The sequence below is a fragment of the Vipera ursinii genome (genome assembly GCF_947247035.1).
Source record: "Vipera ursinii genome assembly, chromosome: 4".
NCBI lineage: Eukaryota > Metazoa > Chordata > Lepidosauria > Squamata > Viperidae > Vipera > Vipera ursinii.
In genome coordinates this window covers 46457785-46529873 of record NC_139514.1, presented here as the reverse complement: position 1 = coordinate 46529873, position 72089 = coordinate 46457785, and positions in this window count along the sequence as shown.

The window sequence follows — 72089 nt, the reverse complement described above, 5'->3', positions numbered from 1 at the left end:
CGTCCCCTTCTTCTCTTGCCCTCAATCTTTCCCAGGATTAGGCTCTTCTCCTGTTAGTCCCTCCTTCTCATTAGGTGGCCAAAGTATTTGAGTTTCAACTTCAGGATCTGGCCTTCTAAAGAGCAGTCAAGGTTGATCTCCTCTAGGACTGACCGGTTTGATCGCCTTGCAGTCCAAGGGACTCACAGGAGTCTTCTCCAGCACTGTAGTTCAAAGGCCTCAATTCTTTGGCGCTCAGCCTTTCTTATGGTCCATCTTTCACAGCCAAACATTGGAACTGGGAAGACCATGGCCTACACACTTTTGTTGGCAGGGTGATGTCTCTGCTTTTTAGTGTGCTGTCTAGATTTGCCATAGCTTTCCGCACCAAGAGCAAGCTTCTTTTAATTTCTTGGCTACAGTACCCATCTGTGGTGATCTTGGAGCCCAGGAAAATAAAATCTGTCACTACCTCCATTTCTTCCCCATCTATTTGCCAGGAATTGAGAGGGCTGGATGCCATGATCTTGGTTTTCTTAATGTTATGATTTAAGCCAACTTTTGCACTCTCCTTCTTCACCCGTAACAAGAGGCTCTTTAGTTTCTCTTCAATTTCTGCCATTAGAGTGGTATCATCTGCATATCTTAGGTTGTTGATATTTCTTCGGGCAATCTTAATTCCAAGTTTTGATTCATCTAGCCCTGCCTTTCCCATGATGTGCTCTGCATATCGGTTAAATAGGAAGGGCAACATTATACAAACTTGCTGGACTCATTTCCTAATTTTGAACCAATCAGTGGTTCTGTGTCCAGTTCTCACTGTTGCTTCTTGACCCACATATAGGTTTCTCAAGAGACAAATAAGATGGTCTAGTACTCCCATCTCTTTAAGGACTTGCTACAGTTTGTTGTGATGCACACAATCAAATACTTTAGCATAGTCAATGAAGCAGAAGTAGATGTTTTTCTGGAACTCCCTAGCTTTCTCCATGATTCAGCATATGTTGGCAATTTGATCTCTAGTTCCTCTGCCTCTTCAAAATCCTGCCTGTACTTCTGGCAGTTCTCGATCCAGATACTGCTGGAGTCTAGCTTGTAGGATTTTAAGCATAACTTTGCTAGCATGTGAAATGAGAGCAATGGTGAGATAGTTTGAACATTCTTTGGCATTGCCTTTCTTTGGAATTGGAATGTAAACTGATCTTTTCCAATCCTATGGCCACTGTTGAGTTTTCCAAATTTGCTGGCAAATTGAGTGTAGCACTTTTACTGCATCATCTTTTAAGATTTTGAAAAGCTCAGCTGGAATACTGTCACCTCCACTAGCTTTGTTGTTGCTCAGCTTTCCTAAGGCCCATTTCACTTCACATTCTAGGATGTCTGGCTTGGGGTTAGTGACCACCCAATCATGGTTATCTGGGACGTTAAGCTCATTCTTGTATAGTTCTTCTGTGTAGTTTTATCACCTCTTCTTAATCTCTTCTGCCTCTTTTAGGTCACTAACATTTTGGTCCTTTATCATGCCCATCGTTGCATGAAACGTTCCCTTCATATCTCCAATTTTCTTGAAAAGATCTCTGGTCCTCCCTATTCTATTGTTTTCTTCTATTTCTTTGCATTGTTCAGTTAAGAAGGCATTCTTATCTCTTCTAGCTATTCTCTGGAATTCTGCATTCAATTGGGCTTATCCTTCTTTTTCTCCCTTGCCTTTCACTTCCCTTCTTTCCTTAGCTATTTGCAAAGCTTCCTCAGACAGCCATTTTGCTTTCTTGCATTTCTTTTTCTTTGGGATGGTTTTAGTTGCTACCTATTGTACAATGTTGCAAACTTCTGTCCAAAATTCTTCAGGCACTCTGCCTATCAGATCTAATTCCTTAAATCTATTTGTCACCTCTACTGTGTATTCATAAGGAATATGATTCAGTTCATGTCTGAGTGGAATAGTGGTTTTCCCTACTTTCTTCAATTTAAGCCTAAATTTTGCAACAAGAATCTCATGATCTGTGACACAATCAGCTCCTGGTCTTGTTTTTACTGACTGTATAGAGCTTCTCCATCTTTGGCTGCAGAGTACATAGTCAATCTGATTTCTGTGCTGGCCGTCTGGTGATGTCCATGTGTAGAGCCGTCTCTTGGGTTGTTGGAAAAGAGTGTTTGCTATGACCATCATATTCTCTTGACAAAATTCTATCAGCCTATGCCCTGCTTCATTTTGAACTCCAAGGCCAAACTTGCCTGTTGTTCTGGTTATCTTTTGGCTTCCTAGTTTAGCATTCCAATCCCCCATGATGACAAGGACATCATTTTTTGGTGTTAATTCTATAAGGTGCTGTAGGGCTTCATAGAACTGGTCAATTGCATCCTCTTCAGCACCAGTGGTTGGGGCATAGACCTGGACTACTGTGATATTGAATGGTTTGCCTTGGATTTGCACTGAGATCATTCTGTAATTTTGTGGGGTGTATCCCAGTATTGCTTTTCCTACTCTTTTATTGACTATGAAGGTTACTCAATTTCTTCTGAGGGATTCTTGCCTAGAGTAGTATGCTCACCTGAATTAAATTCACCCATTCCTGTCCATTTTAGTTTGCTGATTCCTAAGATGTTAATGTTCAGTCTTGTCATCTCTTGTTTGACCACGTCCAGCTTGCCTTGATTCATGGATCTTACATTCCAGGTTCCTATGGAGAATAAATCTTTACAGCATCGGACTTTCCTTTCACCACCAGATACATCCACAGCTGAGCATCCTTTTGGCTTTGGCCCAGTCGCTTCATTCTTTCGGGCACTACTAGTACTAGCCCTCTGCTCATCCCCAGTAGCATATGGAGACCTTCCGATCTGAGGAGCTCATCTTCCAGCATCATATCTTTTTGCCTTTTGGTACTCTCCATGGGGTTTTCATGGCAAAGATACTGGAGTGGGTTACCATTTTCTTCTCCAGTGGATCACATTTTGTCAGAACTCTCTGCTATGACCTTTCCATCTTTGGTGGCTCTGCACGGCATAGCTCATAGGTTTATTGAGTTACGCAAGCCCCTTCGCCACGACAAGGCAGTAATCCATAAAGGGGGACTAAGGTCTATATTTATCATATAAAAAGTTTTGGGATCTTAGTTTTTATTTATACATTATATGCCATGTTAATATTAACATCTTCCTCCCATAAACTGCCAGTTTCTATTTCAGATTTCAATTTGCCCTGCACTAGGTATCTTATGTATAAAATTAAGCTATTCAGATAATCCTCATACATTCAAGAATGAATGAAAATGTAGTTAGGTGACCTATCATGACCTTCTATTTTCACGTCCTCGTGAATTAAACTTTCCAACCTGAAAGGATTTTAACACCTATAGCCATATAATGTCACTTCACTTAACAGCTTTCCTTGCTTTCCTGTGCTGTATGTATACAGTATCTGTATATCTGTGGGTAAGTATGACCAAAGTTTACAGTGGTAATCACCAAAAGCCCAAGATATTTTGTTTCTTAATTGAAGGACAAAATAGTGCTAGCTCAAACTTCTTGTCACTGTGTCTTCAGGATTTGTTATGGAACCTTGAGGCAATGTGCTAATTAAAGAGTGCATTATTTGTACAAGTACAATTTGCACAGCATATTTCTCTGCAAAATCTCTCAGAATCTGTCCCCTGAGGCAGCTGAGTCAGTTTATCCACACAGTTCATTTGAAGCAAGTATCTTCTGCATTTCCAAAGTGAGAAAGGTCCACGATGATATTCTTTCACAGGGAGTTAAGAAAATAACAGCTGAGTATTGACAGCCCAAGAGCAGTGTTTCATTCAGACAGCCTCATTTCTCCTGTACTAATTATGTAATATAGAAGAAATTGTGCTTTTATTCATAAGACTCAGACCGAACATTTAAAATAAGGAATTAGATACCATCTTGATAAATTATTTACCTGTCTTAACCTATTAATTAAAGATTAGAACTTTATAACTAAATGTTTTTCAGTTACCTACATATATAGATTTAAATTTGTTCATAAATAAATAGAAACAGTTCAAAAAGCATCCTTCAATTAGCTTTTAAGTGCTTCTGACGTGAATTCAGACAATCATCCTGCACTATTTTTTAACAATATGGTTCTCCTTTATTTCTTCATAATTTATAATATTTTATGCAATAAGATATAGACAACAGCCACATTTTATTTATATACTTATTAATATTTACTGACAATTTTAGTGTCAGATATCAATTGTTGGCCATTTAAGAAAACTCAAGCAAAAGATGCAATATATAACTATTAAGAGCCTTGGTGGAGCAGTGGGCTGATGCCTCCTTAAGTAACACCAGCTGCCTGCAATTAGTGCAGGTTCGCATCCCACCAGGCTCAAGGTTGACTCAGCCTTCCATCCTTCCGAGGTAGGTAAAATGAGGACCCAGATTGTTGGGGGCAATAAGCTGACTTTGTAATAATGCCGCTTGGGTGGGGGAAAGCCCTAATAAGCAGGCATATACATAGAATGAAGGCTATTGCTAAGCACATTGATTTGTGCTTCAGATTGTAAGCCGCCCTGAGTCTTCGGAGAAGGGCGAGATATAAATGGGATTAAAAAAAAACAAAATAAAACAAAACAAAACTATAATATAACTAACCTATCCTTAACAGCAAAATAGGAATGTACAAATCAGCTCACATCTCATCTCAGTTCAATCAATTTAAACTGTTTTGAGTAAGACATTATTCAATTAGAAAATCAAATATCAGATTAGATTTACCTGATTCAGTTTTCGGAAGCTAAGTTGTACATTGTCGGTTCAATTCATATAATGACTCAGCTAGGAGATTTCATTGTATCGCCATCAGATTCAGTGAATTTTATGCAGCCTCTTACTTTATTTTAGTTGCTCTGCAAATAATAAAATCCATTAAAATTGTTTGTGAATTCCCAAATAATATGTATTTATGCAACCGCCTAACTGCATTTTTTCCTATGCAAGAAGACAAATATATTGAAACCCTCTTTGATTAATTCATTACTATTTGTGATTCAGGAAAGAAATCATAGCTTTTTTTCCTTGAGTTGCTATCTTAAAAGTCAATTTTGCAGGTAAGACTAAATTCCTACCTTCCTCCTTTTTCTTCTGACCTCTGTAGACCAGACACTATTACAAATTAGGATTGTGATGGCCATCCATTGCCACATACATACTGTATAATCTATGTTCATGACATTAAAACAAACTTATAAACTGTAACCAATGAAGCTCTTATATCATAATGAGACAGTGCTATCTTTATACCCTTGAAATAAATAAATAAAATCCCCCAAGTATGTTGAGCACATTGCATGCATCCCTAGCGCTCTTCACTTGAGTGTTTTATATCTCATACACAACACAGTAAATTAAAAAGGTGTATGAATATTGTTCTTCTGCACAGACTACTGCCATTACTATATTTATTTATTTTATTTATTTGTATGCCAGACTTCTTAATCATCCATCTCCCTCATAAAAGGGCTCTGAAGAGTCTGAATATTTCTGAAGAGTCCGAATGTTTTTAATTCTAGTCTGTAATATTTGTGCTTTTCAATGTGGTTGTTTTCATGGTTTTAGAATTTTATTTTTTTTTAAATTTCTGCAGACAATAAGGAAACAAGGGCAAAACAAATATAAGTTATTCCTTCATGATATTCCTATGTACTTCTGCCCTATATTGTTGGTAACATGCAAAAAAAATCTGCTGCATTTGTTTTCTAGGTGAACAGTGTAAAATATTGAGATAGCTGATAACAATAAAGAAAACAAAGATAATAGTGTCCTCACTCATATATTGATTGCACTGTCCTCGGTTTGATCTATATTTTCACTGTAGTTCATATCAACACATTATTAGTAGAATGCTGCACATTTTAAAGAATGAGAAAATGCTTGAACCTTGCCTAAGTGTGAGTAAAGGATCTTTCTGCTATTTATTAAAGCAGCTTCTCTTTCTTCAGGCAACAAACACACACACAAAGTGCAGCTGCTCTGGGAAGTCAATTAATTATCATTAATGGGACCATTAAAACATCTGCACCTTTTTCAGATTAATTTGGATAAGTCACATCAGAAAACAAATTATTTGGCCATATACCGATAATAGACTACAGCTGTCATTCATTCTTTGATACTAATATTAGAAGTAGAATTAGAGCTCTGAGCTGAATAGATCTTGAAAATAATATCTTGTCATAACGCAAAGACAATGCTGGTTTCCATGGCAGCTACATATAATGCCGATATATCTAATGTCAGTATTTATTTTTTTCCCCTCCTCAGAAAATAACCTTTGCCATATCTGTGAATCTGTTAATATTTATAATTTTTTCAGTCCATGCTAAGCAGTTTCAAAAAAGTAAATGTAAATTAGGTAAAGCATATAAATTATTACAAATATTGGAGCAAATCACAAGTTCTCCTTGTGTTTGTAGAATTCACTCCTTGAACACCAATTGAAGCTGTTGTTCATGTCTATGTGTGTGTGTGTGTTTTAATCTTTTGACAAGCTCAGCTGTTCATACAATTCTTTATCTTTTCTAATAAATATTGATTCCAGTGGATTTTCTACACTACTTTAAAAAACAAAGTGAAAGGAGCCAACATGTTTGTTCTAGTCTAGCTGTGATGAAATATATTCCACAGAGCAGAAAAAGTGACTAACTTTACACTTGAATGCTGTTATTTGAAGATTTTTTTCATTAAAACTGTTAATAGGAAAGGAAGTGTTGCTGGAAGCTGAAAGGTTATTTGCTAAGGCATGCAGGATCTCATTCTGAACGATGCCAGAATTAGACTACTGATAGAAGGATTAAATTTCAGCTCACCTAGGACTCTTAGCCATTTATGTAGGTGTATATATAAGTGTATGTTTTATATGGTGAATATTGTCACTTTGCTGTCTTGTGAAATGCCGTTTCTTAAGGGTTTTATTTCTTTCATTTTAATAACAGAACAATTAGTAGAGGTTTTTATTCAGCAATGTCAGTGGAATGTTATTTATTTTGACAATAATGATGAAAGCAACATTATATAGGTGTATGAAAGCAATAATATTATGCATACATAAAAAGGTAGGACTTGCACTGTAATGGCACAAGGCTCTTTTCATGGTTTTGTTTTTCTTTTCCATTTTTTCACCAGGTACTTTTCACAATAACTTTATATGTAGTTGTATACTACAATGTAGAATATCCATGAATATGGCTTCAGAGTCTGGAGGGTAAAATAGGTAAACATTTGGTGTATATAACATTTGGTGTATATAAGCAGAGAACATCAAGCTGGATGGTTGTGTTCTTGTATTTTGTTTTGCTAAAGTGAGAAATTGGCTAGAAGCTGTCTTTCATTCATGAAGAGATTTCAACATCCAAATGATGCTATGAGCTATATTGGAGGAGTGTTCACCATCAGAAAGGTAATTCAAGATTTACAAGATGAGGGATCAGACTAAACACTATCCATTGGATAAAGAAATAGCAATCTATTATGATATTCTGCCAAGAAAACCATCTGGACATGCACAATTAGGACTGTGTCAACAAGTTATTTGGAAAATAGTTTCCAAAGTTGGAGGATATGCAAGGGGGATTGTTAAGAATAGAAGAAAAATGTCAGTAGCATTGGTTCTTGTAATGGTACTAGAGTAAAACTGAAAAGATGTCCAGTTGATTATTTGGGCAGAGGCAAAAGCAAATGTGGTGTCCCATTTATTCTAGGATCTGTGTAATGCATGGCCTGTTAGAAGAATTTGCCTTGCTTACCTGATGTATCTCAAGGGTTTCCTGAGGATGTTTGGGGAATTTCCAGTTGACCTGACAAGCAGATTCCAAAATAGAAGTTGAGTTGGACTGTCATGGAAATTGTATCTGTGTGGCCTCTTTCTATGTAAAAATGCCAGAGTGTGATTTATTTTAGTGAAGAACTCCAGGAGATGAAACATCCTTCTCCTTGTCTAGCTAGAAGTTTTCCAACAGAAGCATAAGAAAAATCACCTGCCTGGTCAGTGCGACTATTCAGTCAACAAATTTAATCTGATTGACCAAAGTCTTTAGAAAGCTGATTGGCTGAACTTCTTTTGGGCAGTGGGCTTTAAGGGAATTGGCTGAATATTTTTAGTATGATTCATTTTAGTTGCAAGCTTGAAACATGTCCCTTCTGGTTTTATTCAAAAAGGTTATTGCAGGTAGTGCCATTCAACCTAATGAAGCCCTATCTAGATTCACCCATATTGCATAGCTATAGTCTTGTATGCCCTTTTAGAACGTTCAGGATTCTGAAGTACAGTGACCTCTGAACTCTCTCATTGGGACTTAGTTCTCTCTCCCTTGCTTTTTTAAATACCTATAGGAAGCTACTGGGAAAGGCCATGCCTTTGTACCAGATATGGCAAAGCATTTTTCAGGAAGACATTGGAAGATTAGATTAGCAAATTTATTGCAAAGAATTATGAAGCCATACATGAAATAAGTTCTCAGCCTAATAGAACACTAGAAACTGACATCTTTATAAATTAGTCTTTGGGACTAAATCCTGGGCCCCTTCCTCCTGCTTTTATGCATTGGTAGCCATGTGACTAATTATTCTGACAACTTCTAAGGTTTTTACTCTCTGTTTACAAATGTCTTTCTCTGACATAAGAAGCATTGTTTACAACCTGATGAGCTTTAGCCTTACCGATACAACTTTGTAACTTTAAGAACAGAAAATACCAGGTGAGCCATCCAAAAATTATCACATATGGAATTGCATTATTAAGACTTATTTAATATGATGGCTATTTTAGAATGACAAACCTGTTGCCATTTAATATATAGATTTGTTCAATGCCAACTTTTTAATCAAGAAATAATAAAATAAATAAAAGATAATTTGTATCCAGAAAATATACTAACTGCATTCCAGTGAAGAAAAAAGTTTTAGGACCAATAAAAGGAAATATTACTTCCAGAAAATGTAATGACAGCGGCCAACTTTAAAATGTTAATTAGACAACCAGAAGTATAAATATTACAGAGGAAGTTTCTAAGATGAACTATGAAATACATTTCAAAGGTATCTCGTGGTATTTAATTCAAGAGAAAATTTATCAATTATTTTCAGTTCCTATAAAAAGAAGCAATGAAGACATGTCTAACTGTGTTGGCACTGAGAATTTGCAGACCCCATATTAATTTTTTGACATTCCAGAAGTTAGCATCCTTTGTCTATTGTAAAATGAAGTGAAAGGTGTGGAATGAGAAAAGGCAGAGGAAAGGGTGATATGATTCATTCACTCACTTATTCATTCATTCAATTGTTCATTCATTCATTCATTTTCTATAGCCACCAAACTCAACCAAGTGACTGGGTGGTTTATAATTCCAAAATTGTAAAACAATTAAAACATTAAAATAAAAACATCCACAAAATAAATAAATACAAACAACAGCCATGATGATTAATCACCTAATAGTAAAGCCATGTAATGGGGCCCTTAGCACATTCCAAGGCCCCAGTACAAAGCCAGGTGTTCAAAGCTTTGCAAAAGGCCAACAGGATTAGAGCCAATCTAATCTCTGAGGGGAGAATATTCTATAAGGCAGGTCTAAAGCAGAGGAAGCCTATCTTCTACTTCCCTCCAATATAATAGTGCTTGTGGTGGATAGAAGCAAATATTCTGTATGCTTTGAGATTTTTGAACCATAAGGCACATTTGCATCTCCTGAGTATTATTCAGGCAATGAATCAAAGCCAGGTTTAATGAAAGAGTTAGATGGGCATTTCTCATTTCTGAGTAGAAAAACAAGGTGCTTTAATGCATGTGAAAAGGGAACCTAAATGAATCCTCGCATAGATTGACTGTGAAAGTGGGAGAAGACATAAGCCAATCTCTAGAACAGACATGTCAAACTCGTGACGTCACGTGGCATCGTGTGACGTATTGTGACTTTTTCCCCATTGCCGGCAATGGGGTGGGCACAGTTTCAGTGTGATGCATCCGGCCCGTGGGCCTGCAGTTTGACATTCCTGCTCTAGAATCTCTAACATTTCTAGCATGTGAGATGGTTCATCTCTTTTTCCATATTTCTTTTTAGTGCAGGCAATCCATGGAAAAAGCCATGTCTGTTCAGTCTTCCTGTAGATTAAGGCATCTATGTCAGACAGTGTGAAGATTTGTATAGGTTTATCAAAAGACTTTAAAATGCATATTCATGTAACTTGACAAATTGTCTGAAGACTTTCAAAGCAGTATTATTTTTTTAAAAGCAAAGATAAAATTCATCACCTCTACTGGGTATATGTGTGGTAAGCATCTGAGCAACATATATAATAGAAAGACTTAAATTTCATTTTAAATGTGGCTACTCAAATGAATTGTTATAGGAATATTCTTTTTAAGAAATAAAGTGCTGTACTGTACATGCAATATAGCAGTGAGAGTCATAGATGGTTTCATAAATTAAATATATTTTCCCCTTGGGTTAACTACCATTTGCTTGAATTTAATCAGTTTAATTAAATGAAATAGCATTGTAATACCCTCAGGAAGAGTGTTGCACTTAAGAAGCATGTAGAAATATTCAAAATCTAAGGGTATTTTTTTCTTGAGCTACAAAGTTATATTCAGGAGGAGGGTCCTTTTAGATTAAAGAATTTAGGACACTATATGAATGAATGCATGTATTAATGCTCAATTACATGTTTTATTTACTTTTTGTATTTTCAAAATAATAATTACTTTTTATTCACTAGGAAGTATTCTCATTGGATGTTGTTATATGACAATGCTACAAGAAACTTATTTTTAATATTTCCTTTTTAATCAAAAGACTATGGCATTATTTGGTTTGAAAAACATCTCTCTTACGAATAATTAAGACCTACTCATCTTTGAAATCTGGATAATGTGATCCAGCAGTTATGGAAAGCTTTCACTTTCAAAACCACAGCCTATGCGATGAATTAGTTTAATATAAAGGTAGTCCTTGACTTATGACCACAATTGAGCCCAACATTTCTGTTGCTAAGTGAGTCATTTGTTAAGTGAGTTTTTTGCCCCATTTTATGGTTTTTTTTCTTGTTAAGTGAATCACTGCAATATCTTAACCCTAATATTTCCTTAACCCTACTTTTGATTCTAGTACTTTACTTGTGATTTAAAACAGCTGAGTCACTCATGCATAAAAGACAATGTAGTCATATTTTACTGCATTGTCTCTGTTTTGCTTGATCAGTTTGCTAAACAAATATACAGTTCAGTAGTGTTATTTACTTCTATCTCATAAAGTACAGCTATAGCAATGTCATAAAGCATGGTCCTAAGCCATGTTTTTATGCTAAATTGCTAACCTTGTAAGAACAGTGAAAAAGAAAAAGTAAGTAGGCCACAGGTACTGAGTGGTTTTAGGTTCTTAACCTAATGGCTGATCAAAGTCAACAAAATAAATTAATAATAATAATAATAATAATAATAATAATAATAATAATAATAATAATAATACGAAGAAGAAGAAGAAGAAGAAGAAGAAGAAGAAGAAGAAGAAGAAGAAGAAGAAGAAGAAGAAGAAGAAGAAGAAGAAGAAGAAGTTGGAAGGGACCTTGGAGGTCATCTAGTCCAACCCCCTGCTCAGGCAGGAAACCCTATACCATTTCAGACAAATGGCTGGCCAGTCTCTTCTTAGAAACTTCCAGTGTTGGAGCATTCACAACTTCTGGAGGGAGGTTGTTCCACTGGTTAGTTGTTCTGTCAGGAAGTTTCTCCTTAGTTCTAGGTTGCTTCTCTTCTTGACTAGTTTCCATCCATTGCTTCTTGTCCTGCTTTCAGGTGCTTTGGAGAATAGCTTGGCTCCCTCTTCTTTGTGGCAGCCCCTGAGATATTGGAACACTGCTATCATGCCACCCCTCATCCTTCTCTTCATTAAACTACACATACTCAATTCCAGCAACTGTTCCCTATATGTTTTAGCCTCCAGTCCCCCAATCATCTTTGTTGCTCTTCTCTGTACTCTTTCTAGAGTCTCAACATCTTTTTTACATCGTGGTGACCAAAACTGGATGCAGTATTCCAGGTGTGGCCTTACCAAGGCATTGTAAAGTGGTATTAGTACTTCATGTGATCTTGATTCTATCCCTCTGTTAATGCAGCCTAGCCTCATGTTCCATATTGTCATATCATATAAAATTTATACATAATGTTCTGTTATAGATACCAAGAATATGTTATAAAATGGCTACTGTTTCTCAATGAACAATTATAAGCCTTATTAAATCATTGCTGATTTAATAAGATTATATGAATATAAGCCCACTATATGAATACAGTATAAGCTATCAAGACAGCTTCGTGCATGGGACAAGACTATCCTATCATGAACATCTTTAAACTTAACCTGCTACTATCTTCATTAGGCTTATATGGCCATCAGCAGGGCTTTTTTTCTCATAGAACGCTGAGAACGGAGTTCCGGCACCTTTTTGGATAGAACCTCATCGGGTAGGCAAGGTTGGTTGTATGACATGTGTGAGTTCCAGCACCTTTTTCTTTTACAAAAAAAGCACTGGCCATCAGTGATTTCTGTAATAGTTGTCCTTGTAATAAATGCACTTGTAATTCAGGATTGCTGTTGAATTACTTTATATATTACTATACCCATAATTCCTGGGTTAATATCAGAACATGAGAAGAATATTTAATAACTAAAATCTCTAACAAAGCAAGTTGTCAGAAATTAAAGGAAAATTCTTTCTTCTATTGATCATATTTATTTATCTAAATGATTATAAAGTGACCCAACTCACACAAATTATGAATTACTAATGTAGGATTGAAAAACAAAATAAGATAACATCCTAAAAAATAGGAAGGCCAACAAAGATTGGCACAGGAAGGCATCATGACCAAAAAGGTTTAGGTCTCATTGGGTGACATAGTTTCACAGAATCCCAAAGCACCTTGGATTGAAACTTTCTTCTGCATTAGCTCTGATTGCAGCCAACTTCAGAAGGAGGAGAATGACCACAACATTGAAGCCTCCACTCCAAACATTTAGCAACTGATATTCAATTCCTTATGTCTTGAATAATATTTATCAATAAGTATATATTTTTGAAAAGGGACGCGGTGGCTCAGTGGGTTAGGACGCTGAGCTTGCTGATCAGAAGGTCGGCAGTTTGGCGGGTCGAATCCCGAGTGCCGCGTAACAGAGTGAGCACCTGTTACTTGTCCCAGCTTCTGCCAACCTAGCAGTCAAAAGCACGTAAAAATGCAAATAGAAAAAGAGGGACCACTACGGTGGGAAGGTAACACTGTTACGTGCTCCTTTGGCATCTAGTCATGCCGGCCACATGACCACGGAGACATCCTCAGACAAGTGCTGGCTCTTCGGCTTTGAAACGGAGATGAGCACCGGCCCCTAGAGTTGGAAACGACTAGCACGCATGTGCAGGGGAACCTTTACCTTTACCTTATATATTTTTGAATTCATTGGTTTTCACTGAAATCCATTACAGAACACTGACCATTAGCTAACAATAACCATATTTTATGGTAGCGTGTAAGAAATTTGTCTAATTTCAAAAATTAGATCAAATTGAATCTTATTTGGTCTTCATGAATGTACTACCTCAGTTGTTAAGAGATGAATGATGGCATCAGTGACAATTCTTTTTGACTGTTTCGTCTGAATCTTTTAGTTTTTGTACTAACAACAGAATGTCACACAAGTTATCCTCTACTGGTTTACTATTACTATTATGATTGTGCTCTGCTGCTTATGCTAAAGTTTGAGTCAGTTAGTAATCAGGAAAATAAATTATACCACCCACGATTGTATGTATGTATGAACAATGTACTGTATGTATAATGTTTGTTATAATAATTAATTATTTTGTTACATTAATTTATATTTTAAAAAAATTAAGGCAGTAGTAAATGCCAAAATGTGCCTCCAATATGCATTTTTATTCAAGCAGAATTTGTATTTCTTTTTCTTCATTAACACTTAGTTCTGATATCACTTTGGGAAGTAAATTTCTTTCACTTTGCTTGCCAGATTCCTAACCAGATGGTATGCTTTTCTACATCTTTCATCAAAACAATGCTTGTGTTGTTAAAAAGGTCATGTCTTACAACTGTCCTGCACATGTCCATTCTTTTTTAAAAAAATATGTGTACATGTTAATAGAACATCTGGAGAACATGAATCAGTATCAGTTGGTAGTGAAAATCTACAAGGTATTTTGAATACAGAATTGCAGTAAAGCAATACCTCCTTCCTTCCTTCCTTCCTTCCTTCCTTCCTTCCTTCCTTCCTTCCTTCCTTCCTTCCTTCCTTCCTTCCTACCTTCCTTCCTTTTTTTAAAAAAAAAACCTGATTACTGTTAGCTTTCTGTTAGTTTTGAACCAGATATAGTGAAAAGAGACATACTACTACATTTTCCAGGGCTGTCCATCTAAGAAATAGTACTTCAAGATGGAATACAGTTGCAATTATGGTACCAGGCCTATTCACTACCCTGAATCTCATTATTAATAACAAAAGATCACAGCCAGATTTATCAGAAATGTTTCCAGATTCTGTCACTGGCAAGTAGCCAGATCTCCTAAAATTAGTCTACAGAATATGATATTTCTGCTGGAACATCCCATAGTTTTACTCTATGGGATTCAAGTGTTCTGCAAGCTCAAAGTATCATATGATTTTTAATAATTTTGAAATACTCAATTTAAGCATTCCATTTTGTTATATTCCAAACTATTCCAAAATGACAATTTACTGTAAGTGAAGTAAAAAGAAATAACAGCAACACATTTCAGGTTTATGTTGAATAAAGTAGAAGTGTATTAATTTTCACACAAAAAAATATTTTTAAATGGTTTTAAATAAAACTTTCAAACAGTATATGTAAATGTTAAAATCTGCCATTTGTGTCCAGCCTGTCTATATATATATAAAGATTTGGATTAAAATCTTAATTAATTCTAGTATTAAGGCAGTAATGATTATCAACAAAGGTATTATTGAAAAGCAAAGTGTATTTTTGTATAGTATTATCATATTATGGAGTAGTAGGTTATCAACAACAAAAAAGGAGAGGAAAGGGCATAGATTTTTTTAACAACTACTGTACCAGTAGTCCTTGACCTACGACCACAATTGAGCCCAAAATTTCTGTTGTTAAGTGAGACATTTGTTCAGTGAGTTTTGACCCATTTTAGGACTTTCCTTGCCACAGCCTTTAAGCAATTCACTCCAGTTACTAAGTTACTAACAGTTGTGAAATGGATCTGGCTTTCACATAGACTTTGCTTGTCAGAAGGTTGCAAAAAGTGATCACGTGACCCTGGGACACTGCAACAAATATAAATATGTGTTAGTTGCCAAGCGTCCAAATTTTGATCATGTGACCATGAGGCTGTCTGTGGAGATTCTCAGTCATCCAGGTCATAGTTATCCCAAAGGTGCTTTTTCACAAGGCAACTGCACTTCCTTGTTTTTCTTTGAAGACATTTTGCTCCTCATTCAAGAAGCATCTTCAGCTCTGACTGGATGATGGGAAATGGAAGAATGTGTACTCCTTGCACACAGCTGGTCATCTGCATTCTTTTAGAAAGTTATTAAGGCCCACTGGAGGTTTATCTGTGCGTGAGGGTCACCTGAGTAGTGCAAATGGGTGTGGAGCCTTCTTAGAACTACTGAAAGGACTGTGTTATATACTGGAGACACAAACTGAACAACATGGTATATGCAGCACAATGCAGTGAACCATGTGGAGATCTGTACACTGGGAAAATAAAATAACCACTTCATAAATGCATGGCACAACATAGGAGAACAAACCCATCAGGATAAGATTCAGCAGTCCATCTGCATTTAAAAGACAAAGGCCACTCTTTCAAAGACAGCAAAGTCCACATTTTGGACAGAGAGCACTGCTAGTTTGAAAGAGGAGTCAAAGAGGCCATCTATGTCAAAACTGAACAGCCCTCTCTCAACAGAGGGGGAGGGACATGACGTCATCTATCTACAGTCTACAACACAGTCCTTTCAGCCATTCCAAGAAGGTCCCACACCCATTTGCACTACTCAGGTGACCCTGAAGGTGTCCAGGTGACATAAGTCCCTTTTTCCTATGCCATTATAACTTTGAACAGTCAATAAAAGAATGGTTGTTATGACATGATTTTGGTTTTGAATAGGATTCATGAGGGTAATAATGACCAATATTTATTTTTATTTTATTTTATTTTAATTCCATTTATATCCCGCCCTTCTCCGAAGACTCAGGGCGGCTTACAAGCTTAGCAGTAGCCTTCATTCTATGTATATGCCTGCTTATTAGGGCTTTCACACACCCCCAAGCGGCATTATTACAAAGTCAGCTTAATTGCCCCCAACAATCTGGGTCCTCATTTTACCTACCTCGGAAGGATGGAAGGCTGAGTCAACCTTGAGTCTGGTGGGATGCGAACCTGCACTAATTGCAGGCAGCTGGTGTTACTTAAGGAGGCATTAGCCCACTGAGTAGAATTCCTTGATTTTTTGGAAAAATAAGGTCAGTCAGTAATTATAGGATGGGGATCTTTAAAATTTCATACAGGTACTTCATTATGTGGAATTGAGAAAACCTAGTTTTATATATAACCAAATAAAAGTGGATGTAGAGTGCTTGGATGCACAGACATGTATGTACACATGCACATTTCTTCACTTCCTAGTATTCTTATTTCTAAAATGACTCTTAAGTATTAGGAATAAGTGTGATTTAAGAAGCTATTTATAGTTTAATTTCAGCCAAGGTGATATATTTTTTCATACATCACAGGCATTTTATATGGCCTTCAAACATCTTTAGCAATAATTGACCTATCTCATAAAAGAGTTAAAAGAGTTTTCTAGCTTAAAAATATTTAAATCATGCTACTTTTTCTACTTATGGTGGGGACCTACCATCATGAAAATATAATAATACCACAATCTGTTAATTGTGATATTACTTTTTGCATGTTCTTTGTTGATAACATTGTTTCAATTGATCTTTTTTGTGGTTACATTCATTTGAATATTATGGCTTTATTTCTTTCAAACTCTTATCTGCATCAACAGTGTGATTAGACACTTGGAGCTGTACAGTGAACTGTGGATTTTTGTAATCCCAAATAAACGAATGATTTTCCAGGCAAAAATTTTTATGTAGCCTCAAGGATATGTGTACTGATTGGATTGGATACATTTCTATAGCAATATTTTTTTTCAGTTATTCCTTTTGAGAATATGTGTATTGAAATACTGTTATATTTCATATTTACTTTCTTCTTTTTCAAAATAAAAACCCTATTAACCATAAGCATTCACAGGAGGGTTCAAAATTTGCATTGTAAAGGAGGCCATACTCATGTTATACATGCATGCAATGATGCTGAATATATAAAAGGAACAAGGCTGCCCTTTGAATGCTGTATCTGTTGTTGTATAGCTTTACAACTGACACTTATAGACATCAGTGCTAATTGCAATTAAATATAGACAAAAGGTTTTTAATGGATTAGGGATTTGTTTACATATTTTATTCTTGTTAGGCAATCAAAGCAATATTGGCTAACTATCTGCATTATGTCTGCAAAAACTGTCTACAGTTTTCATATTTCCTCTTAAAGGAAAGAGGATTAAACATTGCACTGAGAAAGTAACGAAAGATTATCATCTTTGAAGAGGACCCATTCATACCCAGTTGGTCCAGTAGAGCACCTTGGGCAATTCATTCAAAGAAGCATCAGAAATATGTGTGCTAATGAGATACATCTAAGAAAAGCAGCAAGAAAATAACAGAGGATTATTGTTCTTGTTGTTGTTCTTGCTGGTGAGTGTCAATGGGCATTTAATTGATTGAATTTGATTCAGATAATAGTTCTTTAGCTTATCAAATGCTGCGGCATCAGTGAATAGAGCACCCAGGGACACCCATTAATATTTTACAAATTTATAAGTTAAGACACTTTTATCTAATAGTTATAGAGACAGAGGTCTTCACTAGTTGTATAATGGATGCCTGTGCTTGCCTTTTTGTTTGGTCTTTGCTTGACACAGGTTTTTGATAAAATTGTGACACATTGCCCATAAAAATAGCTGTGTTTTCCTTCCTGAGTTAGGTGTGGTGTTGAGGTAATATTTTCCGAATGGAAAGGTAATTTTATGTGTTAGAAATACCTTTAAAATGATTCAGAGAAGACATCTCTCTCTCTCTCTCTCTCTCTCTCTCTCTCTCTGTGTGTGTGTGTGTGTGTGTGTTGTGTGTGTGTGTGTGTGGACTATTGTGATGTAAGGATCAGTGCTCTAGAAACTGATAATGTGCATTGTATTTTTTTCTTAGCCATTGGTATGGATAAGAACTATTGTTAGAGTAAACATTCAATTTGTATCTGTTTTGGCTTATTGAGATGTGATAGCCCTATGGTTCAATAAAGAATCTCAGATACATTGAGTGAAATGCTATTATGTTTAGTAGAAATTTTATTTTTTAATGTTATGATATATTGGTTTCATAATAGTGATATATTGATACACTGAAAGAAAGGAAATTAAAATGAGCTGCAGATATGACTATGATAAGAAGCAGCATTGCTATGCAATTCACAGCTGGCCAATCCACCTACAAGAAAGACACAGACATAGAATCAACATTTTGATGGAGAAGTGCCATAATTGAGAAATAACTCATCCCCTATATCTTAGAGATTTTTTTAAAAAAAATGAGTTATTTTTGAAACAAAGGGAAAAGTCAGGAAATAGAACTGGAAAAAGAATCTTAGGAAAAAGGTGAATGTCAAAGGTGAGGAAGAAAGTGGGGTTCTCCTTATTTTCCTACAACTTAACCTACATTTTAGAATCCCTCATAAGTCCAGGCACAATTGAGACTGAAGAAATGACTACTCAAGAAACAGGAAACAGAGGCAAAAATACTTAGCTAGGAATTATGTTAAGTTTAATATTTTATTAGCCTGTGCAAAATATTTTTTTATTTCTCTGAATAACATAATGAATTGTGTACTCATGAAATTATAGACTTTTGTATTCTGAACTAAAAAAAGTTTCTGTTCATTTTCCTTGGAGACAAGGTTTTTATATATTTTGTTCTAGACAAGGCCTTCCTTTTGCCACATTCATTTTTATCCTTAATTGATGACCTTAATGAAGAAAGAGGTAACTATGGATTCACTCACCCAAAACAGAAAACGGAACTAGAATATAAAAGCTTAAAGGCTATCTAGAAAAATAGGATTCAATTCCTCCCCCTTCCATCTTACAGGCTCAATCATTCTGCCCGAAGCCCCAAGGGATAGCAGCTTCTGTATCATCTTAATCACAGTCATTACCTTGATCATGGTGCCAGTTTTGGGGCCAAGAAATCAGTTTAATGAATCAGCAAAAATAATACATTGAAAAAAGACCCATGTCAATGGCTGCTCTATCCACTATGGCATTAATGTCATTATGGTCTATAATATCACACAAAACCAATAAGTCACCACCATATTGAAAGATTATTATATAGTACACTAGATGTTGTTGTTAATTGTGAAGTCATGTCCAACCCATTGAGACCCAATGTACAACGTTCCTCCAGGCCTTCCTGTTCTCTACCATCTTCTGGAGTCCATTTAAGCTCATGCCTACTGCTTCAGTGACACCATCCAGCCACCTCATTCTCTGTTGTCCCCTTCTTCTCTTATCCTCAACCTTTCCCATCATTAGGCTCTTCTCCAATGAGTCCTTCCTTCTCATTAGGTGGCCAAAGTATTTGAGTTTCAACTTCAGGATCTGGCCTTCTAAAGAGCAGACAGGGTTGATCTCCTCTAGGACTGACCGGTTTGATCGCCTTGCAGTCCAAGGGACTCGTAGGAGTCTTTTCCAGCACCATAGTTCAAAGGCTTCAATTCTTTGACGCTCAGCCTTACTTATGGTCCAGATTTCACAGCCATACATTGCAACTGGGAAGACCATAGCCCTGACTATACACACTTTTTTTGACAGGGTGATATCTCTGCTTTTTAGTGTGCTGTCTAGATTTGCCATGGCTTTCCTCCTAAGGAACAAGCATCTTTTAATTTCTTGGCTACAGTCCCCATCTGCAATGAACTTGGAGCCCAGGAAAATAAAATCTGTCACTACCTCCATTTCTTCCCCATCTATTTGCCAGGAGTTGAGAGGGCTGGATGCCATGATCTTGGTTTTCTTAATGTTCAGTTTCAAGCCAACTTTTGCACTCTCCTTCTTCACCCGCAACAAGAGGCTCTTTAGTTTCTCTTCACTTTCTGTCATTAGAGTGGTATCATCTGAATATCTTAGGTTGTTGATATTTCTCCCAGCAATCTTAATTCCAACTTTTGATTCATCTAGCCCTGCCTTTAACATAATGTGCTTTGCATATAAGTTAAATAGGCAGGGCAACAGTATACAACCTTGCTGGACTCCTTTCCCAATTTTGAACCAATCAGTGGTTCTGTGTCCAGTTGCTTCTTGACCCACATATAGGTTTCTCAAGAGACAAATAAGATGGTCTGGTATGCCCATCTCTTTAAGGACTTGCCACAGTTTGTTATGATCCACACAATCAAAGGCTTTAGCATAGTCAATGAAGCAGAAGTAGATGTTTTTCTGGAACTCTCTAGCTTTCTCCATGATCCAGCATATGTTGGCAATTTGATCTCTAGTTCCTCTGCCTCTTCAAAATCCTGCCTGTACTTCTGGTAGTTCTCGATCCACATACTACTGGAGTCTAGCTTGTAGCATTTTAAGCATAACTTTGCTAGCATGTGAAATGAGAGCAATGGGGAGATAGTTTGAACATTCTTTGGCATTGCCTTTCTTTGGAATTGGAATGTAAACTGATCTTTTCCAATCCTGTGTCCACTGTTGTTTTCCAAATTTGCTGGCAAATTGAGTGTAGCACTTTTACTGCATAGTCTTTTAAGATTTTGAATAGCTCAGCTGGAATACTGTCACCTCCACTAGCTTTGTTGTTGTTCAGCTTTCCTAAAGCCCACTTCACTTCACATTCTATGATGTTTGGCTCGAGGTCAGTGACCACCTCATCATGGTTATCAAGGATGTTAAGCTCGTTCTTGTATAGTTCTTCTGTGTAGTTTTTCCACCTCTTCTTAATCTCTTCTGCCTCTGTTAGCTCCCTGCCATTTTGGTCCTTTATCATGCCCATTTTTGCATGAAATGTTCCCTTCATCTCTCCAATTTTCTTGAAGAGATCTCTGCTCCTCCTTATTCTATTATTTTCTTATATTTCTTTGCACTGTTCATTTAAGAAGGCATTCTTATCTCTTCTAGCTATTCTCTGGAATTCTGCATTCAATTGGGTGTATCTTTCTTTTTTTCCCTTGCCTTTCACTTCCCTTCTTTCCTTAGCTATTTACAAAGCTTCCTCAGACAGCCATTTTGCTTTCTTGCATTTCTTTTTCTTTGGGATGGTTTTAGTTGCTACCTCTTGTACAAGCTTGCGAACCTCCGTCCATAGTTCTTCAGGCATTCTGTCTATCAGATCTAGTTCATTAAATCTATTTGTTACCTCTACTGTATATTCATATGATTTAGTTCATACCTGAGCGGCCTAGTGCTTTTACTTACTTTCTTCAGTTTAAGCCTAAATTTTGCAACAAGAAGCTCATGGTCTGAGCCACAGTCAGATCCTGGTCTTTTTTTTACTGACTGTATAGAGCTTCTCCATCTTTGGCTGCAGAGTACATAGTCAATCTGATTTCTGTGTTGATCGTCCATGTGTAGAGCCGTCTCTGGTTGTTGAAAAAGAGTGTTTGCTATGACTATCATATTGTCTTGAAAAAATTCTGTCAGCCTGTGCCCTGCTTCATTTTGTACTCCAAGGCCAAACTTGCTTGTTATTCCAGTTATCTTCCTACTTTAGCATTCCAATCCCCCATGATGATAAGGACATCATTTTTTGGTGTTAGTTCTATAAGGTGCTGTAGGGCTTCATAGAACCAGTCAATTTCATCCTCTTCAGCACCATTGGTTGGGGCATAGACTTGGACTACTGTGATATTGAATGGTTTGCCTTGGATTCGAACTGAGATCATTCTGTCATTTGGGGGATTGTATCCGAGTATTGCTTTTCCTACTCTTTTATTGACTATGAAGGCTACTCCATTTCTTCTGAGGGATTCTCGCCCACAGTACTACACTAGTACACTAGATCGGGGTGTGTATTTCTGTTAAACATGTGCCTTAGATAATTCTGGTGATGCATATAATATTTTGTACAGCTTAATTCTTTATAATATTTTGTTCAGTTTTCACAAAGCAAATTTCAATAAACTGGCTACATTACACTTGGGTATGTCCATCTTGGAATTTGAGATATACAGTGCATGCTTAATTGAGCAGTCCATACTTCTAGAATTATTCAGCAGAAGTGCTTCAGACTCCTTGGAGTACAGAATCTCTTTATACTTTTAAGTAGAGTTTCTTTTTTCAGTCTTCCGCATGAGCTGTGGGGGGGGGGAGGAAAATAGACATTCTTAACACAGTGACATTTTTGCCCTTAGGTCATTTGGGTGCTGAAAAAAGTTAATAAAATTTAATAAACAGCAGAGAAGTGCTATACTCAGGGGAAATTCAAAACATTTTTCCAATTCATTTAATGGTCGCATAACCTTAATGTTCAGTACTACTCTATCTTACAGTACAGATTTCAGGAATTCATGATTTCATACCAGGGTATATCACTTTTCTTTGTCTTACCAAAATCTAATTTTTAGTGTCCTTTGTCTGTTAAATTCTGGATCCCTGAATATAAGTAAGTTAAGACAATAAAATAAATCCCAAGCTACGTTATATATTTTAGGTGTAAATTATCTGAAAAGAAGGCAAGATTTATTTTCACATTTAGGTCAAATGTGAAATTGGTAGGCTTTGAGAACTATCATAGTCTAACTTTTCAAACAGAGATGATGTTTTGTCAATATTGATTCAGCTTCTCGGTGTCAGCAAAGTGAAAACTAATAAACATTGCTTGCTGGAAGGACATGAAGAAAATGTGTTTGATTGATTCTTCCATTATCAAATGACAGCTATTATAAAGCAGGGAATAAAAAGAACAATTAGATTCTTACATTAATAGAGTAGGAGAGGACAAGAAGAGAAAAGGAAGTATGATAATTTAGTAAGTTAAAAATACAAGAGCATGTAATGTGCAAAATAAAAACTGGAATTATTTACCAGGCATATGTTCAGAAGTGCAAAATAGCCTTAATTATTATTTTAACAACAATGGATAATTAGATCTGTCCTCTACCATAATTAACACAGAATTATGTCTGAAAGAAGTATGGATATTGGTATAATTTTGTATGCATGAAGACCAAAAGCATAAGAAAAATAATTAATGAATTTTATTATTCTGTTCCATTTCTTAAGCTTAACAGTACTAGGAATAAACGGATATTTTATATATACTTTTAATTTGCATTTTTGCTCATAGTTCATGGCTTTAAAGAACACAAATAATATCTATCTTTAATTATTCTTATTTACAGAATTGTAGAATGGAAAAGCAGAGTAGTGAATCCATTGTTGCATTTGAAGTCTTTTTGCTCATATGTTTCAAGGGTAAAAAATAAAAAAATAGAATTGTTCTAGATCCGTCACAATGGCAGATCTAATTAGTACAACCCATTCTGTAACAGTGCAATTCAAAAAAGTCTACCAGCTGTTATCATCAAGGCATCATTTTTCACTTATGGAACTTTCTCTCTATTAGCCACTTAATTCATCTTTTTGTCTCACATGGTCAGCCATTTTGTCGTTTCCGTTTTCTTTCTTCCTGAACTTTTGCAAAATAGGCAAATGGTTCTGTTCTATCTCTATGGAGGTTTGTCATTTAAGTTTCATTCCTTATTATAATTTTCAACTTTCACCCATATTATTTCTGCTTATATATTTCTCTCTCATTGTTTTAATGAAAAGTTTCTTATTTCATTTTTCTACCAACAGTGTGTTTTTTATTCATTTTCATGTATCCAGTTACCATCATCCATCATCCATCTAGGCCTACGTGTTTTTATTCTAATATTAAATCCTTGTTTAAATATTGTCTATTTTGTGATTCTTAATCACATTTTCAGTAATGTATTCTTTAGGTTGCAAGTACAATAAATAGGATAGCAATGATAATTATAGGCTTCTAAGTAAATAATAATTAAAGACAATGGATTTCTGAATTTCTTGAGATGAAAAGAGAATTGAAATTGACTGCATACAAACATGTTCCATGCACACGTAGATACAGAATACTGCATTACAAATAGCAAAATTTTGAAAACAATTTGCAAAGATTCCAAATAATACACAGGAAGAAGTTATAGAGAAATGGTTCCCATTTCGTTATGATTGGATCCTAAAATCCACATGAGGGTTATCACCACGTTCCTGTACTGCTGTACCGTCTGTGACTCACAAACTCTATTTCTCTGGAAGACCACTCATTATATTGAACTGATTATGATGAGAGAACAGGGAGCAAAGAACATGAAGATATATTTTGAATCCTATTAACTTAACTTACTTATGCAACTGGCTGGCACTTTAGATTTCTTTCATTACAGAACAACAAAGGGAATAGTTTTAATTTTCAGCTCTAGTGGACTTACATGTCAAGAATTCATATTCTTCGTTTCTAAGGTTACCATTGTCGGCTTGTGTATTAATCAGCTGTGTACCTCTGGAACAAAATAAGAAGGAAGATTACCTGCATCTTTAAAGAAAGATAAAACGAACTGCAACAGTGCAGAATTACATTCTTTTGATCCCAAATGATAGCTTCATTGAAGGACACTATCCATCATTTCTGTTTCAAGTGTTGATTAAATATAGAAACTAAGACAGTAACTTCTTTACAAAGCTAGCTGTTTTTATGCTTACATTCATTTTCAGAGGGGAGGGGAAGGGAGGGAAGCACATACTCTAAGAAATGTCAAATCCATATTGCATTTATATAATCTTAAACATAACCTAGAAAACTTTGACTTCCTTTAGCATCAAGTGGCATTTATTATCTAGGCAGAGGTAACAAGGTGAAAGCCTGTCAAAGAGTGTGAAAATTGCTTGACCTGTGCATAGCTTTCAACTCCCAGTTACTTTGTGGCATCTGATTGTGCGGGTGGCAGATAGCAATTGGAAAGAAAGCAACTAAAAGTTACAATCAGTAAACCTATTCAGTGAAAAATGAGTACTCAAAGAGCACAGCCCTGAACTGACTTTTATGTAAAGCCTTAGTCCTCATGGCACATTTATTATGTTAGGAATAACAAAGTAAATTGTGTTCAAGTATATATTAGGTATTGTACATTTTGTTGTATTTTTTTTGTATTGCTTGTTTATAGATGAAGAGCACCCAAAATTAATATTAAACCCCAAATGAGTACATTAAATCATGAAGAAATATAAAGGCTATAATAATACACCAGATCAGCTCTAGATGTAGATGCACTGAAATACAAAGAGAGTAGGAAGCCCATGTTCCTCTGATAGGAAAGAGTTGCAGAAAATGAAGGCTAGGAGTGAGAAGGCCTATCAGAAAAAGAGAAAGCAGACAATTTGCTACAGGAAATTCATTCTTTATGAAATGGGGGGGGGGTTTAAAATTTTCATATTCCTGGTAGGCAGGAATATGAAATGTTTGATCTTAGAATCAGAAATTGCTAAGTATGATGGAAAAATCAAAAGATACTGCAACACTTAGGTGATACAGTCAGAAAGCACAATGACATGTGAACAATAGAAATTCCAGCACTTCTAGTTACATTATTAAACAAATCATTGCTAGTGATTAAGTGAAGATGTCATGTTGAAGTCATTGCAACCTCCTGCCAGTTTTTTGCATTGATGTTGTTTAAAGGAAGACAGCAAAGAAGGTTGCAAATGGCAGTCGTATAACATGGGACTCTGCAAACCATAATTGGAAAGACAGGTCCTAAGTGTCATTTATTCAGTGCCATCATAAGTTTGAACAATTGTTGAATAGATGGTCATTAAGGAAGAACCACCATGTAGATTGTCCTTTTTATTGTTTTTAATATATGAACAAGCAGGAAATAAACATTAAGAAAATGCAGGAAAACAAAACATAAACACAAATGGGCAGAAAAGAAAGAAAATTAAAAACAAAGAAAACACACACTTTGAAATAGACGAATAGGAAATGAAAGCCTCAGTTCTTAAACAGCAGATTAAGCTGTTTAACAATAAACAAAATAACACTGATCAGACTTTCTGGATTCTCAATAAAAAACCTGTGCCTTCCAACCAAGGTTCAAATAGGTATATTAGCTTCTTTCCATCAACAATCCTTTCAATAGTAGACAGGAACAATAATTTCATATTTCTATATTGTTAAAGAAATAGTATCTAAAATAGATACTAATACAAATTAACGTTTATTACTAGACTACCTCATTTAATCTTGTCTAGACTATTGAAGAACCATCAAATATGTCTACATAAAGTTCCCCATGGATATTAATGTTTTTATATCACAGTGAACGTTTTTGTCAATGTTATTCTTTTCCCAATATGTTGCATCCATTCAACAAATCCAATAACTTTTGCCTCTGAGATAATACAGCAAGTTCAGCAGGATCCAATAAAAGTGAGGGTAGATTTGAAAATGCTGTTAAGGCTAAGGGTTTTCATCTAGCACTTGAAATGTGTAAAGTTACGGTAACAGAAATCTTGTTAAGGAAATTTATTATATTCTTTTAATTAGCAATATGTTCAATTTAAAATTGCTAAATGACAAGAAATATATTTACAAAAATATATCTTGCTAACTTTCCAATGAGCTTTCTTTCTAGAGAAACATAGCACAATGACTGGTGCTTATATATTCTTTTTTAACAAGAATTCTACTACTTTTTTGTGTTGTATTTTATGAACAGCTCAGAAAAAATTGTTGGGCACAGATACTCCGTACCTCCAATATGTTCTGTTTAATTTGTGATTGACTGGTATCTTTTTCTAATACAGTTTATATGAATAAGTTGTAACTGCATTAGTTCCAATAGCGATACAATAGTTTGAAGTTTAAAAAGGGGATTATTCATATTGCACTTCATTCTTTATTGCAAATTACACTCTATATAGATTTTCTTTTGATGTTTTAAACAACAGTGTATCAGGAGAATGACATTCCGATTTGAGTGCTTTTTTTGTAAAAGAAAAAGGTGCCGGAACTCACACATGTTATACAACCTGCCTTGCCTATCCTATAAGGTTCCATCCAAAAAAGGTGCCGGAACTCCGTTCTGAGCGCTCTATGAGGAAAAAAGCCATATGTATGTATGTATATATGTATGCATATACTGTATATATGTATGCATATATATATAAATATATAATATTTATGTTTATATATGTACAGTACATGTGACATAAATATTTGAATAAACTGAAATTTGTGTATTTAATTAAGAATGACAAAAAATCTGCCTGTGTTCACCAAATTAGATATTTATGCATGTCCTCACAAATTACGCTGAATTTACAGTCAATCCCATAGAGTTTTTTTAAGAAGAAAAAAAAATGTTGTTCGACATTTTTCTGAGAGTGATATATTCCAGCAGGGATCTTTTGTCAACACTGTGCTTTAGAAAAAAATCAACGTGTACCTATTGCAGAAAGAAGCATTAGTCATCTAAAAACAATAACATTCTCAACTTCTTTCCAGAAATGATGGAAGAATGATTTTTCCAATGAATTTGAAAGTTGTGACTTATTAGATAGAAAATATTTTTTTTTATTTTGCACTTATTATAAGATATCATTGCTTTTAAGCATTACTTTACCAATAACATCTTCTATACTTTGGTAAGAAATTTTAATGTGTTCCAATCACAACATCAAGTGTGACATCTTATATAAATAGTGTGGAATAGTGATCCTGCCAAAAAAATTTTAAGACAAGTGGGAATAAGAGCTTGACAGGTTCATAACACTCACTTTAGCACAAAATAAGCATTAACCTCTCTCACCCACCAACCCAGTCAGATCTTTACAGATCTCCCATCCCGCCAGTGCCCCTCAGCGCCGCGCTCATGGCGGCTGCCTGCTGGCTCGTCTCGGCCAGCACCGCCCGGCGGAAGCGCATCCCCGCGGGGGGGAGAGCGGTGCTGGTGACAGGTGAGTCCGGCGGACGTGAGGCCCTCCCCTCGGGCAGTGGCAGGACAGCCCAGCGCCTGCAGGATGGCCAGCAGCCCCATGCGCAGCAGCAGCCGCCGGCTCAGCAACAGGTCCGAGCGCAGGAGCTGCACCGCCAGGCTGCCCAGGAAAAGCAGCCACACCGAGAGGCTGCACGCCCAGTCCAGCTCCATGAGGGGCAGGGCGGGAAGCCGGCTGGGAAGAGGGACCAGGAGTGCGCCTCGGCCGATGGTGAGAGGGAAGCGGCACATGAAAAAGAGGCTGTGGGTGGAGCTGCCCCGCCCTGCACCGAATGGGAGAAGTTCAAGGCCTGGGGGGGAAGCAGGAGGGGTGCCAGCTGTGGCGGGGTGGCGGCTGCCCTCCAGCGCTGCCTGCCGCCTGGGAAACGCTACACCTCGGGGCCGGCAGAAGCGCGGGAGCAGCGGGAGGGCCGGCGGGGCCAGTCGGGCCTTCGCCTCCTCTGCGACGGACAAGAGCCGACGGGCAGCGCCACCTTCGCGTGGGGTGAGCCGCCTGATGCTCCCGCCCAGCCGTGTCCCAGAGCCACGCCAGAGATAGCTCGGCGCAGGCGGCCCGGTTTTGCAAAAACGGGGACGCTCGACTGATTTGTGTTTTTTTCTGGCGTATAAGACGACCCGGCGTATAAGATGACCCCCCAACTTTTGAGAAGATTTTCATGGGTTAAAAAGTCATCTTATATGCCAGAAAATATGGTAATACTTTAACTTGCCATGTCTCTTTTCTATTGATCATGTGGTCTTTCTTGTAGACCAGTTTGTTTTCTTTGGTATTCAGTAAGATTTTATAATGTGCTAACTTCAGCACATCTTCTTCACATCAATATCTTCACAATAGATATCTATTTATTTTATTCATTTAACAGATTTATATAGTTGCCCATCTTTTGTAAGGGTGGCTTACAAAAACATAAACCAGCCATAAACCAACCCATTTGTAACTGAGTTTTTTCTGTTAATTTCTCACTGCTACTTGAGCATTTACATTTCTCAACTTCTATTTCTTCCATGACAATTCCATGACAAATGTTGTAATTTATTCTTAGTGTACAACGCAGCAACTGAGTTCTTTCCTATATGACTACAAATGTAGGGTTGATAAGAAGTCTATACTGAAATATCTGCACTCATCCCCATTTGTGCAGTAAATATTCAGCATATTTTTTTAATCCCATTTATATCCCGCCCTTCCCCGAAGACTCAGGGCGGCTTACAATCTAAGAAGCACAAATCAATGTGCTTAGCAATAGCCATGATTCTATGTATATGCCTGCTTATTACAGCTTTCGGGGGCCCCCAAGCGGCATTTTACAAAGTTAGTTTATTGCCCCCAACAATCTGGGTCCTCATTTTACCTACCCCGGAAGGATGGAAGGCTGAGTCAACCTTGAGCCTGGTGGGACTCGAACCTGCACTAATTGCAGGCAGCTGGTGTTACTTAAGGAGGCATTAGCCCACTGTTCCATCAAGGCTCTTTAACCACAGACTATTGCATTTTATATCTGTTACAGTGTTATTTCTTCCAAAGTAAAACTATTATGATTGTGATGATGACGATGATGATGATGATGATGACAATGACTTAGTAGATGATTTCTAAGGCTACCCATTTACAAAATGAATGTGAGCAGCTTAAAACAAAAGAACCTCAAACATTACATTTAAAGGGAAGGATGCTGAAGAGAAAATTGATCTGAAACTTCCACTTCTTTGAGATTAGTGGCCAAGATTCTACTCTAGCTCAGATGAACTTTCACTACTAAAATTTTCCATGACTAAATATAAGGCAATTTTGATATTCTGATTAAAACAGAATTTAAAATATATTTAATTTTACTTTTACTGATTGCCACTATCTTCTCTTCTTCCATACAGTTTGTATTATTGCTTGGATTCAAGAACTAGTTCAATTAGAGTTGTAGCAAGTTCTCAAAGGTTTTTTTAAGGTGGCATCCTTCTCTCAACAATATAATGAATATGTTGTATACCACTATATTATTATTTTATACATTATATCATATGCTAAGAACTGAACAGTGATAAAATATAAGATAATGGTAAGAAGTGCAGTTTTCTGTATATATCACACACATACAAAAATCAGATATTAAATTCTCAATATACAGCACCTTAAGCCTGACATAAGTGCAGTCCTGTTCCTAATTATTTTAGAACTACCTCCTTCAGGAATTCACTGCTGCTTGATTTCTGATTACATGGGTTTAGTCTGTGAAACGCACCAGCATTAACAAAATCTCCCTTTGCATCTAAAATGCAGCTTCTACTTTTCATAAGAAATGAAAACAATATTACAATAGAAGAGTACATATGTAGCTCAGGTTGACAAGTCCTTAATGATCTCTGAGCTTGGCTGTTTGCTTGCAGAGGTTTCATTATCCAACTAGGGAAGATCATCAGTGCTATTGAGTTGGGGGTTTCCCTCAGTTATGCTCTTAGGGAACAGTATCTTATAGTTCAGTATCATTAAAAATTAATATAAGAATACCATCCAACAAAAAAAGAAAAGTATCAAGACTCAGCATGATTTTTATTTTCTCCGATGACCTGGTTAACATCGTACCGGTATGAAACAAAGAAAATTTCTATCTGATTCACTTTTTCATAAGGGAGAATCTAAACAACTTGGCTTATTGTAAAATACTTATTTGTAAACAACAAAGATTCAGAGCTTACCAGTATTGTATGCCACATCAATATGTGGAAAAAATCATACTCATTTCATATGGTATTCTGCTTTCATAATATGTTGGAGAAAATCTCATTTTGTGCCATTTGTAGTTCACAACTATGTCTAGCATGGAAGATCTTGCAGAAAGTCAACATGCAAAAGGCTGCAGATCCTAATAATATCCCGGGGTGTATACTTAAGGAATGTGCTGACCAGCTAGCCTCTGTTCTTACAGACATCTTCAATCTTTTGTTGCATCAGGCCCTGGTTCCATTATGCTTTAAGATTGCAATCATTGTACCAGGCCCAACCCCAAAATCTATAATTACATGCTTAATGATTACCATTCAGTTGCACTCACTTCCATTATGATGAAGTGTTTTGAGAGATTGTAAAGGACTATACTGTTTCATACCTTCCCCTACATTTGACTCATTACAGTTTGCTTATCTGAAGAACTCCTCTATAGATGAAGCACTTTCTTGTGTGCTTCATCTTATTTTGGCACAGGTTGTGTTTTGAGTCTGTTAGTGTTCATCTTGATGACCCATCTGTGCTATATCTGCTATGAATCATATTGTGAAGTATGCGGATGACACGGCAATGGTGGGTCTTATCCAAGATGATAATGAAGATTCTTATAGGTGTTGTGATTCAGGGTCAGCCTGTGGGTTCGGCAGTTGGGTCGGACGATTCAGAGGAGGAGGAGGGGGTGTTGGAGAGCCTGAAGAGGATAGCCCTGAGGCTTCGCAGAGCCCTCAGCCAGGCCCGTCTCATCTGGTCACTACGCAGACCCAGCTGTGTGAGCCTGACAGCGTGGATGAATATGACCCACAGCTGGCCCTGTTCAAGGATGCCTGACGCAGGAGGCAGTCAATCAGGAGTAAACAGAGGAAGGCAATGGGGCACCTCGGAAGGAGGCAGAGAGAAGCCACGCCTTGAACTGTTTAAAAGGGGAATGTGTGGGAGGGCTGGTTTGCTGAAGGCAACCATTTGAATAGCTCCTGTTTCATGGTTCGTGTTTTGGTTTTGCTCTGTTTGCTCTGTTTTGTGTCAATAAATTTGGCAGGCTTAGTTCCAGCCTCTTGCCTTTTTGTAAAGGGGTTGTCCCTGCCTTTTCTGCAGGGCCGGTAGTAGGCTGGTACAGAACAATAGGGAGGAGATGAAGGCTTTGGTGGACTGGTGTAATAATAATAATAATAATAATAATAATAATAATAATAATAATAATAATAATAATAATAATAATAATAATAATAATAATAATAAAATAATAACAACAACAACAACAATAACAACAGCTGGTTTTGAATGTTAATAAAACAAAAGAGATCATTTTTGATTTTAGAAAGAGCTGGCATAGTCTTTATATCAATGCTGCAGCTGTGGAGGTAGTCAATAAATACCTGTGGGTGTAGATAACTAGCAATCTGACTTGGTCTCTTCATATGTTACCTTTAGTGAAGCATGCAAACCAGCGTTTGCATTTCTTGCATCAGATGAGGAAAGCACATCTTTCTCCTTTGGTCCTGGCCACTTTTTACAGAGGCACAATTGAGAGCAATTTAACAAACTGCCTCACTGTTTGGTTTGATTGTAGCAGTGCCTCAGATAGAAGGTCCAGACAGAGTGTGGTAAGGACAGCCGAGAAGATCATAGGAAGCTCGCTCCCTGGTATTCAGGATGCTGCTTATAAGCACTATGTGCTTAGAACTCAAAGCATTGTTAGAGATCCCACCACCCGCTTCATGGGCTGTTTCTGTTGCCCACCAGTTGGAGGAGGTTTTGAAGTATTTCTAACAGAATTACTAGATTCTGTAACAGCTTTGTTCCTTATTTATTTATTTATTTGATTTATATACCGCCCTTCTCCTGGAGGACTCAAGGGTGGTGTACAGAGCAATAAAATAAGAATACATTAGATAAATAATTTTAAAACCCAAATCCATCAGGCCAGGCCGGCTTGTTCGAATAGATAAGTTTTTAGATCACGCCGGAAGGAGCGAAGGTCGGGGACCATCCGGAGTTCAGCTGGTAAGCGGTTCCAAAGGATTGGTGCACCCACCGAGAATGCTCTCCCCCTGGGGGTCACCAGCCGACATCATGTGAATTTGCAGGATTTTTTTTCACCATGCATATGTACACATTTGAACTAGACTGTGATGTTTCACTGTGTCATATACAATATGTGTGTGTGGGGGGGTATATGCAAAATGGTGGTTTTTTGAGAGCTGAATGCAACAAAATTTCGTTTTAATGTATGCTGATTAGTGTACATTTGAAGTAACAATAAAGTTTTTATTCTATTCTGTTCCGTTCCATCCCATCCCATCCCATGCCATTCCATTCCATTCTATTCTATTCTATTCTATTTTGTGAATATACCTGAGCCAGTTAGGTCTGTCAATCTTTAGCCATGCCTCTGCTAAATTACAGTTGGACTATAGGTAGTCCTCAACATATGACCACAATTGGCACTGGAAATTATATCACAAAGTAATATAGAGATAGTGAGTTAATCTCTATTTTACAGCATTTTTGCTGTGATCAATAAGTGAAGCTTATGGTGTTTAAGTGAATACAGCTTCCCCCATTGATAATGCTTGTCAGAAGCTAGCTGGGAAGGTTGCAAATAGTAATCACATGACACCAGGATGCTGTAATTATCATAAATACATGCCATTGCCAAGTTTCCAGATTTTTTATTATGTGATTGCTGGAATGTTTCAACTGTCATAAGTGTGCGAACTGGTCACAAATCATTGTTTTCAGCTATGTGGTAACTTCAAATGGTCATTAAACAAATGGTTGTAAATTAAATACTAACTGTACTCCAATGTATTCCATATAGTGAAACTTTTGAACCCTGTCAGTACAAAATGCAACAACTCAGCCTTTTGCTGATAGACAACATTGTACTCACAGAGTGTTCTTGGACAATTGTATTCAGAATACTATTTAGCTTTCATTGTTAAACTCATAAATAGATTAAAGCCCAAATATCTGAATGTCTATTTACAAGTTCCTTGGGACTTGCCTTTACACCAGAAAAAAGCATCTTTTATTTCTGTTTAAGAAAAGAAGACCTTAATGCTCAACAGACATTTTGAACTGTGGTACTCATTTTCATACTCTTTGCAATAGCTTTATTGGCTTTTTATTCAATTCTTTATATTGTATTTTACACCACTAGCCATCTTGATTGCCTGGAATACAATGATTGATCATAAACTGAACAAATGAACAAACAAAAAAATAATGACTACTATGTAAAATCAAGCACAGAGTACAGCAAAAGCACACATACATTTCTAAAGCTAAGTGGACCATATTACTTTGCATTTGTGTAGAACTGTATTCTAATAGCATAATCTGTGAATCCAGACAAAATTAAGCTTTTTAGTTTCTTTGAAGGCCGTCTTCCAGGTATTTCAGGCTGAAGGCATATTTACTGTCATAAAACTAGCTTGTAAAAGAAAAGGGACACATTGGGTTCAGATCTAGTCTACTGTTGCTTATATAGGATCACTTTGTCCTCTATTTCTTTATATTCTGCTGAAAGAAACAAATATTATAGACTCATTTAAATTTCAAGTATAATTTGAAAATGCATCAATATCTATCATATCTAGCATGCTTCATCTCTTAACTGTATAATTACTGTCTATTCCATGCAATATGGCTAGAAGAAAACAAACAGACACAGAGTTTAAGAGTATGAACTTCAAATACTTCTGCACCAATTTTTTAATATATTGTATTAATTTTTTACAATAACAATCTTTAGTGCTTGGTAAACAACATGTTGTCTGGGTTCATATTTTAACAACAGTCAATAAGAACTCTAGTGGTTCTCCTGGTGTCTCTATAATCCATTTTGTCAGATCTTCTTTCTTGTCCTCTGGTTTATTTTGAAGTCCTGAAAGATAGGATGCTTTTTCCTTTTCCAATATTGTAACAGAATCTTGCAGATTTTTCTTTCGCTGTGTTAAGCCATAATTCCTTCCATTTGTACCCTGTCTTTCTGTCACTTTCCTCTGATTTGTGTTCTATTGTCTGATTTATTTGTTCATTCTATATTGTCATTTTCTGAGAGTTTTTTAGTTGTAAGTTTAGGTTAAAGATGTGCTCATTTAAGTCATCTAAATTATTTTTAATCTCATCATGATTTGAAACAATTGTCATTTGAATTAGTTGCAACATAGCATACATTTTCTCCTAGAAGATATTTGCCTTGTCTTGAAGTATTACTCCTGCAGATTTCTGATGTTCTAAGCTGGGAGTTTACTTTTAGTTAGGTATGCAACATCCATTTTATCTCCCCCCTCCAAATAATCTTTCACAAGTACCATAATCCCTGTATATTAGTCTTATCCAACCAACCAATTTTAAGGTTCAAACAATAAAGTCTTGTATAATTCTTACCTTTATGTATGGCCTTTATAGTCCAATGTGTTTCCAATTATCAATCCACTACTGAAAGAAATATTGCATAACAGTTCTTCTAATAATCACTCAGCCAACATTTGCAATCCAAAATGTTCAACCACTTAAGAACAATTCAGGAGCTTTCCCCCTAGAAGAGTAGCCAAAAGTCAAGGTTTTTCTTTCTCTGCAAACAACTCTTGAGCCTGAAGATCACAGCTCAGTAAGTGCTTATAATCCAATGTCAGCAATTTTTATAGTTCTCAGTATATAGTAAATAGCCCAATGTATTTTCTCTCCTCTGTTCCAGCTGTTCTCTGTTTAGCTGAGAGTCACTGAGGATCAAAGGGACAGATTTTTATCTGTTTCTGGGTGTCTTGTCAGTTTCTGAGTCAAAACAGCTATAATTTTATACTCTAATCAACCACTAGACGTCAGCAGCTATTCATTTTCCAACTTTTAAAACAGAAAATTATTTTATTGTAATTTCATCAATACTCTTTCAAAGGGAAGATCTTAATAATTTCCACAATTTTCAGGTTTATCCAGACTATAGCTTCATATTAAATTCCATTTCAATATGTTTCAATATTTTCTGTTCTAAAAACCTTAGAGCCTCTTCCATCTATGGAAGAGTGGGGCAATCCACTTCCTTCTCACTTTCAGAAGATTTTTTGCTTCTTGTGGAAATCAGTTACAAGTTAGAAGAGAAAAGATTGATAATTTCACCCAGTTTCCAACACGCTGTTCACAGTCTGTTCTAGTTAGTGCTTTTGGACTTCAGCTACGGGTAGCTTGGGCTAGTCACTGAGATGAGGCTAGCCTTTCTCCTGTCAGTTTGGAGGGCTTTCCCTGGATCAAACGGATTGACTGCTGTCCTTCCATGATCAATGGGGGCCCCTCCTTTATTGCCTCTCCAGGGAGACTTTAGACCCATTTAGAGTCTCCAGGCAGGATGAATTCAGCCATGGGGTGTGGAGCTCTGCAATCCCTCGGTTGCAACGCTACGATGCAAAATCAGAAGCTTCACTTTTGTACCAATTTCTATCAAACTTGATTTGAGCCCTTTAAATGTTCTACTGTAATTCTCAATAATTGTAGCTAATCAGTGCTCTGAAATATAAAATTAAGCTATGGGAACAAAGGAAAGAAATTAAAGTACTGTTGCTTTAAAAATTTGTCAACAAAAAAATAGGACAACCTGCTTTGTAATTATAATGCCACTGGTGTTGTTTTACATAAAAAGATAAACACTGGTTTTAATCTGATTCTCAGATAAAGATAGTTAACTCTTTGGAGGGAAAAAGAATGTTGTTGGTAGAAAACAGATTTTAGGACCAACATTTTATTCAAGTACTATTTATTTTATCTGACAAACTAAGTGCATTTATTTATTTATTTAAAAGTTCAGTTTTGAATGACATTTAGCCATAGAAATTGAATTAGTCCAACAGTTTATTGTTCCAAGCACAGTACATGCCAATCAAAACATGTTTAATTAGAAAATCTGCTTATGAGGAGGATGGTTCCTTAGGGAGGTTATTCAAGCTTCATGATTTTTAATAGAAATGACTGTTTCTTAATGAAGGTGGTAGCCAGCAACTAGTAATGCTTTTTTGAAAAAAAAATCTTCAAGTGACTGAGCTGAGCTTTGACTGTGAATGTGCTTCAGATTTATTCTGACCATCTGCCTTGTTAACAACAGAATGAGTGAAAATATGATAATGTTTATTAATATTAAAGTGGCTCCTGTGTTTTTATACCAAAACTGGAAAATCATTAAAACATAGTTAAGTACCATCCAAGGAAACAAACCACTAACAGCATTTCATGTATAAAAATATATCAGGATTTTTAAAAATTCTGACAACTCAAGCTATGGTCTTAGTATGTTGTGGATGAGTTGATAGATCTGTTTTGATCACTGAAATATAGTTAGGTAAGTATAGAAGATTCCTCTGACTGAGATCTTCCTGACTGAGATGTTCAAGTGACTCATAAGCCATTATTGCAAAAAGTTCAATAGCACTCATTCTTTGGCTGAAACCGCCCTGCAAGAGAGCTTGAATGGTGTTGTGGTTGAGGCATCAGGCTAGAAACCAAGAGACTGCATTCTAGTCCAACCTTAGGCCAGCTACTGTCTCTCAATCTTAGAAGCAGGCAATGTCAAACCACTTCTAAAATATTGCCAAGACTTGTCTAGGCAGTCACCAGTCGACATTAACTCGGTGGTATACAGACAAAAAGTCCTTTAAGTAGCTACTGTATATATGAAGTCCTGTACATTAAGCTGGTGGCAGAAATAAGTTGGTAGTGCTGTTGGATTATTGTCCACCCACTGCCCAGCACCATTCCCTCATAAAATTAATCAACTTCATCTCCATTCTGTGCCTGATTCACTCTAGCTGGTTATGCTGGGAGATATCAAACTCTTTACTTTGGAAGTGAGATCAGAGGCAGCTTGGGATTTTGTTGCCTTTAAGATAACCACAGATATAACCAAAGTTATTATTGGTCTGATGCAAACAAGAAGTTGTACTGTCAATCCAGTTTTCAATCTGGAGCAGCAATCTGTTCATCAGTCCATCATGGACTGAACAATGGCTGGTCAGTATGATTTTGATCTGTACCATGGAGCCTAACAAAAGAAAGGGACTAATTCAGAAGGTTATCCCAAGTATCATATGAAATCATTCATTTTACAGCAAAGCAATCTGGGAAAAACTCTGTCAGGTGTGTAGAAAACTTTGTAAGAGGAAATGAAAGTGTTGACAAGATTTCTCTTTAACAGCTTAAGCCTTTACTGGATATCAATATGTTCCTTGAAACAGCACCTTTTTACTAGGGAAACAATGAGTTAGAAGGTCTCCAAGGTCACAAAAGCAATCCTTTTATGACCATATTAAATAATCACCATAAATCCAAACAACTGTGTTATTTTGCTCTTTGACAAAAACCTTTTAGTTAAAACCTATTTTTTTTAAAAAAAAATTAAAATTGCAAACAAACAAATCACTTCAGGTTACAGTATCACTGCATATATGAAGGGACAGAAAGAGAAGGACGATTAATAAGAAATGTTTTTTTCAACCTACTACAATATTTTGCTACAATATCATGATTAATAAGCTATGGACATGGAAAATGCCGTCACTAATAAGTAGCTTTGTGTGAACTTGTGTCACTTTGTCTTCCAGAAGCAATTTGAAGTTGATTGAAGGAGGGATTTGGTTCCAAAGCAGGTCCTTGAATGGAGAAAATAAAGTTCTCCATTTCATTTCAGTAAAAAAAAAAAGTCATGCTCTTTTCAGCCAGATACTTTACCAGATTTCTGTCAAATGGCTATATCCAAGTAACTTGGTCCTGCCAAACTTTGGTAAGTATCAAGCACTTCTTTGTTTTATTGAGGAAGGTTTAAAGCAGGGGTGTCAAACTCAATTTCATTGAGGGCCGCATCAGCATTGTGGTTGCCCTCAAGGGGCCGGGTTGGTGTGACCTGGGTGGGTGTGGCCTACTGGGTGGGCGTGGCTAGAGTGCTTATGGCCTACTGGGTGGGCATGGCCAGCTCTACATCGTTCGCATCAAGGGTGCCTATGGGGGCCTGGGCAGGAGTGGGACTTATCTGAGGGTCTCTGGCAGAAGGAGGGTCTCTGGGCCAGGGCCAAGGCAGTGGGGACTGTTCCCTCACTGTTTCCAGGATGGCTTCGCGGGTGACATGAAACCACTTTGCAGGCCAGATCCGGCCCCCAGGCTTTGTGTTTGACATGTCTGGTTTAAAGGGACTATGTTTTCAGCCAATACAGTGTCCCCACTATACTTCATTCAGCCAACTTGTTACAAAGATGGTTTCACACGTAGCAGTTCTCATTAGTATTTAATTGAGATAAGGAATTTAAGTGATTGGTGAATAACTGTCCCAATGATGTTAACAGGTCAATTTCATGATTCTAGAAACTGAACATGTATGTTATGCAGAAGAGAAAACGTTACAAATAAAAAATGCTACCAAAATGAAAATGCAGATAAATTTCTAAAGTCATTGCGTTGCTTGTTATTGTTGATTGAATAAATATGTAAATTCAAAACTCTAGAATGTTGCAAGTATAACATGAACATTTATGATAATAGAAGAATGAATAGTTATGAAAAATTATATATTCTGTATCCTCACATAATTAATCTTACAGAAATGTACAGTTGTAGTTGTAATTAATTAATTTTCACAATATTTCTTAAGGAGAAGTATAATTTTAGGGTAAGAGAACTGGCTAAAATAAATGAAAATGACAACTGATTTCCAATGATTGATTTGGGTTGTTTGTTAACACAGTGTTATTTTTTTTAAAAGAAACTAAACAGAGAGCAAAGAAAAAGTTCAAGCAGCGTAGTTACAATTTTTGGTGGTGTTTATTTTGCCATATATTTTCACATGTCTTCTTTCTTCTTTCTTTGTTGCATTTTAGTCTTTAATTGTTTTGTTTTTATTGTTACAGTTTATTGAATATACTACTTTTTCTTTTGTTAAATAGTTAATGTAACAATACAGTTTTTGTGGTTGAAAAATCTATTTTCTATTACTAGCAATTATTTCACCTTGACTTTTTCAAAACATTGTTTAGCTTCATCAATGCAATAGCTATTTTAATTGCTAATTATATATAAATTATGGAGGGTAGGGATGGCAGTTGTGACCATAAATCTTTCTTCTGTGTTACGCTAATTATACTTTTAGTTCATGATAATAGAATATAAATTATGTTCAGAATTAATGTCTAACATTTAATATGTTTAGTTAGGTTAACCCATTTTTCAAAGGCAAAGAACTGTTCAAAATCATTTACCTAAGCTGTGCTCAAATATTTATAATTACATACATTTCAGTTATTTGATTCTGTGGAGAATGGGCTTCTTTTTCCAGACACCTTTCAAGGTCTGTCTCTACAGTCCTTTCAAACATATTGTTACTATTCTTGTTTGTTTTTAATGTTCCATTGCAAGAATTTTTTATAAAAAATCCTCTAAATAGAATCCAACAGAAATTATTATCAGTAGTGGGATTCAAATATATGAACAACCAGTTTTCTGTGTGGATGCCACTTCCAGAAGTCCATTCTGGGCCTGGGCAACAAAAAAATTAGCTACTGGTTCTGCCGAACTGGTGTGAACTGGCTGAATCCCACCACTGATTATTATTATGTATATTTTTAAAGTAATATAGCCCGGGTTTAAATAACAAATTGTATTTTGAACAAATAGAACTTTCCCCTATACTTCCGTTGCATCCAAAATTATTCCTAAATATATTCCAAAATTAGGAAATATAATGTCTTTAAAGCTAATATTACTTGCTAAAGCTTTATTAACCTTTTGGACAAGCAACTTGGAACTTGAAATCAAGTGTATATACATTGCATTTTCAGCATAGAATCATAACCTAACCAGCCTTTTTTTTAAAACATCAGGTTGCCTAAGAAAGTGCACATTCTTGGCCCTCTTTGATCTCTCTGTGGCTTTAGACTTCTTAGTCTCAAACTGTTGATTATGTGTTTTGCTGGATCCCAAGAGAACAGTACAATCCTCAAAATGACAGAATGATCTCAGTTCGAACCCAAGGCAAACCATTCAATATCACTGGTGCTGAAGAGGATGAAATTGACCGGTTCTATGAAGCCCTACAGCACCTTATAGAACTAACACCCAAAAATGATGTCCTTATCGTCATGGGGGATTGGAATGCTAAAGTAGGAAGGCAAAAGATAACTGGAATAACAGGCAAGTTTGGCCTTGGAGTACAAAATGAAGCAGGGCACAGGCTGATAGAATTTTGTCAAGAGAACACGATGGTCATAGCAAACACTCTTTTCCAACAACCCAAGAGACGGCTTTACACATGGACATCACCAGACGGTCAACACAGAAATCAGATTGACTATATGCTCTGCAAACAAAGATGGAGAAGGTCTATACAGTCAGTAAAAACAAGACCAGGAGCTGACTGTGGCTCAGACCATGAGCTTCTTGTTGCAAAGTTTAGGCTTAAATTAAAGAAAGTAGGGAAAAGCGCTAGGCCAGTCAGGTATGAACTAAATCATATCCCTGTTCAATATACAGTAGAGGTGACAAATAGATTTAAGGAATTAGATCTGATAGACAGAGTGCCTGAAGAACTATGGACAGAGGTTCGCAACATTGTACAACAGGTAGCAACCAAAACCATCCCAAAGAAAAAGAAATGCAAGAAAGCAAAATGGCTGTCTGAGGAAGCTTTGCAAATAGCTGAGGAAAGGAGGGAAGCAAAAGGCAAGGGAGAAAAAGAAAAATATGCCCAATTAAATGCAGAATTCCAAAGAATAGCTAGAAGATATAAGAATGCCTTCTTAAATGAACAATGCAAAGGAATAGAAGAAAACAATAGAATAGGGAGGGCCAGAGATCTTTTCAAGAAAATTGGAGAGATGAAAGGAACGTTTCATGCAAAAATGGGCATGATAAAGGACCAAAATGGCAGGGACCTAACAGAGGCAGAAGAGATTAAGAAGAGATGGCAAAATTACACAGAAGAACTATACAAGAATGAGCTTAACATCCCCGACAATCACAATGAGGTGGTCACTGACCTCGAACCAGACATCCTAGAATGTGAAGTGAAGTGGGCCTTAGAAAAGCTGAGCAACAACAAAGCTACTGGAGGTGACAGTATTCCAGCTGAGCTATTCAAAATCTTAAAAGACGATGCAGTAAAAGTGCTACACTCAATTTGCCAGCAAATTTGGAAAACTCAACAGTGGACACAGGATTGGAAAAGATCAGTTTACATTCAAATTCCAAAGAAAGGCAGTGCCAAAGAATGTTCAAACTATCACACCATTGCACTCATTTCACATGCTAGTAAAGTTATGCTTAAAATTCTACAAGCTAGACTCCAGCAGTATGTGGATCGAGAACTACCAGAAGTACAGGCAGGATTTCGAAGAGGCAGAGGAACTAGAGATCAAATTGCTAACATACACTGGATCATGGAGAAAGCTAGGGAGTTCCAGAAAAACATCTACTTCTGCTTCATTGACTATGCTAAAGCCTTTGATTGTGTGGATCATAACAAACTGTGGCAAGTCCTTAAAGAGATGGGCATACCAGACCATCTTATTTGTCTCTTGAGAAACTTATATGCGGGCCAAGAAGCAACAGTGAGAACTGGACACGGAACCACTGATTGGTTCAAAATTGGGAAAGGAGTCCGGCAAGGCTGTATACTGTCGCCTTGCCTATTTAACTTATATGCAGAGCACATCATGAGAAAGGCAGGGCTAGATGAATCAAAAGTTGGAATTAAGATTGCCGGAAGAAACATCAACAACCTAAGATATGCAGATGATACCACTCTAATGGCAGAAAGTGAAGAGGAACTAAAGAGCCTCTTGTTGCGAGTGAAGAAGGAGAGTGCAAAACCTGGGTTGAAACTAAACATTAAGAAAACCAAGATCATGGTATCTGGCCCTCTCAATTTCTGGCAAATAGATTGGGAAGAAATGGTGGTAGTGACAGATTTTATTTTCCTGAGCTCCAAGATCACTGCAGATGGGGACTGTAGCCAAGAAATTAAAAGACGCTTGCTCCTTGGGAGGAAAGCAATGGCAAATCTAGACAGCACACTAAAAAGCAGAGACATCACCCTGTCAACAAAAGTGCGTATAGTCAAGGCTATGGTCTTCCCAGTTGCAATGTATGGCAGTGAAAGCTGGACCATAAGAAAGGCTGAGCGCCAAAGAATTGAAGCCTTTGAACTATGGTGCTGGAGAAGACTCCTGCGAGTTCCTTGGACTGCAAGGCGATCAAACCGGTCAGTCCTAGAAGAGATCTACCCTGACTGCTCTTTAGAAGGCCAGATCCTGAAGCTAAAACTCAAATACTTTGCCCAATGAATGAGAAGGAAGGACTCACTGGAGAAGAGCCTAATGCTGGGAAAGATTGAGGGCACTAGAAGAAGGGGACGACAGAGAATGAGGTGGCTGGATGGAGTCACTGAAGCAGTAGGCGTGAGCTTAAATGGACTCCAGCAGATGGTAGAGGACAGGAAGGCCTGGAGGAACATTGTCCATAGGGTCGCGATGGGTCGGACACGACTTCGCAACTAACAACAACAACAGCAAAGAGAACAGTACTCAAATTCTTTTCTCCAGTCTATATTAATAAATATCACTATGAATAAATATCCCTATCACATAATTAATCTTTTTTATAATTTTATGAAGTTTTTTATGTTTCTATTATTTCTTTCTTGATTACAAAGTCTCACTCCTTGGTCATCTTGGCCTTCTGAAAAGGTTCTTCACATGAGACAAAGAAAGATTAGAGATTGGATAAGATGCTAGCCTGTTCTATCTCTGGTATGATGGGTGTTGGTACTAGAATTATGCAAAAGAAATCCTCAAATTTAATCCTGTCTCTGCACCTGTATTCTGAGTGCAGGGTAGAAATTTCACTTCTCAAGCCAAAGAGCTTAAAGCAGAGAAATGGTGTTAAAATACGATGGATATACAGTGTATCTTTCTTACTCAGACTGATGTTATACTGAGGAGGAGCCAATCATTCGAAAATTAAGCAAAGCCCAACTACAAATAAAGTTATAACTTGATAAAGAAGAAATGGTTTTGGATTGATTTAATCTTCCTCATTTGGCAGCTTCCGGATGTGTCAAATATAATTCATAGAATTTTTAGTAAACATTGAAGAAGAGCCTTCAGTTTTGGGTGATCATTCAGAACAAATTGTATGATTGTCTTCAGTGTTTAAAAACAAGTAAAGAACATGTACAAAGATTGGTGTAATTTAAGCAAATTTCAAATGTTTATAGGATTTTTCAGTGATCAGTCAACACAGTAGACTGTCTGTGAAAGAAAACTGGAAAGAGAATTGATTTTAAAAATGTTTTGCAAAGCCTTATATTTTACCTAGGAGAAACTTCAATTTAATTCAGTTTAATTTCAGCATATATAATAAAAATATATCTGCTTCTATTGGATAATAGAAAAGAATTTTGTTTTTTGCAGATCTGCTTCTTATTTAGGAACTCATCCAGACCACAGTACCTCAAGAATAACCTATGGCAGTTTATTTTTAAGTTCAAAATGTATTCTTCAAAACAGTTCAGTCTTACTTTCTATAGACTACATCTTTTTCTTGAAGGCCTTCTGTACAAATGCAGGTATTCAATATATCTCATTTCAAGATGATTACAGTCCTTTATTCGAATACTCTCACACTAGAATTTTCACATGGATATGGCTTTTTGACAGAACTTTTTAAAATAGAATCACTGTATTTAATTCAGTAATTCAGACCCATTTTACATTGAGTAGCTAGCAGAAATTCTCTGTTAATCCACAGGTAAAAGTCAGTAACTCTCATCTATGATGGTTGTAGCATCCCTAGGTCACATGGTTGCCAACTGCAACCTCACCTAGCAGCTTCCCACAAGCTAAGTCAAAGGGGAACCCTGTAGCAAAGGACACAAGTTATTCAAATAAGTCTCTTCAGCCTGGCAACAGCAGCCCAAAACCTTGCTGCATTTCAATGGCTCAGCACATCCTTCATTCATGTATCATCCCACACCCTTCTCTTTCCAGCAGCAGCCACCCCAAGCCTTGCTGCACTTGCAATACATCATGCCAGACTCTGCATATATATATATGTATATATATAGGTATCGGTTTAGGTCAAATCTAGACAGCACACTAAAAAGCAGAGACATCACCCTGTCAACAAAAGTGCGTATAGTCAAGGCTATGGTCTTCCCAGTTGCAATGTATGGCAGTGAAAGTTGGACCATAAGAAAGGCTGAGCGCCAAAGAATTGAGGCCTTTGAACTATGGTGCTGGAGAAGACTCCTGCGAGTCCCTTGGACTGCAAGGCAATCAAACCAGTCAGTCCTAGAGGAGATCAATCCTGACTGCTCTTTAGAAGGCCAGATCCTGAAGTTGAAACTCAAATACTTTGGCCACCTAATGAGAAGGAAGGGCTCACTGGAGAAGAGCCTAATGCTGGGAAAGATTGAGGGCAATAGAAGGGGACAACAGAGAATGATGGAGTCACTGGATGGAGTCACTGAAGCAGTAGGCATGAGCTTAGATGGACTCCAGAAGATGGTAGAGGACAGGAAGGCCTGGAGGAATGTTGTCCATAGGGTCGCGATGGGTCGGACACGACTTCACAGCTAACAACAACAACAACAAAATAGGTTTAGGTATAGATATGACTTATGAAAACTAAAAAAGAGAGATATTTTAGAAATCTGTGACATTAAAAAGCAACAGAAATATTTTTGGGGTTGTTTTGTTTTTTGCTTTTGTTTGATCTAATCATCCTGGATACAGATAACTGTACACCAGGGTAGAAGACAACTTCAAAAAGTAAATAATATTGAAAGAACTATTTATTTCTGCAAAGGGGAAATGAGAAAAAAATATTTTTAATTGGTGCAGTCTAAAAGGTCACTGGTTTGTGTACTTTGTGAATGATGTTCTGATTCCTTTAATTGGAATAAGCATTAGTTCTGAAACACAATAAAGATGGAAATAACAAAAGCAGAAAAGAATAAACAAGCAACTGAACTAAAAAAAACTGGATTTTTTTCATTATTGAATTATTTTCTGATGACTGGAGAATTACAGCTAATTTTATTTCCAGTCATATTCTGAACTGAACAAATTTGAACAACAAGTGAAATTAGAGCAGCTTCTATTTTGTAGTTTCAATGTAGAAAAAAAAACTTGCCTTAGAATCATAGATGTTAAAAGATGGAAGGGACTTTAGAAATAAACTAATCCTATAGTATTCTGTATATAGGAATCATTACAACAGATCTGACATATGACCATCAAGACTCTAATTAAATCCCTTTAGTGAAGAAATCACCTTCCTGTAAATATATGCAGAATAGAACATAGGTTTTTCCTTTCCACCATATGACAATTCCATATTCACTACACTCTCTTTGCAACAACCATACTCTTTGATATCGAAAGGACACTTTTTATTGCTTCTGTATACCTCAAAGCTGCAGCTCATTTTGAATTTTAGCCTTTCTAATGCAACTCCAACATTATATTCTAGCAGTGGTTCTGTTTCCATCTTCTGCTATATTTCTTAGATGCATCCTTTTTCTTTTCAAAATTTTAGGGAATTATATTTGGATTTAATCTCCTTTTCTTTATTGTCAGAATTATTTGTGTTTGCCCATTCAGTATTGTTTTGTAAGACTTCCCATCCTTCTTGGAAATCTACACTGCTGAAGTCCAGACTACTGAAGTTCCCAATTCCTTCTTTGCTGGATATTACCAATTCAAGGACATGTTCAGTTTTGCAGAGATATATTTCTAGCATATGTCAAGATAAATGCAATCTACTAGTTACCTCTGTTTCATGCCTCTTTGAAAGACTGAAGATCTGACATGAAGGTCTCGTCCATATCTTCTGTCTGCCAGGTGATCTATAAGGAATTCACTTTTGTTTTCTCTCCTACTATTCTTACCCAAATAATGAACTTCCACCCTCATCTTACACCCAAGCTACAGATATTTGCCATATTGCAAACTACATGAATTTTCTCTTGGGTCCTGAGGTGGGTTAGTGGATAGATGAAATAGCTAGTGGAGACTTTCAACTATCTCAATGCTATAAAGAGGAAGGAATAATTCAGAATTTAACTGTGAAAAATGGTCCCAGAGAAACAATAGCAATAACATTTAGATTTATATGCCACTTCACAGTGCTTTACAGCCTTCTCTAAGCAGTTTACAGAGTCAGCATATTGCCCCGAACAATCTGGACCCTCATACAAACCTCGGAAGGCTGGGTCAACATTGAGCTTGTGAGACTCGAACTGCCGAACTGCTGGCAGCCGGCAGTCAGCAAAATTAGCCTGCAGTATTGCATTCTAACCACTGTGCCACCATGCAGTGTGGAAGAGCCAAATTCCACCTTGGAGATCTCTCCCTGTCTTCATGTCATGAAGCCACCCTTCATCTAGCAACAAAGATGAGAAGGGGTCTGGAGACTAAACCATATGATGAATGGTTAAGGGAATGTTAGATATGTCTAGTCTAATGATGAGAAGGATTGGGGGGCAGGGGGAACATGATAATTGTCTTCTGGTACTTGAGGGTCTGCACAGAGAGGTTGACTTGGCCTCCAAAGCACTGGAGGGTATGAAAGAAGCAATGGAATGGAAACTTGTTAAAGAAAGATCCAACTTAGAACTAAGGAGAAATTTCCTGACAGAGAGAACAATTAACCAATGGAACAGGTTGCATTCCAGAGTTATGTGTGCTCCAGAATGGTATAAGGATCCCTACCTTGGACAGGAGGCTAGACTAGAAACCTTCCAAGTTCCCTTCTAGCCTTAGGATTCTACAATTATTAGAAAAAGGCTTACTCAGAAATCAGCCCTTGGACACATGCTCTTTTCTCCAGTGTGATGCCCACCAGACAGCTTCAGTTTGAACCTTCCCAGGATTGGAGACAGGATTGGAAAAGGGGTGAAATGTGAAATGTAAAACATTTGGTTTAAGGTGTGGATCTCCTTTAGTTTGTATTGATCCATTTATCTGTTCAGTTCAGTGAAAGATGAGTGCCATCTCTGGTGTCTGGTTCCTTCACAAAACAGTACGAATGATGATCCCACAATTAATTTTTGTTTTCTAGCAGTTTGCCTGTTTGCCTGTATTGTTTTGATGACTGCAGTTTTCACAGATAACTTCTCTCTGGCTAAGTCTGCTGGCTTTCAGAAATTTATTTTCCTGGAAGGGAATGTCAGTCAAAACTCAGCTTCAAAAAAGGAAAAAAAACACATTAAATCTTATTTGTTTATTTATTTTTAATATTGTCAGCACCAGCCATAGTAATATGCCTTGTTAAGACCACACATGGAATATTGCATCCAGTTTTGGTCACTACGATACAAAATAAAAATATTGAGACTCTAGAAAGAGTGCAGAGAAGAGCAACAAAGATGATAGGGATCTGGAGGCTAAAAACGTACGAAGAATGATTGCAGGAATTGGTTATGTCTAGTTTAAACAAAAGAAGGACTAAGGGGTGACATGATAGAAGTGTTCCAATATTTGAGCCACAAAGAAGAGAGAGTCAACCTATTCTCCAAAGCAGCTGAAGGAACAGAAAATAAACAATGGATGGAAACTAATCAGGGAGAGAAGCAACCTAGAACTAAGGAGAAATTTCCTGACAGCGAGAACAATTAATCAGTGGGTCGGCTTGCCTCCAAAGGTTGTGGGTGCTCCAATACTGGAGGTTTTAAAGAAAAGATTGGACCACCATTTGTCAGAAATGGCATAGGTTCTTGTGCTTGTGCAGGCAGTTGGGACTAGAAGACCTCCAAAGTCCCTTCCAACTCTGTTATTCTGTTATTTGTGGGCCTGGAGAGCTGCCAGGTTAAGCACCAGATCTCTCCCAGCTGCTTTGACTATAGAAGTGGCAAGAGGAGGTCTGTTTGCAACAACATTAAACCTATGAGCTTGTAAAAGCTGGCTGACTGCCTTTCCTCACATAAGCAAAATAGGAGTAAATTCATGCTTGATCACATAGACAGTGAAAATAGATTCATCCTTTAAACTAGGGGTCCCCAAACTCTTTAGCTCTTGGCCCCTTTCATAAAATTTCAGATTGTTCATCAAACACTTATCATATAAAAATAATTTCATAAAAACTGTTTTAACTAACAGTAAAGGTAAAGGTAAAGGTTCCCCCGCACATGCGTGCTAGTCGTTTCCGACTCTAGGGGCCGGTGCTCATCTACGTTTCAAAGCCGAAGAGCCAGCGCTTGTCCGAGGATGTCTCCGTGGTCATGTGGCCGGCATGACTAGATGCTGAAGGCGCATGGAATGCTGTTACCTTCCCACCATTGTGGTCCCTATTTTTCTACTTGCATTTTTACATGCTTTCGAACTGCTAGGTTGGCAGAAGCTGGGACGAGTAACAGGCGCTCACTCTGTTATGCGGCACTCGGGATTCGACCTGCCAAACTGCCGACCTTCTGATTGACAAGCTCAGCGTCCTAACCCACTGAGCCACCGCATCCCTTTAACTAACAGTACTACTACTAATAATAACAATAATGTATTATCCCATCAACTCTTGGTGATCAATATTGACCAAATGACCCTAATGCACCCCTCTATCCATAGCAATGCTGTGATGGATTTGAAGTTTTCCCAAGTGAATGGAAAAGCTGACATAAACCACCAATACCTTTATTTAGCATGCTCTTAGATGCTAAATTTCAACAAAATGAAATTTAATGAGGAGAAAAGCAAGATTTTACACCTAGGCAGGAAAATCCAAAGGTACAAATACAGATTAGGCAAAACCTGGCTCAAAACAGTAACTGTGAAAGGGACTTTGGAGTCTTAGTGGATGGTCACTTAAACATGAGCCAGCAGTGTGCAGTGGCAGCCAAAAAAAAGCTATAACAATCCTTGGTTGCATAAACAGAGGCATAGAATCAAAATCACGTGAAGTATTAGTAGCACTTTATAAATCCTTAGTAAGACCACACCTGGAATACTGCATCCACTTTTGGTCACCATGTTACAAAAAAGATGTTGAGACTTTGGAAAAAGTGCAAAGAAGAGCAACTAAGATGATTAAGAGCTTGGAGAATGTGAAGAATGGTTGCATGAATTGGGTATGGCCACTCTAGAGAAATGAAGGACCAAGGGTGACATGATAGCAGTATTCCGGTACATGAAAGACTGCCACAAAGAAGAGGGGGTCAACTTATTTTCCAAAGCACTAGAAGACAAGACAAGAAGAAATGAATGGAAACTAAGCAAGGAGAAAAGCAATCTGGAATTAAGGAGAAATTTCCTAACAGTGAGGACAATTAACCAGTGGAACTGTTGCCTCCAGAAGTTTTAGGTGCTCCATCACTGGAGGTTTTTAAGAAAAGACTGGACAACCACCTATCTGAAATGGTATAAGGCAGGGGTGTCAAACTGCCGGCCCGTGGGCCGGACATGTCACGATGAAACCGCACCTACCCCATTGCCGGCAATGGGGAAAAAGCTCCGATACGTCGTGCGACATCATGTGACGTCGCGAGTTTGACATTCCTGGTATAAGGTCTCCTGCTTGAGCAGGGGGTTGGACTAGGAGACCTACAAGGTCCCTTCCAGCTCTGTTCTGATTGATTGAAATTATTACACAACTTAGCATCCTTATTTACTTACTTCAGAAAATCTGTATTTATGATGTAATGTATTTTGCATTAGTTGTAGATTTTGAATCAACTTTAGAGGCCACCTCCTAGCAATTTTCTCCAGTTTATTCAGTGCATTGTTTTATTTTGATTTAGTTCATCATATAATCTGTTACCAAAAGAAGTCCAAATGAACTCACCATTTGCCAAACTACTTGGTGTGTTTTAATGCTCATCTATGTTTGTTTGTGTGTGTGTGTTTATGTGTGTGCAAACCAGTACTGAAAACCAAATTAATAGACAGTATTTGATTAATCATAAATCCCACATTTGATTATTATACTAAATAATAAATATAAATATTAAAAGTAAGAGTTGAGTAACTTGATGTGGTTGTTTTGGAAGAAGTTAAATAACATCCTATATTTTTATTTAAAATAGGCATTCATCTGCACATTCAATTATGGAGAATATAAATCCCCAAACAATGCTGATAACCATATCTCTATCTTGGTGATTGGAAAAAGAAGAAAAGGATAGTGGGCTGCTGAAGTGATCTTTGTTTAAAAGAGATAAGTTTTAATCCACCACAGAACAGGAAAAACAGACAAAAATAAAAGCCAGAGAATCATGTGTGTGATAAGAAAGATAGGGCCATGGTGTGAAAGTCAGATAACAGCTCAGAAAGCTGCCTGTGGAGCTTCCAAGACACCCACAAACATGTTAAAGTATTTGAAGTATGTTCCTTAATTAATAGAACAATTCTTCCTGGAAAATAAATTTCAAATTTTGTAACTCAGAAATGAACCAACAGGCATGCTTCCAATTGCTGAAAAGAAAGGACAAAATGATTTCAGGGGGAATTGCAGTGAAGATTAAAATAATTCAAGCTTCAGTCTTTTCATCTCACAAATTCAAAGTGGTTAATAAACATTTTTACAGCATACTTATATCAAAACTACCACTGAGATAACGAAAATATATTGACAATGCATTAATTGATTTTTTTTAAATAAAAGTCATTGTTTCACAATCAATTTTTTTTCATTCCCTGATATCCATGCACTTTGATCAGTGCAGAAATAGTTAAGTAAACTCAGTAAAAATATTTTACTGAGTTTTGTGAGTATATTTTATCGGTATTACTGCATCTCTAGTCAAATTTCTTTAGAAAATTATGCTTTTCCTTTGTTCTAATCTATCTCTTAAAATTATTTTATCTATATATTGGATTTGCTATGCTTTGCAAAATAAATTGTACAATCTGAAATCTGTACAATCTGAAATGTGAAATCTGTACAATCTATACACAAATGAAAAGGAAAATTGTAATTTTTGTTACCTGGAGACCTGGTGTGATTGTAACTCTAATATGTAAATAATCAATTAGCTAATAAATATCCCAGTAATATTTTATTTGTGATAGAATATCCTGGATCATAGCAGAAACATGTCATTTCTTGGAGGTATGTGTTGTGTAGTGAGTTCGTTGCGCAGGAATGGAGACGAGGCAAGTGAGTTCAGCAATGGTCATGTTTATTTGCTTGCAGGATCTGAAATGAGGAACTGAGCTGCAGCCTCCAGCAATTTATAGCCTGGCCCCTAGGCAGCAGCCAATAGGTTTAAAGCAACCCATTGCCACCTAGGGGCAGCCAATAGCAGCACCAGAGACGGGGTGTCTGAGTTGCTGGGAGCCGTTAGCTAGCTCCAGCTTACCACATGGTGTTATACTTAAGCCCAATACATAACAGTATGCATATTGGGGTTTTTTTTCTCCCTTTTACAAGATAAATCAATTACATTTTTGCTAAGCTTTTAAATCATAAGACAAGAATGATATAATAACATATTGAATCTAAATACCTAGGGATGGTCATCCATGCCACTGGCTCAAGAAAAACACATGCAGCTGCCTCTGGCAAATGCCATCCTCAGATTTTTCTGCACAAAGGGAAGCTACTATGTTCCAGCCACAATTAAGCTCTTTCTGGCCAAGTCACTAGCACAGCTTCTCTATGGGACCTTGTTTGGATCCTTAGCTTTGTGTTTCACACCATTGGAAAGAGTTCAATCCAAATTTATTAGAGCAATTCTCCAGATGCCACATTGTGTCTCAAATGTACTTCTGCCCCTGGAGATAGGATTGATAAAAGTCAAAGCAAGAATCTGTATAGCATCTTTAAATATCTGGCTAAAGCTTTCTGCAAGGCCTTGCTCCATTAATCCTCCAAGACAAATTTTTCTCATCATTGATCAAGCCAGTTGAGTCCAACCTTGCCAAACTAGGCTTCTCTCCAGCCATAATACTCAAATTGGACTACGACCAAGTAAAACAAACCTTGCAACAAAGGGTAGAGGACATAGAGTAGCAAGCAGACTTAGGGATAGCTCTCCTGTTTCTGGCTCAGACTCTACTAGATATGTTGTTACTCCCATCAGTTATCTTAGCCACCAGAGTTGGCAAACCACTAGAAAGCATTTTCGTGTACATGGTGCCATGTGCTTCCATCAGCCATCCTGTACAGCAAATATAAAAAGATACCATTGACTGAAAGACTCTGCTCCTGTGGCTCAGGAGAGGTGAGACCATTGGACACATACTCCTTCGATGCTCTTTCTGTAGAAATATTTGGGAAAAAAAACCATATCCTCCCAATAAGCAATAGGTATCCTGGCTGTTCTGACACTACTTATCTCCAGTGGCTGCTTAAGGATAAACAGGCTGTGATTACAGTGCAGGTAGCTAGATTATGCGTAGCAGCACTGGGGCTTCATCAGAAACAAAAATAAAATAAGCATATTTGAAGATATTATTTTTAGATTTTTGTATATTGTGATTTTATAGAGGCAGTTGGGTCTAAAGATGTTAATTTGAATTCTATCAAACTTTACAAGCCATTTGGATCTGTTTTATTCTTTTCTGCTTTTACCAATAAGAAGGAACACATTTCTGTACCTCTGTTCAGTAAAATCTGTTTAATAACTTATAGCATAACTTATCAGAGATTGCAGAAAGTCCAGATGTCATCATTTATTATATGTAGGTGAAATATATCCAGACTTTAATAGGGCTGTATTAACTAGTGATGAGGCTTATTATTTTGCTGGTTAACAATTAACAGAGCCTGCCTTTTAGCTGTAATATAGACGAAGTGGTTGTTAAACAAATGGCTATAAGTTCAACCACATTGTACCATCATTTGTTTGGATTCATTCATCTTTTTAATAATACTTTTTTAAAATCAATTTTATTATATGTGTTCTTATTCATTATTAGATCATGCTCAGTGCATTTCTATATATATGTATGTATGTAAGTAGCCTACAGTTGGATATTTTACTGTTTCTGGCCATATGGCTGAAATAAAATGATTTGATTTAGTAGAATCCACTTCACTGATCTTTTTGTAATGAAGATTACAAAATTACTCTGACAATTTATGGTGTTTTTAAAAAAAGCAAACTTCAAATCCATTTCATTTGTTCCCTTTAAGGGCTATGGTTTCCTCGTATATCTGAGAACAAATCTTGATTTTCCTAGAATCTATTGTCTTGTTTATTTCTGGATCATGTTGTGAAGTTAACCAGTAGAAAAAAATGATCAACTTACCTGGCCAATTTCTCTGATCAATTTGTTATCCACAAGGTGTTGTTGCTACTGCTATATATAATTGGTTGTTAAAGGAAATAGAGCTTCAAACTGGCTAGCTACATTTATCTTGACAAGTCCTTTAAGAAATTGAGTCCATCACAATTTGCCCTTTTATTGCTTCTTCAATGGCAACTGAAATTCAATACTACCTGGGGTTTTCCTTTGGGTCAATCATTTTCTATAGTAGGTATACTTTCCATTTTTGCTTATCAGCTATCTGTGGTTGTCATCAACACTGGTTTCTACTCACAAACTTAGGAAGAAATTTATTCAAGGGTTTAAAGTGATTTAAAATTCACAATAAACAAATATTATTATTAATGGTGACTTAATTAAACCATGTGAAATTCAATAGGGCTCAAGACAAGGATGTCCTTTATCTCATTTGCTGTTTATATTGGTGCTGGAAGTTTTGAACAGACATATTAGACATGATAAGAAAATAACAGATATAAGAATTTTAAAGGAAGTTTGTAAATTGAAAGCATTGCTGATGATTTAGTTGCATTGCTACATGATCCAAAAACTGGTGTAGAATACTTGATGAAGTTAAATGACTTTGGAGCTTTAACTGGCTTCAGAATAAACAAATGGAAAACAACAATGCTTGTTAAGAATATGGCTATTCAAGATTGTGAAATACCAACAACCAAGCTGGGTTTCACAACAGAAAAAAATGGTTAAATATCTTGGGGTTACATTGACAAATGCAAACTCTAAATTGTTTCAAAACAATTTTGCACCTGTATGGAATTATATTAAATGAGACATATCAAGATGGGATAATTTACAATTATACTTACTGGGAAGAATCTCTGTAATTAAGATGAATGTTTTACCACAGATGATATTTTTATTTCAGACTTTACGAATATTGACAACTAACATTTCACTTAAACAATGGCAAAATAACATTCCTTGAAGGAGGGTATCTTCCATGCCACCTTGAAGAAGGCAGTGGTGAGACCCCTCCTCAAGAAGCCTGCCCTGGACCCGGCTGTTTTAAATAACTATCGTCCAGTCTCCAACCTTCGCTTTTGGGTGAAGGTTGTTGAGAGTGTGGTGGCGCATCAGCTTCCCCTGTTCCTGGAGGAAACTGATTATCTGGACCCGTACCAATCAGGCTTCAGGCCCGGGCACAGCACGCAGATGATATTGGTCGCACTGGTGAATGATCTGTGGCGGGCTCGGGACAGGGGTTGTTCCTCTGTCCTAGTCCTATTAGATCTCTCAGAGGCTTTTGATACCATCGACCATGGTATCCTACTGTGGCGTCTCAGGGGGTTGGGAGTGGGAGGCACTATTTTACGGTGGTTCTCCTCCTATCTCCTGGGCCGCTCGCAGTCGGTGTTGATGGGAGGACAGAGATCTGCCCCAAGGCCTCTCGTTTGTGGAGTCCCTCAGGGGTCGGTTCTCTCTCCCCTCCTGTTCAACATCTATATGAAGCCGCTAGGTGAGATCATTCAGGGTTTCGGGGTGGGGTATCATCAGTATGCTGATGATACCCAACTTTTCTTCTCCACCCCAAACCAACCCAGTGATGCCCTCGCCGTGATGTCCCGGTGCCTGGAGGTGGTCCGGGTCTGGATGGAGAGAAACAGGCTTCATCTCAATCCTGCCAAGACTGAGTGGCAGTGCATACCGGCATCTCGGGTTAACCAGACTATTCCATCTTTAATGATGGGGGGTGAGGTGTTACCCCCCGTTGATAGGGCTCGCAACTTGGGCGTCCTCCTGGATTCACGGCTCAATTTTGAAGATCACATAGGAGCCGTGACCAGGGGGGCTTTTGCCCAGGTTCGCCTGGTGTGCCAGTTGCGACCCTACCTGGACCGAGATGCTCTACACACAGTCAGTCATGCGCTCGTGACCTCCCGTTTAGACTACTGCAATGCTCTCTATATGGGGCTGCCCTTGAGGACCACTTGGAGGCTTCAGCTGGTGCAGAATGCGGCCACGTGAGTTGTGATGGGGGTTTCCCGATACTCCCATGTAACACCTCTACTCCGCGAGCTGCATTGTCTTCCGGTTGCCCTCCAGGTGAGATTCAAGGTGCTGGTGATGACCTATAAAGCCCTTAATGGCTTGGGTCCAGGATATCTGAGGGAACACCTGCTGCTGGCATCAAGTTCCCTTCATCCAGTATGCTCCCACAGGGAGGGCCTTCTCAGGGTGCCGCCGGTTAAAGATTGCCAGTGGGTAACACCCAAGGGGAGGGCCTTCTCTGTGGGTGTGCCTGCCCTCTGGAACCAGCTGCCCATGGAGCTTAGGACCGCCCCCGACCTTCGTTCATTTCGCCGGGAGCTGAGGACCTGGCTCTTCGAGCTCTCCAGCCCAGGCTGAGAGTTTTTAATTGGGGTTTTTAATATTTTTTCAGGGATTAAATCTAATTCTTTTTAATTGTTTTTAATTTTTGTATTAATGTTTTAAGTACCCTGTAAACCGCCCTGAGTCCTTCAGGAAAGGGCGGTATATAAATCCAATAAAATAAAAATAAATAAAAATAAAATTTCTAAATTTATATGGCAAAGGGGGAAAAACAAGAATTGGATACAAATTATTGCAAGATGCTAAATAAAGACAAGGTTTGTATTTATCAGATTTGAAATTGTATTTTTATGCTTGCTGTTTTGTCTGGATGAAAGAGTGGGTGACTCTCCAAAACAAGAGATTACTTGAATTAGGGGGGGGGGGCATGAACTAAGATTTTGATGGCACAGATATTTATGGTATGACAAAGTTAAAATAAATGTTGATTTTAAGAATCACTTTGTTAGATGTGCCATCCTAAGGTTTTGGAACAATTAAAAAACAAAGTTCTCCTCAGGAAGAATTTTTCAGAAAAGAAATGATGGTAAGGGCAGAATGCTGGATTTATGGTTAAATAATATGTTTTAATCTAAGTAAACCTACCCTCAAGTCCAAAGAAAAAAGGTACATGTTTAATTTTGTATAAAGCTAATTTGAAATTGTATTGTGTGATAATAATAAATACCACACAATGGTATGGCCAAGGTTTATAAATTATTATTGAAATTGAATTTAAAGAATTAATATGTGAAGTGTTGCATGATTCACTGGGCAAAGAATTTTGGGTATAATACAGTGCTTGACAAATGGGAAAACATGCAGATGAAGGGTTTAAAATTTACATTAAAATATTTTTTTATAAAGTATGTACCATTTGTATTTAATACCCAATAAATTGTCAAAGATATACTATTTTTAGACTGATCCATACATTCCTAATCTGGATAAGTCATAGTCATGCAGTGGTTAGAATGCAATATTGCAGGCTAACTTTGCCCACAGCCAAGAGTTTGATCCTGACCAGCTCAAAGTTGACTCAGCCTTCCATCCTTCTGAGGTTGGTAAAATAAGAACCCAGATTGTTGCAATATGCTGACTTTGTAAACCATTGAGAGAGTGATATAAAGCACTATGCAGTGGTATGTAAGTCTAAGTGCTATTGCTGTTGTTATAAAATAGTGAAGAAATGTATAACTTCCTTCCAAGAACATACTTCTATTTGCTTCCAAAAGGTGAATGCTGTAGTATAGTCCCTTTTAATCTGTGCCCTCGGCGGATATTGGACTAATCTTCTCATAAGCACTATTAAACTGTGACTGAGTTTTTAGTACAGCACATATGGAATCGCATAGCATGGTAGCCAAGAAAATTAAAAATTAACATGAATTTTTCATCAGTATATTTTCACTATATAATAGAATAGCATCAAACACCTTATGTGATACTTGTCATCAAAGCATAAAAACTGTGTTAGATAATCATCATCATTCCCAATTAGACACAAACTTGACATGATTGTGGGATTGTATGTTCTGAAGAAGATGAGAGCTATGCCAGAGATTTAAGCATACTGGACAACACTCATCAGAAGAGCCAAATGAAGAGTGCATCTCCCATAAATTTATTGTGAGATGTAGAAACCTATACTATATTGTTTGTTGCCCAAGTCAACAATGACTTTGCTAGGTGTTGGAGTTCCTGAACATTTGATAACAAGTGGGTTACACAACTCAGGACTGTTGGCTAAGCAATCAGGACCACCAGCTTCAGAAATGTTGAAAGAAAAGTTGTTTACTCATCACAAATATACGAAGACTGAAAACAAATGAATAATGATCTGTTATTACAAAAAAAGCCAAACAAGTAGAGGATACCTCAAAAGAATACACCAGTTCTGGAAAGAGCAACGTTCAGAATAAGAATTATCAGAACAGAGGCTCATGTAAATGTCAATTCATAATATGAAATAAAGTATTCAGAGAAGTAGAATTGGAGAAACTGCAAAGGTATATCCACAGCAAAGAAATTGAAGACTTACCAGAAGTAGCTTAGACAATCGAAACATAGGAGGAGCTGGTAGTAGAGAAAGCCACTGTCACTATTGAACCATTTTCATTCCCAAGCCAGGCACTCTCTCAACAATCTTTTCTTCAAAAATGAAGAATGAATTTCTCTAACTAGAAAACAAGAAGAATTGGAACAAAAAATAAGAACAACACAAAAGAAACAGCTACAACAAGTATTAAAACTTGCATATTATATCTATGTTTCCTGTGACACCAGTTGTGACTCTGGTTGGTGCCATCGGATTTGTGGACCTAAAAGAATTAGATAACCTGGAAGACCCCAATGACTGCAGGATTGGCCATGATAAACTTTTTCTAAGGACAGAACAGCGGAGGATTTGGCCACCTTGTAGTGCAGACTTTGAAGATGTATTATATTATCTTATCCCTGCCTTCGGACTGTTCTTTATTGCCATTCACATATCGGCCCCAAAGGATTCAGAGTTCCCTGGGTATTGGCCACAGTGAGAGGGTGGCCTGAACTTACATCTGCTGCCCCTAGAGGTGAGAGCTCTAGGGGTCATGCTGTACCCAGGATGGATGTTTCGGTCTATTCCCCCCTGGTATAGGCTTTCCAACTGTCGTGAGAGGGCGGTGGTTGGCCTGCCTTGGGGTGACACCCAGCTGAGTGGCAGTGGCTGGGTGGAGGCTCGGGACATCTACTTGCTCTCTGTTTGGTCCCTCCTTAAATCAATTGATTATGGACTGCCTATATCTGGACTGCTTTATGCCTTGTTTGAGGTACTCCTCTACGGACTTGCTCGCCCTCAGGGGTGCTCCCCCCTCCTGGAGGCGGCCCGCCTTTCCAGCCGAGTATAATCTCGAGGAAGGTCCCATCTATTGGGATCCTGAGAGATGGCCGGGCACGGTTACGGACCTCCGACGTAGACCTAATAGGAGGTCTTTGATTTGTTTTCTGTCAAAATTTTTTTGGGGGTTAGGGAGGAGGGAGGGTTCTTTTCTTGGTTGTTTGGACGAGGGGGGCAGTCCATCTACCGATGTTCAGGCTAGTGCTGAGGCTGATCGCGATGGGGAGGAGCGGGGGTCGGCTGCTTCTGGGGCTCCAGGGCCAGTCGTGGGATTGCCTATTCCCACGACGACAGGGAATGGCAGCAGGTGTAGGAACAGAGGGCCGTATCGGTTTCAGGGAAGGCCTCTCCGCTGCTTACAAGCGGTGAGGCACTCCGACCCTCTGGTTCCGCCCCGAGGTCCCGGGAGTGAGGATGTGCAGCCTCCTGAGCTCCGGCTGGTGTATTTGAATGCCAGGTCGGTCGTTAATAAGGCTCCTCTCGTTCGAGACTTGGTCGAGGGTGAGCAGGCTGACCTGGCTTGCATCTCGGAGACCTGGTTGGGCCCAGAGGGCGGTGTTCCTCTGGTTGATCTCTGCCCACCAGGTTTCCGGGTGCTGCACCGGCCTCGGGCTCAGGGTAGGGGTGGGGGAGTGGCTGCTGTTGTGAGGGAGACCTTGTGTCCGCGGGAGGCCACCGTTCCCCAGACAGTCGGGTGTGAGTCTCTCTTTTTGAGATGCGGCCCTGGTGCGCAGTTGGGCTTGCTGCTGGTGTACCTTTCGCCTAGTCACGCAGCAGCAGCCCTGCCTGAGCTGCTTGATGTCCTCTCGGGGCTGGTGGTTGAGTTCCCGAAACTTATAGTTTTGGGGGACTTTAACCTACCATCGCTGGGAGGATCATCTGAGTTAGCTCGGGAGTTCATGGCCTCCATGATGGCCATGGACCTGACGCAAGTAATTACGGGACCGACTCATGAAGGAGGCCACACCCTTGACCTTGTTTTCTTGTCTGGACGGTGGTTAGATGATCTTGGTGGGGGCTCTCCAATTATTATGCCCCTGTCATGGACCGATCATCATCTCCTGCGGCTGGTCTTCCGTTTTGCCACCCCCCGCCGTGGGTGTTTGGAACCACTTAAATGGTACCGCCCCAGACGCTTAATGGATCCCCAAAGGTTCCAGGCGGCGCTGGGGTCCCCACCTGCCTCCCTCACTCACAGCTCGGCCGAGGCCCTAGTGGACGCCTGGGAAAGGACGGCCACTGAGGCCCTTGACCGAGTTGTACCCTTGCGGCCCCTGACCCGGCGCAGATCCCGTCGGGCTCCATGGTTCTCTGCGGAGCTCCGGGAGATGAAGCGTCGGAGACGGGGCCTAGAGAGCGGTTGGAGGTCCAGCCGATCCGAACCCGACCGATTGCGACTAAGAGCCTATATTAGGTCTTATCTCGCTGCAATTAGGGAGGCGAGGTCTAACCACTTCGCCACCCTTATTGCGTCCGCAGATAATCGCCCGGCCGCCCTGTTTAGGGTGACTCGCTCCCTCCTAAATCAGGAGGTGAGGGAGGATCCCTTGCAGGGACGTGCCGAGGAGTTTAACCAACATCTGTCGGACAAAATCGCTCGGATTCGGACCGGTTTGGACTCTGACTGGGCAGAGTCTGACGATCAGGACACGGGTGGTCTTGTCGATATCATCTGGGAGGAGTTTGATTCTGTAACTCCGGAGGAAGTGGACAGGATCATGGGGAGGCTGAGCACCACCACATGTTTACTGGACCCGTGCCCTTCCTGGCTGGTTTATGCAGCCCGGGAGAGGACACGCAGCTGGTTCCAGGCAGTTATATCGGCCTCTTTGAGTGAGGGTATCTTCCCCGCCGTCTTGAAGGAGGCGGTGGTGAGGCCTCTCCTCAAGAAGCCTGCCCTGGACCCGGCTGTATTGAACAACTTTCGTCCTGTCTCCAACCTTCGCTTTCTTGCGAAGGTTGTTGAGAGTGTGGTGGCGCATCAGCTCCCTTTGGTCCTGGATGAAGCGGATTATCTAGACCCGTACCAATCGGGTTTCAGGCCCGGGTACAGCACGGAGACGGCATTGGTCGCGCTGGTGAATGATCTCTGGAGGGCTCGGGACAGGGGGCACTCCTCTGTCCTAGTCCTATTAGACCTCTCGGCGGCTTTCGATACCATCGACCATGGTATCTTGCTGCGGCGTCTCAGGGGATTGGGAGTGGGAGGCACAGTTTTACAGTGGTTCTCCTCCTATCTCTTGGGACGTTCGCAGTCGGTGTTGGCAGGGGGGCAGAGGTCGACCGCGAGGTCTCTCATTTGTGGAGTTCCTCAGGGGTCGGTCCTCTCGCCTCTCCTGTTCAACATCTACATGAAGCCGCTGGGTGAGATCATTCGTGGCTTTGGAGTTGGGTACCATCAGTACGCTGATGATACCCAACTTTTCTTTTCGACCCCAAACCACCCCAGTGATGCCCTCAACGTGATGTCCCGTTGCCTGGAGGCGGTTCGGGTCTGGATGGGGAGGAACAGACTCCAGCTCAACCCCGACAAGACTGAGTGGCTTTGCATACCTTCGTCCCGGGTTTATTCGGACATTCCATCTCTAGTTATGGGGGGTGAACTATTACCCCCCGTAGATAGGGCTCGCAACTTGGGGGTCCTCCTAGATTCACGGCTCACTTTGGAAGACCATATAGGAGCCGTGACTAGGGGGGCCTTCGCACAGGTTCGCCTGGTGCGTCAGTTGCGGCCCTATCTTAGCCGGGACGATTTATGCACGGTCACTCATGCGCTCGTGTCCTCTCGTCTGGACTACTGCAACGCTCTCTACATGGGGCTGCCCTTGAGGACTACTCGGAAGCTCCAACTGGTACAGAATGCAGCCGCGAGAGTGGTGTTGGGAGTCTCCCGATACTCCCACGTTACGCCTCTGCTCCGTGAGCTGCATTGGTTGCCAGTTGTCTTCCGGGTGAGATTCAAGGTACTGGTAACGGTATTTAAAGCACTCCATGGCATGGGGCCGGAGTACCTCAGGGAACATCTGCTGCCGGCATCAAGCTCCCTGCGCCCTGTGCGTTCCCACAGAGAGGGCCTCCTCAGGGTGCCACCGATCAGAGAATGTCGATTGGTGGCCCCCAGGGGGAGATCCTTCTCTGTGGGCGCTCCGGAGCTGTGGAATCAGCTACCGGTTGAGCTCCGGATGGCGCCCGATCTTCGCTCCTTTCGTCGCGATCTTAAGACATTTCTGTTTGTACAAGCCGGCCTAGCCTGAGGGGGAGTGTTGGGGTTATTTTATTTTTGTTTTTTTTAAACTTTTCTGGGGGTTTTTAGTATTGTATTTATGCTGTTTTAATTAGGGCAATTTGTTTAATCTTTTTTAATGTTTGTATTCACTATTTTATTCTGCCCTGTGAACCGCCCTGAGTCCTCAGGGAGAAGGGCGGTATATAAATGTTATTAAATTAAATTAAATTAAATTAAATATTAGCTAAAACAATAAATAACAGAGGACAGCTACTATTAAGAGATGGAGATGACATTAACATTTTAAAATGATTATTTTAAAAAAAACTTATTCATTTAAGTGTACTGGTAAATAATATTCTTTCGACACAGTACTTAAGAAGACCTTTTTCACACTGCTTTTAGTCAGTGTGATAAAAGAAAGTTCTTATGCAACTAAGAATACTGTGGGAGGAGAGAATGTGAACTGAGCTTTGCAGATTTTTGATGGTTTAGTTTTTAAAGGCTTAGTTTTCATGAAACATCCTGTTTATCTGACCCATGATTGTGCTTCAGCTAATGTGGCATGAAAATCATGAAAATCCGTTCCCCTTATTGTTAGTATTGTGGGGCTTTTTTGCATTATAGTTACCTGGTTCTTGCAGCAAAGCTATCAATGCTGGTTTATGTTTTTTGCTTATCAGTTGGCTTGACATTGACCTTCATGCTTCTTAGGGCTGACATCATATTACTAGCCCAAGGTCACACATCTCACTTCCATGCCTGAGAGAGAGACAGCTCAGAGGTTCTCCTTGAACCACTGCAGCATCTCAACCATTCTTCCATTCTGGCTTTCATTAGTCTTCTTTATTTGAATACCTTATAATAGGTCAGCATTCTGTTCTGGTACATCTGCTAACAGTTACTCTTTTAAAGTATACAATTTCACAAAGATTTATTCTCTGCATTCATCAACATCCAAATTACAGGAAAATTTAAGTGAAAATTGAGGGTATGCAAAAGTGTGTTTTTATAATATGTCGTGAAAAACCCTGTGTACCATCCTATCAAATACCATTCATATACATCAATACATTCTTAGAATCTGATCAACAAAAGAGAAAAGGGATGGTGCTTTTATATGGTGTCTTCTTTGAACTTTGAGCCTCCAATATCTCAGGGGCTGCCACAAAGAAGAGGGAGTCAAGCTATTCTCCAAAGCACCTGAAAGCAGGACAAGAAGCAATGGATGGAAACTAGTCAAGGAGAGAAGCAACCTAGAACTAAGGAGAAACTTCCTGACAGTTAGAACAATTAACCAGTGGAACAACCTGCCTCCAGAAGCCGTTAATGCTCCAACACCGGAAGTTTTTAAGAAGAGACTGGCCAGCCACTTGTCTGAAATGGTATAGGGTTTCCTGCCTGAGCAGGGGGTTGGACTAGATGACCTCCAAGGTCCCTTCCAACTTATTATTATTATTATTATTATTATTATTATTATTATTATTATTATTATTATTATTATTATTATTATTAACTCATGCAGCTATAATGAATTATAATTGAACTATACAAATTATATAGTTTTGCCAAATGTGGAAATGCACAATTTTAATCATCTGGTTTAACTTATATGTTTTGATAAAATTATCTTTTATCCTTACTTTTGTGTGTAGAGCACAGCTTTTGGGAAAGTATTTCTTTCTTTCTTTTTCCTGTGCTACGTGTGAGTTCACAAATATTGGAAGGCTTCGAAGGCAACTTTGTACTTAGTGACTAGATTCAGGAATATTAAATTCAACTCACTGTTTTACTGTACTCCATTTTTATTGGGTAATCTTGTTTTGCCCTTTTGCAACTTGATAGCCATTTGTTGACTAAAATCTCAAATTTATTGAAAACATATCTGTACTATTCACCATTTGTCGTCTTGACATTACGTTTACTTTCGGACACTAAAAATATTATTTTCCCAAGGTGGTTCTTTGGTCAAAGACATACTTTTTAAAGTATTTTAAATATTATACCCTAGCTTCTTAGGAACAGATGGAAAACATACAGCTTTATGAACTTTCTGGGTTAAACCTTAAAGAGACCAGTTTGATTGACATTCAGCTCTCCTGGTGAGCAACATTTCTTTTATTTTTATAATGTAGTGGCCAATATTTGCTCTAGGGCAAAACAGCAGTTGCTGCCCTAGCCTACTAATATTTTTTCCTCTCATTATTTTTTTTCTGGATATGCATTTGGCAGGTAACTGATGCTGCAATATTACCTCTTGTGCCAATTTATTCAAATAAAATGATACAATGTTCTATATCAACTATTTTTTTCATAACAGTTCTGAAGGTCAGCCAATCTTTTAAAGTCTGCTGTATCTAGCATATTTATTCTTCAGATTATCCTTGACCCTGATTTTTTTTTTATTTCTGAGTAAACATATATTTAGAAACAATGTAAAAGGCTGTTTATGGAAGTCAATCTCTAATAAGCTGCACTGTAATTTCTCTCATCAAGCAAAAAGCACATATGTGTAGGAAGGCACAAAAGAATATAAAAATACTGTGCCAATTTTGGGAAACATTTGTTTTTATTGGCTCATTCTTTTATAAATACTTGGAAAGTAGGAAATGGAAAGCAATCCTTCTGTTCCAAACATTATGTATCCCCAACAGCATAATTTCAATATTGTATTGACACAACAATACTAAGTTTACATTCTTAATAATGCTTATAAAATGCACCATACACTTCGCTTGAGCAATTTTGAAAATCCATGCAATAAGAAGGCTAGAAGCTCATTATATCAATTGACCTGAAAGCTATGAAACTGTGAAATTAGTACAGGATGAAAACAAGGAAAATCTATGCAAAATGAATTAAAAATACATTTATGTTGTCATAGTATGTATTGTTTTGCATCCTATAGCTCTAGAATAGTGTCACTGTACTTTATCTTAGAAACGTAGAACATAAAAAATTGACAACAGAAAAAGACCTAGTGGTCCATTGAGTCTGCCCTTTGAATCTTTATTTTTGTTTTCATTTCCTTTTAATTTATTTATTTACTGGTTTCTTGTACTGTCAGCCAGATGTTCAGACTGTACTTGGTCATTTTTGCCTACCTACCAAGTCCTTCCCAAGGACTTGGGATAGGCAGGTGTGGATGTTTGATGGTGTTACAAATATCATGGCAGGATGTAAAGTGTTGCAAGTAAAGCTGACTTTAAAAATTGACTGATGGTGAATTTCACAATTGTATTTATTTATTTATTCTCATTCCTTTCATTACTCTTTTTTATTTAATTATTTTTCTTGGATGATGGACATGTGTTTATCCCAATCATGTTTAAACTCAGGTACTGATGAATGGCCCAATACCCTTGCTGGAGGTTGGTTCCAGGTTCCCACTACTCTTTCTGGGAAATAATCTTATTACAATCAGATTTCTATCTCTTGCAGCCTGTAGAAATGCAAAGAAATCTTCAAAAAATTAGCTGCAGAATGTGCTTTCCAGTTACTACTTTTGTTGCATCTAGTTCCCATGGCTTTATGCATAGATTCATAAGATACATCATGTGTGAAATCTAAAAAGCCAAAGAAATTGTCAAATAAAGTGGAATATGCATAGTTCCTTGCTCAGTTCAGTAAAATTGACAACCTGTATATTTTACTGATTTTGCATTACTGTTATATTCCTGTTCGTATGGCAATAGTGTTTCTGAACCTCAGACTTGAAATTTATATATTTACCAAGTTTAAATCAGAGACCCAAAACCTTTTGGGCACCAGGGACTGCTTCCATGGAGAAAGATTTTTCATAGATCATAGAGTGAGCAGTTTTGTGTGCTGCCTGTATCCCATGGATGGGGCTTTGCTTGTTTGTGCGGACCGGTTGCTGGCATGCCACAGCCTGGTACCAGTCAATGAACCAGGGTTGGGGACCCCTGGTTTAAATTATATGTTTAATGTTTTAACCTATTGCCCTTTGAGCAGGGGTAGCCCTTGATATTAACCAAGTTAAGTTGCAGCTTGCCTAATTAAATTGGATTGCAAGTGTTCTACAAATCAAGCATAGCCATTCTGATATATCTATGTAGGATGAATAACTAAAAATAAAAATAAATAATGAATAAATATAATTTCCTTTTCATTGCTATTCTGGTAGATTTCAATACTGTTCAGTAGTCACTGAACCATCTAACTATTATTATTATTATTAAACCAATTTATATGGCCATCCATCTCATAAACAAGTGACTCTGGGCTATGTACAATGGATAATACTGGTCTGTCTCAAGAAGAAATAGCTAAGTAATTTGCATCATCCATTCATGATATTAAGATGTAGTAATACTGGAGAAACCTTGTGCATTATATTCACAACATAATGACAGCTGTCATAGGCCGCTTTTACGCGGCCGCACTGACAGCTGTCAAAAGACTACGCATGCGCAGCCGCCCTCGCGGCCTACAAGCACACGCGACCGTTTGACAGCTGTCAAACGGCGCGCATGCGCATTACCGCTGGAGCTGTCAAAACCGCGGCAAGCCCCCGGCGGCCGCCGCGAGCTGTCAAAGTTAGCGCATGCGCAGTAGCGACGGCGAGCTGTCAAAACGCCGGCCGCGTGCCAAAACCAGCTGACGGGATCCCATGCCTGGCTAACACACTAGCGTTGTCTCTGGGGAGATTCTGCCCTAACAGCTGACCGATTGGCCCCCTGTTCTTGGCGGGAAAACGCGCCCAGCTGATTTGCTGTCCCATTTGACAACTGCCTATAAAAGGCATGTTTTTCCCTGTTCTGTCGTCCGGGCTAACCGAATAAACAACCTGTTAATGAAGACGCGTCTCCCTTGTCCTTCCTGCCGATAATCCACCTGGCGACGAAGGTGGGATCCCGGTACTAGCTGAAGTCACGGGCCAGGAGCGTTGCTGTCCGGTCAACCGCTGAAGTCACTAGCTAAGTCACCGACCGGACAAGCCAGCCTTCCAGGTGCCCGAAGTACCGCGGACCCGGGATGGCAAACCTAGGACACATAAGGGAGTTCGACGTCCGGCACCCCGAAGGATGGGAGTCGCATTTGGGCCAGGTCGAGGGGTACCTCCTTGTGAATAAAATCACGGAGGACCGCCACAAGGCCGCCGCGCTCCTATGCCTGAGCGGGCCAGCGGTATACGATGTCGCCGTTGGCCTCTGCAGCCCGGACCCGGTCGCCACCATTCCGTATGCCGAGCTCACAGACCGCCTCAGCAAACACTTCATGCCAAGGCGGTCAGAACTGTATTGGCGGCTCTATTTCACCCGACGGAAGCAGCAGCCTGGTGAAACCTCCACCGCTTTCATCGCAACCGTCAGGCACGCCGCCCGCAAGTGCCATTTCCCCGACCTGGAGGACCGGATCCGCGATCAAGTTATCGCCGGTCTCCAGAACGCGCGTCTGCAGAGGAAGCTTGTGGCAAAGCCCACAATGGACCTCGCAGAGCTCACGCTGGAGATAATGGCGTTCGAAGACAGCCATCGCGACGAAACCGAGACGTTTGGCGAAAACCCTGGCAACTCTGTCCATCAGGCCAGGGAGCTCGACCAAGGGCCGCTGGAGCCCGAATCCGGGGTCGATGCGATCCTCTCTCGCTTCAACCGGATGACCGCCGGCCGGGAAAGGAACCGCAACCAAGACCGACAGACGGGCCCCAACACGAAGAAACTGCAGACCAACGCCAGGGCGAAGTGTGCAAGCTGCGGCGGAAGCCATGCCAGAGCCACTTGCCGGTTTAGGAACGCGAAGTGCCACGGCTGTGGCAAGACCGGCCACATCCGATCAGCTTGTCGCAGCCTAAACCGGGAGACCCTCCACGACCTTGACGAGATCCCCGCAGGTAGGACCGCCCCTCCCTGCCCTCCCCCAAGGGTTGTAGGGTCCATATGCTCCCTAACAAAAACTCTCGCTAACAACATCCCCAGAGCCAAGGTTAGAACGTGGGTCAAAATACAGGGAATCCCCTGTGAAATGGAGGTCGACTCAGGATCCTCCGTTTCCATCCTGTCAGGGGACACCCTCCAGAAAATAGCCAACAAAACAAATCACCGCATTCCTATCCAACCCTCCAGGGTCATGCTGGCAGATTTTCAAGGGGCGCAGATAGATTTAAAGGGACAAGCCGTCCTGAAAGTCGAATTTAAAAAATTCTCAGGTCACTTAACAGCCCAAATAACAAAGCAACCAAGAACTAGCTTAATAGGATTAGATTGGTTTGAGGCATTAGGCATTCGCCTCGAAGGGACAAACCGCATCCAAACCAATTCTTTAGAAAATATCTGCAAAAAATTTGCGGATGTCTTTGACGGCTCACTGGGCAAATACAACGGCCCCCCCATCGACCTCAAGTTCAAACCGGAGGTCGGACCAATTAGAATAAAAGCCAGGAAAGTTCCCTTCGCCCTAAAACCAAAAATAGACAGGGAATTAGACCGCTTGCTCAAACTAGGAGTCCTAGAACCCACTGACAGCGGAACTTGGGAAACCCCCATAGTGACACCTGTCAAACCCAATGGTGAAGTGAGAATCTGCGCGGACTATAAAGCGACCCTCAACCGCGCACTCAATCCGCATGCGTACCCAGTCCCATCAGTTAGAGATGTTCTTTCAGAAATAGGGTCCGGCTCCATTTTTGCCAAATTAGACTTGGCACATGCCTTCCTGCAACTCCCTGTAACCAGGGAAACCGCAGAAGCCCAAACCATAGTGACGCATAGAGGGGCGTTCAAAGTGAACCGCCTCCAATTTGGCATCTCCGTGGCACCTGGAATATTCCAGGAAGTCATGGAACGAACTCTCAAAGGCATCCCTGGAGTCTGCCCGTATTTTGATGACGTCCTCATCGCGGGCGACTCCTCCCACTCCCTAGCAACCAGGCTGCACGAAGTCCTCTCAAGATTCCGCGCAGCTGGCTTAAAATTAAAACGTGAGAAGTGCTCAATTGGAGTACCCTCCGCAGAGTTCCTGGGGTACAAAATAGACGGCAAAGGCATTCACCCCACCAATGCAAAAATACAAGCAATACAAGCCGCACCCCCCCCCCCAAAAAAAATAAAACAGAGCTCCAGGCATTCCTAGGGCTCCTAAATTTTTACCATTCATTTTTGCCCAGAAAAGCCACAATTGCAGAACCTCTTCATAGACTCCTGGACAAAGGGGCTCCCTGGCAGTGGACCCCACTTCATAATGACAGCTTCAAACAGCTAAAACAATTACTCTCCAGCGATACAACCATATCGCACTACAACGAAACCAAACCTCTATGCATCGCCTGCGATGCTTCACCTTATGGCATCGGGGCAGTCCCCAGCCACTCCCTTAACGATGGCACGCAAGCCCCAATCGCATACTACTCTAGGACACTTTCAAAAACCGAGTGCAACTACGCGCAAATAGATAAGGAAGCCCTGGCTATAGTAGCTGGAATTAAAAAATTCCACGATTACCTCTATGGCAGACCTTTTACAATCTATACAGATCACAAACCTCTCCTGGGCATATTCACATGGGACCGCCAGACCCCGCAAATTTTATCCCCGCGAATGCTTCGCTGGACGACATTCCTATCTGCTTACTCTTATCAATTAATCTACAAGCCTGGAAAGGAAATGTCCCATGCAGACGGCCTCAGCAGGCTCCCACTGCCTCAAATAGACCCTGACCCAGCCCCAGCCGGCCAAGTCCTGGCCATACAAGAACTCGCAGAATGCCCAGTAACAGCAAAAGACATCGCACACGCCACAACCAGGGACCCCACCCTCAGCAGGGTACTCTCATGGGTCACATCAGGATGGCAATCATCCTGCCCCTCTCCCCCCATCCAACCATATTTTGCAAAACGACACGAGCTTTCAACACATTTAGGCTGCATCCTCTGGGGGTGCAGAGTAATAATCCCTTCATGCCACAGAGCAAGGGTTCTCCAAACACTACATGAGGGCCACCCTGGCATTTCAAAAATGAAGGCCCTGGCACGCAGTTATGTCTGGTGGCCATCCTTAGACAGGGACATCGAGCAGCATGTAGCCGGCTGCTATCTCTGCCAGCAAACCAGACCCTCCCCTCCGCACGCCCCAGTTCACAAATGGGAAACCACTTCCAATCCTTGGTCCCGCATCCACCTCGACTACGCAGGACCATTCCAGGGACAGACCTTTTTAATCATTGTAGATAGTTACTCTAAATGGCTGGAGGTTCTCCCGGTTTCAAGCACCACATCAGAGGCCACCATTCAAGCATTAAGGGGAGTTTTTGCCACCCACGGTCTTCCAGATGTCATAATCACTGACAACGGGCCTCAATTTACCTCCCGTGACTTCCAGATCTTCACGAGGAGGAACTGTATTAGACACGCAACATCGGCCCCGTTCCACCCGTCCAGTAATGGCCTCGCAGAGGTCATGGTGAAGACCACCAAAGACTCTCTGCGCAGAATGATCGTCGGCAACTGGCACCGTCGACTCGCCCGCTTCCTCCTCGCACACCACACCACTCCCGTGTCCACCACCGGAAAATCTCCAGCAGAACTAAGATGGGGTCGCCGACTGGTCACTCGACTTGACAGACTGCACCCAGACAGGCCAGCGGCCGAAAAAACCAACAACTTGCCACACAAAACATTTTCTAAGGGACAAAATGTCTGGGCCCGAAATTATGGGGGAAGGGATAAATGGACCCAGGGGGTGGTTCTCGATCAAACCGGCCCCCTGTCATACACCATTAACGTGGGCGGGGGACTCACATTTAGGAGGCACGCAGACCAGCTTCGCCCCCGGTCACCCCCCAACTCCACCACGCCAGAAGTGGCGGCAGAAAACTTAGAACCCCCCAGCACCAATTACCCGGAAGAAATCCAGTGCCACACAGACCCTCCGCCCATTTCCCCCGTAGGAACCCCCGAAACCATAGAAGCACCTGCACCCCGCAGATCCACTCGTCAGAAGAGGCCGCCAGCATACTTAGCGGATTTTGAATGGGCCGGAAGTTCGCCGAACAGTTCCAACACCAGTTGAAAGTTACTCCAAGTTATGTGTTCAGTTCAAGGGGGGGGGAAAGGGGTGCATTATATTCACAACATAATGACAGCTGTCATAGGCCGCTTTTACGCGGCCACACTGACAGCTGTCAAAAGACTACGCATGCGCAGCCGCCCTCGCGGCCTACAAGCACACGCGGCCGTTTGACAGCTGTCAAACGGCGCGCATGCGCATTACCGCTGGAGCTGTCAAAACCACGGCAAGCCCCCGGCGGCCGCCGCGAGCTGTCAAAGTTAGCGCATGCGCAGTAGCGACGGCGAGCTGTCAAAACGCCGGCCGCGCGCCAAAACCAGCTGACGGGATCCCATGCCTGGCTAACACACTAGTGTTGTCTCTGGGGAGATTCTGCCCTAACAGCTGACCGATTGGCCCCCTGTTCTTGGCGGGAAAACGCGCCCAGCTGATTTGCTGTCCCGTTTGACAGCTGCCTATAAAAGG